Here is a 72089-nt window from a genome sequence, read left to right on the forward strand (position 1 = left end):
AGTCTATAAACTAAAAAAGGCTTTGTATGGATTAAAACAGGCACCAAGGGCCTGGTATGGGAGAATTGATCAATATTTCTCTGAGCAAGGCTTCAGGAGGAGCAAAAGTGAGCCTACACTATACATAAAGTCTCAAGACAGTGGTGATCTAGTCATTGTATCCCTTTATGTAGATGATCTGGTTTTTACAAGAAACAACATTGAAATGATTGAAAAACTTAAAAGGGACATGATGTTAAGTTTTGAGATGAGTGACTTAGGAAATATGCATTATTTCCTAGGCGTGGAAGTGAGTCAAGAGGAATTTTCTGTTCTCAGAGGAAGTACACTGAAGATCTTTTAAGAAGCATGGCAGGTTGCAAATCAATGGCTATTCCACTAATTCCTAATGAGAAATTGAAAAAGGATGATGGTGGAAAGAAAGTGGATGCATCGATCTATAGAAGTCTTGTGGGAAGCTTGTTGTATCTGTGTCATACCAGATCAGATATCCTATATGCCACTAGTTTACTTTCAAGATTTATGCAATGTCCTAGTCAAATTCATCTTGGAACAACCAAGAGAATTCTTAGGTACCTACAAGGAACTATCAGCTTTGGTATTTGGTATAAGAAAACATCAAATACAAAATTGGTGGGATTTACATACAGTGATTGGGTAGGTTCATGTGATGATTTAAGGAGCACTTCAAGCTATTGTTTCAACCTAGGATCTACTATGTTTTCCTGGAGTTTGAGAAAGCAAAGTAATGTGGCATAATCTACTGTTGAAGCTGAGTATGTGGCAGTTGCAGGTTGTGCAAACCAAGCCATTTGGTTGAGAAGGATACTTGAAGATATGGAGGAAAAACAATTAGGATCTACTGAAGTTTTCTGTGATAATAAATCAGCTATAGCAATTGCCAGAAATCTTGTCAAGCATAGTAGAACTACACATATTGCAATCAAATATCATTTCTTGTGTGAAGTGGAATCAAATGGAGAAATTGCGCATTGAGTTTCTGCACATCAGAGGAACAACTTGCTAATATATTTACAAAAGCACTCCCTCGAGACAAGTTTCAATTCTTCAGATTAATGCTTGGAGTTGCTAAAAAAATAAATTAAGGAGGAGTATTGAAGTTAATTTATGTTTTCCAGAAACTCTTCAATTTTCTAGTTTACTATTATTAATGTTTGCTATTGTTAGCTGTTTTTGGGAAGTTGTATTTCAATCAATGAATTTGTGAGTCTCAACGTAATAGTACAAGTATGTGATTAAAGGGAAATGAAAAGGCAGAACCATAAAATCAATCCATGAAACATTATTATTCATTGAAATTAATTGACAATTTGTAATATTTTTAGATTAATTTTTAATAGTTTTAGATTAATTTTTATTATTGTAATATCTTAGAATTATTAGTTACAACTTAGAAGTTATTAACTTAAAAGTTAGAATTTAGAATTTTATGTTTTATGCTTCTTTAACAAGTTTTGTTTCATTTTATGTAATATGCATAATATTTGTTTAATTTAGGCAATTTAGAATGGTATATGGATGCAAAATGGCCCAAAAACATGTTCTAGACCATTTTTGGGCCCAAAGACAGGTTCTAGGCCCATTTGGGCCTTGCAAGGGGCGGACGGACCAGGTGTTCAAATCTGCCCCTAGGCACCAGGATGAGGAGCCCTGCCCACTGGGTGGAGGGTCGTATTTCGTTGGCAAACCCCACCCCCCTCCCATGCTAGAGGCGGGGTGTGGGAAGAGGGCACCTCTCCCCCAGAGGGTGTGGGTAGCACCACTATTGTGTAATAGAGACAGAATGACCATTAGGAAGTTTGACAGTAGTATTTAGAATAGAAGTGATAGAAGAAAGAAATGTATTGCAAGGAACAATGTGATCTATTGCTCCCATGTCAAGGATCTAGGAAGAACAGTCAGAAACAGAGAATTCAGTTTGAGAAGAAGAAAAATAGCATAAGGAGTATAGTTGAAGGAACCATGGGAAGATGTACCAGAAAATGGAGAGGAACTAGAGGCTTCAACATTAGCAACGTGGGTGAGTTCAAAAGATGTGTGTGAATGAAGCATATCCAAAAGCTACAAATATTGAGTCTCAGTTAAGGAAAATGGAGACACGGTTGAGGAAAAGTTGTCAGTGAAAACAACTTGATTTGCCATGGACTATTGTCGTGGACTTTTACCTTGGCGGAAAAATCGTGAAGCTTATAGCACTTCCCGATTACATGGCCAATGAGTCCACAATGTTTACAAATTGATAGGTCCTTCTTGAAGAGGGGCTTTGTAGAACTTGGATTGTCTGACTTAGTAGGAAAAACAAGTGCTTCAATTGAAGATAAAGAGCCAACCAAAATTTCTTGTTGTTGCTCTTCTTGCAATACAAGTGAAAAGAAGTTAAGATCATGTAAGGGCTCTATTAACAGAATATTAGCCCTCGTAAAGACATAATTACTCAAAGTATGGACTGCTCCACAAGAATAAGCCGAAATTGACTTGTAATTGATCAACTCATCCCAAAGAACTTTCAGGCAAGTAAAATAGGCACTCATAAAGATCTGGCCTTGAGAAAGAGTAGAAATGAACTTCAATAATTGAAAAATGCATGAACCATTTTGCTGAGAATCGAAATAGAGTTGAGAATCCAAGAAATCACCATATTATTGAAATGCATCCAAGAAGAAAGAAAAGGATTGGTAGGATTTACAGGTTTGAGGATCGTACCGTCTACAAACCCTAGCAGCTTGTTCTTAGTAGACAGCACCATGGTCATAGATCAGACTGGATTGAGTGGGTGTAAAAGGCACCATGGAAGAGTTGGTGCGGGCTTGAAACTTCTTGTTATTGAAATGAAAGAATTGTACAACATAATATATATACTAGGTCCAACTCACTAACCCGACTAACAATTAGTTACAACTTAATTAACGAAACTATGTATAACATCTGAGATAAGCACATGGTAAAAATATACAAGATATACAAGTGATAAGTGTTGTGATAAAAACCCTATTTTCACATGTTGCACGTTAGTCATTTTACATATAAATCTAAAATAATGGATTATAATCAATTGTGAGTTTCCTTGGTCTTTCGTCTCCACATTTTTTTGTAGTAATACTTTTTTATTCTTGATTTTATCATTTTAGTCATATTAGTTTATCTCACATATTCAAAATGATTTTGTATATCAATAACTTAAATGAAAAACCACTTAAAAGTTTAGTACACATCAAGTGTACATCTGTTAGGAAAATGATAAAACTCGGGACAAATAACAACAATATTTCTTTTTCCTTTTTTATTAAGAACCTATAGAAATATGTACCATTAGATTTTCTTAGAGCCATACTACCAGAGATTGGACTTTTTTCAAGGAAAAAAATCATCGCAAAATAGTATTTTGCAACACAAATAGTCTTTTTTAAGAAGATTCAAACCCTCTACAGTATATAAAGTTGAAATAAACTGGTGTAGCAGACATCTTCTTAACCTTTCTCCTCCAGGATACAACAACCCAACTGATCCTATATCACAAAGTATATTTATTATCCAACATTTTATTTCTATAACTTCTTGTACTTGCTTTCAACTCTACGATTGATGAAATCAATAAGTTTCCATATTAAGTAGTGTGCGTTCCCATGGTATTAGCAAATTATATTGTTGAGGAAAATTTTAGTTGATTGGCATATTCGTGTGAAAACTTGTGTAAAATTGACTTGTAACAAGTGTTGAAGTGGTGTAACATGAAAAAGATTGAAGTGTGTTCAACACGGCTCAACTGGCGCTCGAGCGGAACCTTTCAGAGAGGTTCGCTCGATGTGCGCTTGACGTGGCGCTCGAGCGGAACCCATCCAGAGAGGTTTGCTCGACGTGACGCTCGAGCAGAACTCTTCCAGAGAGGTTCGCTCGATGTGCGCTAGACTTAGTGCTCGAGTAGAACTCTTCCAAAGAGGTTTGCTCGACTTGTGCTTGACACCTCGCTCTAGCCAATGTTCAAGACGACTTAAAATTCAGGATTTTGAGCGCCGTGATTTGTTGGGACTATATATTGAACAGCTTATTTTTGTTCTTTGGTGTGGAGAAACAGAGCAAAAACCCTAGTCGCTTCAAGAGCCATAGAGAGAAACCTTTCCTCACATTGTGAATCTCTCTTGGACAAACACATCTCCACCACACCACACTCAAGATCAAATCTTATTCAAAGTCCATTGAAGTGGACGTCTTGATTGGCTGGAAGGTTTCCATAGCTGCCGTTGCTGCTAAGATCGAGAGGTTCTCGAGGGATGCTATAGAAAGGTTGGAGTTCCGACACTACATGCGTGTAGAGATCGAGTGGGTCACTCGTGGTGTTGCAAGCCAAGTTTAGGAACTACAAAGGTTTTGCGAGTGTCTCTATATTGGTTGTAACAAACGTTTTCTATAGTGGATTTTAGGTGGTGCCTTACACCCGGAGTGGTTTTAGAATTTGAAGACGTTCTTCAAATGAGTTTCCACTTCGTGACCAAATCTCTGTATTAATTATTTGTATGATTTGTTTCATTTTTTAATTGCTTACTTGTCAATATATTTCATTAGATCAGAAAAATCGAACTGCACCTATTCACCCCCCTCTAGGTGTTGTATTGGATAGAACTACTGCTTTTTCAATTGGTATCAGAGCAGGTTCACTCCGCTAGGATTTAGTTCCTGAGTGTGATCCTGCTATAGTGGTTAAAATGGATAGGTCTCAATCACTCACATCACCACCATATTTTGATGGTAGCAATTATGCCTATTGAAAAGTTCGAATGAGAGCTTTTTTGAAATCCATAGATGAACGAGTGTGGGTTTCCATAGTAAGAGGATGGAAACAACCTGTTACAGTCGTTGAAGAAATTGAAATTTCCAAAAATGTGAAAAATTACTCTAGGGATGAAATAAATGAGTGTGGTTGGAATAACAAAGATCTGAATACGATTTTCATGGCTGTGTCCCAAGAGGAGTTCAAGTGAATCTCCATGTGTGAAAATTGCAAAGATGTTTAGGACATTCTTGAGGTTACCCATGAAGGTACCAAGGCTGTAAAAAATTTTAAGTTTCAAATGTTGACCACGAGTTTTGAAGAACTTAGAATGAGGGATGGTGAAACATTTGATGCCTTCTATGCCAAACTAAATGATGTTGTCAATTCTCATTTTAATTTAGGGACATAATTCCTGAGAATAGAATTGTGAGAAAAGTTCTCAGATCTCTTCCTGAGAGATTCCATCCAAAAGTCACTGCCATTGAAGAGAGCAAAGATCTGGACAATATGAGGATTGAAGAGCTGGTGGGCTCTTTACAAACCTATGAACATACTCTTCCTGTAGATAAGAAAAATAGGTTCATAGCCTTCAACACTATCGATGAGTCATCCGATGAGTTGGCAATGAGTGACAAAGAAATAGCCTTTTATGCTAAAAAATTCAGGAAGATGTTTGTGTCCAGAAATAAAAAGAACTGGGGACATAAGAAGAAAAAGTTTGAGAGAGTCAATAGAAATTCCAGTTCAGGAAATAAGGAAAAGGAGATCTAAGAAATACACTAGAGTTACCAAAGACAAGGTACAACTTGATATACGGTGTCATGAATGTCATGGTTTTGGACACATTCGCCTTGAGTGTGCAAATTACAAAAAGGCCGAATGGAAGGCAAAGGGTGCTTCCTTGAGTGATAATGGTTCTGAGAGAAGTGACTCTTCAGAGAGTCCCTCTCCAAAGAAAAATTTCAACTACATGGCATTCACTTCTTCTGTTGGTGGCCAAAGTCATAGAAGTGAATCAACGTCTAAAAATGAGAGTACATCCGGAAGTGAATCCGAGGATGAAGATGAGTTGGAGGAAATATATGAGAAGTTGTACAAGGAATGTGTAAAATTGAGGAAACTCAATAAAGCACATATTGAGAATACAAATATTTGCAAAAGAGAAAAGGAGGATATTCAAGGTAAATTGAATGAAGCCATTTGTTTAACTGATCAATTGCAAAAGAGGAATGTGTCACTCGAAGATAAAATAAAAATGCAGGAAAGTGAGTTAATTTTGTTAAACGATAAACTGAAAAACTTTTCTACTGGGAAACAAAAGCTTGACAAAATCCTAAACTCGGGAAAGTCCTTTAGTGACAAGAGAGGAATAGGATATGATGTGGCTTCAACTTCAAAAATCTCCTGCAAAAATGAAGGAAAAATAATGTTTGTTCCTGCATCGAATGAGAATGGCAAAGCACAACCTTTTAAAAAGAGTAAGAAAACCTTACATGTGCAAAAGTTTGTCCGACCTCCCAAGAGATAAGGAGCTCGCAACACTAGCCCTATATGTTATCACTGTGGGAAAGTTGGTCATGTTAGACCAAATTGCTTCAAGTTAAAAAATCAATCTGTTCATACTCCTGCATTCTCTAAAAGTAGGATTGCTTATCCTGCTAAAAAGAGTAAAAAGTTATTGAATGCTCCTAGGTACGTCTCATCCTCCATGAGACATGAAGTTCACAAGGCAAACCACGTTTGTCACAATTGTGGTAAGATTAGTCACATTCGACCAAACTGTTTTGAGCTTAGGGGACATCCTAAGAGAATGAAAAAGCCTTACTCAAGAAAATGGCATTAGAATTTGTGGAGCCAAGTCATGGTCTTTACCAAATAAAATGAGATTATCAATGTGAAGTTAGACAAATTGACTACTAGCCAGAATGCTAATAAGGTGAATCATCCCAAAGTGAGACAAGTGTGGATGAGAAATGGGGAGGAGCATACCAGACATAGTATAGACTGATGGTCATGCATTCATGGATTTTACATATGTTTAGGTCTTGTATAGTTTTTCTTCATTTTTTGTTAAAAGTATATTGTGTGTGTTCATTACATGCAAAATTTTGTCTTTGTATATTTTTGGGTGTTCCTAAAAAATATGCATAATGTTTTGCACATGAATGTGACAAAGAGTGTTAGTGATGTCAATTCTGAAAATTTTAGGTACATATGTCTTTTGAAAATTGTATCATATACCTTTATAAGTTAAAAAGGTTTAAAACATGTGTACTATTTGTAATTTGTGACATGCATCACACACTACACTTCGAGCTCAATCAATTGTTGTTTTGCCACCTGTGAGTTCTTAGGGAGGCAATCAAAGGTGTAAGGGAGCTGTACGTGTATACAAAATTGACCACGAGTTAGATGACCTCATGATTATATATCAAAATTCCTCCTGTGAAAATTCTCTTTCAAAATATATATATATATTCTTAGAAAAAGGGAAAGGGGTCATATTACTCAATAGGCCAATCCTAATACAGGAATTCAAACAGAAGTATTTAAGTTCTAGCAGCATCAGGTTTTACTTTCTGTATCGTGGAAAGGCTCCCCAAGAACTTGTGGTTTCTTGTTTTAGCCTAACCCCACTCACATATTTTTGTTGAAACTTCTTGATTGAGTAGCAATTCACTAAACACGCATGTTTATCTTACCTGTAATACTTTGTTTCTACTACCTGCGTGAATTGTGAAAATATGATGCTCTTTTACATTTGATGTGATTTTCGAGCTTCAAAATTGACTTCATTAATGCTTGAATCACTGAATAAGAAACTATGAAAATTTTGGGCTTCCGCTCAAGCGAAAGCGTTTTAAAAAGCCCCAGCCTCACTTTCTTTTCCCCAGCCAGTTTATCTTCTCTGCGCCATTTTCTCTCCCTCTTCATGCAACTTCTTCTCCTCTCTATTCCGTGCACTTTTCACTCGATTTCTCTCAAGAAATTTGTTTTAATCATGGTAAGTCTCCCATCCTTACTTCTTCTCAATCATTTTTAGTTTTTATTTTCCATTTCCATCATGCATTTCCATAAACATGTATTTCGGTAATTAGGGCTTTTGTTTTGGATTTCAAAATGGAGATTTTATTTGGGGTGTTTGTTGGTTTGTGAATTGGGTGTAGAGATTGTTCCTCTCACCAATGTATTTAGGAGGTTCATGGAACTCCCATGGAGTTTTCGTTTGGTTTTTGCTTGGATGCACTCCAAGTGCTCGGTGAAATGCCTCAATGATGTTTGGTTTCTCATTTTCATCATGCATTGGCATTGCATTGTTCCCATGTTCATTACATGTCTATCCTAGTGTTGGGATAATGTTTGGCAATGAGGCTTGGGACTTCTATTGGTTTTAAAACTCAACCTTGCCATTGTGTTTGTTGGGTATTGAAATGGGTTGTTAGAATGTGTTGTTGGGTATGTGCATTGTGCATTGTGCATTTTGAAATAGTTTGTTTTCAAAACCTAATTTTGGCAAAGTATACATTGGTTTTTACATTAGGCATGTGCATTGGATCATGCATTGGGCATTTTGCATTTTGGACATGCATACATCGAGTCGTAAATACATTTAGCCTTGTCTAATGGTCACTGATTCTGTCCACAGCAAAAGTCATGTCTCGACGTGTTCGTCCATGCCAAAATCCTCCTGCCCCCACTCAAGCACATTTCCACACCCCTCGGGCACGAAAGCTTTACACTCAAAACTTTTCTCACCGTTCGCCTATTGTTGAGCGTGAAGTCTCTCTTGGTGAGCTTTCTGAGACTTTTATTCTACGTATTTTTGAGTCTCGCCAATGACAGGCCTTGACCACTAGTCATCCCACTCCTTCTATGGAGTTGGTTCGAGAGTTTTACTCTAATATTTATGCCATCTCTGATGATGGCTCTTTTGATGTTAGTCTCGGGAATATCGTCTTCTGGGTGAGTCTGGGGATGTTAGCAAACTTGCTAAATGCCCCGCGTGTGTCAAATCATGTGTATCCCTATACACGAGCATCTCCTCCCAGTCCGCCAGTCATTGCTCAATGTCTGTATAGTACGCCTATTAGTTGGGATGATAAGTCACAACTTCTAATTGTGAGATTTCCACCTGAATATCTCATTCTAAGTAGGATTGTCCTTACAAATCTTTATCCTACTGGTCATCAGAGTAATATGGGTCTTGACCACGCCACTCTTCTGTATGCACTAATCAACAATGTCTCCATGGATTTGGGGAGTCATCTGTGCCGGGTTTTGCTTGAGACTTTTAATTCTCCTAAAATACGGTCTGGTTTGCCTTTTTCCTGCATCATCACTCGGTTAGCATCTCCCAGTCAGCTGCGTTTCTTTCTCATAAGCCTAGAATTCCTCTTAAGCCTCCTATTGCTCGTAGGATCATGCAACTGAGTCGTGCTCACATTGGCCCTCAACCTCTGAATGTTGAGCATCCTCCACCACCCTCATCTCAGCCATCGAGCTCACAGCCTCATAGCTTGGCACCATCCACATCGACACCTGGTTTGACCAAACCCAGCCTTCAGCAGGTCCTTGAGTACCTTGCTCGCCTTGTAGCCCGGTTTGATAGCCTTGATGCTAAAGTTAAGAGCCTGCAGCAGCTTGTGACTCAACGCTTCAACGATATAGAGGAGCGCCTTGATGGTGATACTTGATGTCGTGACAAAAATGGGGAGTAGTATATATTCAGGGGGAGTGGTATAGATGCAGGGGAGTGGAGTGGTATAGATGTAGGGGAGTGGTATAGTTGTAGGGGGAACTTTTGTTTTGCTAGTAACACATTGTTTTGTGGGGGAGCAGCTTTTGTTTTTGTATCACATGCTGATCGTGCTGCTATTGTTTGTCTTATTGAACTCAATGTCTGATTAATTTCTTAATGAAAAATCTTTTATGAAAACTGTGCTACAGATATTGTTTATGCTTATGAGTTATTTCTTGCATATTTTTGTTGGTACGACATTTAACCGTTTGCTAAGTGTTTGCAGAAATATCTTAATGTGTTCAAGATTATACATGAATCATGGGAATCCTGTTTGGGGTGTGTTAGTATTAGGTCTTATGTATAGGTTAGAGGTTTTGTCACAGAAATGCCAAAGGGGGAGATTGTTGAGGGAAAATTTAGTTAATTGACATATTCGTGTGAAAACCTGTGTCAAATTGAGTTGTAACAAATATTGAAGCGATGTAACATGAAAAAGATTGAAGTGTGCTCAACATGGCTCAACTTGCGCTTGAGCAGATCCTTCCAGAGAGGTTCACTCGATGTGCGCTCGACTTGGCGCTCAAGCGGAACCCATCTAGAGAGGTTTGCTCGATGTGTGCTCGACGTGGTGCTCGAGTAGAACTCTTCCAGAGAGGTTTGCTAATGTGCACTCGACGTGGCGCTCGAGAGGAACCCATCTGGAGAGGTTCGCTCGATGTGTGCTCGACTGAACGCTTGAGCTGAACCCATCCAGAGATGTTCGCTCGATGTGTGCTTGACGTAGCGCTCGAGCAGAACTCTTCTAGAGAGGTTCGCTCGACTTGCGCTCAATACCTCGCTCGAGCCAATGTTCAAGACAACGTGCGCTCGACACCTCACTTAAGCCAATGTTCAAGACAACTTAAAATTCAGGGTTTTGAGCATCGTGATTTGTTGGGACTATATATAGAATAGCTTATTTCGGTTCTTTGGTGTGGAGAAACAGAGCAAAAACCCTAGTTGCTTCAAGAGCCATAGAGAAAAACCTTTCCTCACATTATGAATCTCTCTTAGACAAACACATCTCCACCACACCACACTCAAGATCAAATCTTCTTCAAAGTCCAGTGAAGTAGACGTTTTGATTGGTCGGAAGGTTTCCGGAGCTGCCGTTGCTGCTAAGATCGAGAGGTTCTCGAGGGATGCTATAGAAAGGTCGGAGTTCTGACACTACATGCGTGTAGAGATCGTGTGGGTCATTCGTGGTGTTGCAAGCCAAGTTTAGGAACTGCAAAGATTTTGTGAGTGTCTCTATATTGGTTGTAACAAACTTTTTCTATAGTAGATTTTAGGTGGTGCCTTACACCCGGAGTGGTTTTAAAATTTGAATACGTTCTTCAAATGAGTTTCCATTTCGTGACCAAATCTCTGTGTTGATTATTTGTATGATTTGTTTCATATTTTGATTGTTTGCTTGTCAATATATTTTATTAGACCAGAAAAATAGAACTGCACCTATTCACCCCCCTCTAGGTGTTGTATTGGATAGAACCACTTCTTTTTCATATATAATTAGATGTGCATCAATATAATTTCTGCATGCCCATATTATTTGCATATTAGCTGCAATTGCAAATTATATAAAGAGGAAATAGAAAGTTGCAGGAAAAAATGAATCAATTGTATTATTTCGATTGTAGCCTTTACACAGACTATATGTACGATTATAGGGCTGATTTACAGAGCTAATTACAAGGAAATAAAATTGGAAACTTTCCTTCCTAAAATAGATTTCTATATCAGTGGGATTCCTTAATGGTTATCCCCTAATACTAAGGAAGTCAAAGATAGAAATATATAGGTTTCCTAATATACCAAAGATTGAGGGAATCAATTATCTATTTTCCAACACTCCCCCTCAAGCTGGTGAATATACATCCTTCATTCCCAGCTTGAAGATAAGTCCTTGGAATGCTGCATTGCTAAGCCCTTTTGTGAGTACATCTGCAAGTTGGCCATTAGTTGACACATATAGGGTACAAATTAATCCACTATCGAACTTTTCTTTTATGAAGTGTCTATCCACTTCAATGTGCTTTGTTCTATCATGTTCAACAGGATTGTGAGCAATGTTGATGGCTGACTTGTTGTCACAACATAATTTCATTGGTCCTTCCCATCTGATTCTAAGGTCTTCCAGAATTATCTTGAGCCATAGTAATTCACACACTCCTTGAGCCATCGCCCTAAATTCTGCCCCTGCACTTGATCTAGCTACCACATTCTGCTTCTTACTCCTCTAGGTCACAAGATTGCCTCCAAGGAAAGTGCAATAACCTGTATTAGACCTCCTATCAACCGGTGAGCCTGCATAATCAGCATCGTTGTATGCTTCAAGAATCAATCCGGCGTTTCTTCTAAATAAAATTCCCTTGCCAAGATTGGCCTTTAGGTACACAACCTGTAGGTGAACTTCTCTTGGGCTATGCATAAATTGGCTAACCACACACACGACATATGCAATGTCTGGCCGTGTGTGAGCAAGATATATAAATTTTCCTATCAATTTCTGGTACATTTCCTTGTCTACAGCTGGATCTTCATTTGCCTCTCCAAGTTTGTGGTCTAGCTCGATCGGTGTGGAGACGGGTCTACATGCCAATTTTCCTGTCTCCCTTAGAAGATCAGTTACATATTTCTGTTGTGAAATAAAGATGCCTTCTTTGGAATGAGCTACTTCAATTCCCAGAAAATACTTTAGTCTTCCAAGTTCTTTTATCTCAAATTCTCTGACAAGACACCTTATTCTTCTCATCATTTCCTGTCATAATTATGTCATCAACATATACCAAAAGAGTTGTGACTCCCCCTATATTTGAGTGCTTAACAAAGAGTGTATGATCTCCTTGACTTTGTCTGTATCCAGTGGCAAGCATTACTTCGGTAAACCTTCCAAACCAAGCCCTTGGTGATTGTTTAAGACCATAAAGTGTTTTCTTCAATCTGCACACTTTATTACTTTTCAGATTTCCCTTGAAGCCCAAAGGAACATCCATGTATATTTCTTCCTCCAACTCACCATGAAGAAAGGTGTTTTTAACATCGAATTGCTTCAAGTACTAGTCAAAGTTAGTAGCAAGTGGTAGCAACACTCTTACTTTACTCATCTTAGCCACTGGAGCAAATGTTTCCTGATAGTCAACCCCATAGGTCTGCGTGTATCCTTTTGCCACTAGTCTGGCCTTGTATCTTTCCAAGGAACCATCTGACTTATACTTCATTATAAACACCCACTTGCATCCCACAACTTTCTTCCCGGGTGGTAAATCCGCAATTTCTCATGTTTGATTTTTTTTTTTAGTGCCTGCATCTCTTCATTCATAGCATTTCTCCAATTCTCATTAGATAATGCCTCAGATAAAGTTTTAGGAATAGGAATGGTATTTATGCTGACTAGAAAACTCCTATGTGATTGTGAGAATTTTCTAAATGACACAAACTTTGATAAAGGGTACAATGGATGTTTAGTGCATTCTCTTGTGCCTTTCCTAATAGCAATAGGAAGATCGTGACCATGAGCTAATGGAGGAGAAATATTGGGACTTACCTCATTCTCAAGATCTGGAGTTGAAACTGGAATTTGCTCGGGATTAGGGTCCAGATCTCTTTGTCTTGAGTAAACCTGCACAAATCTTCTAGGGTCACAAAATTTGTCATTCTCTGTCACAGTTTGAGATGGTTCAGCAGGTATGGAAGTGGATTGGACAGATTCATGAACTGTGGAAGTGGATTGGATAGATTCATGGGTTGAGTTTGAGGTTTGAGGAATTGAAGGATTCGATGGCAAGTCAAGTAAAAACAAATCCCTATCCTTATCTTCAATGAATGACAAAGGCTCCCCCTGAAGATAAGGCTGAGTAAAGTATGATTGTTGCTCCTCAAAGGTGACATCAATAGAAACAAAGAACTTCATGTAAGTGGATGATAACACTTGTACCCCTTTTGGGTTGATGAATACCCCACAAAAATACACTTAACTGCTTTTGGATCTAGTTTTCTTCTTTGATGGCTATGAATATGAACAAAGGCCATGCAACCAAAAATTCATGGAATGAGATGATTTGTTATTCTTAGATCGGGATAAAATTGGGAAAGTGTCTCCATTGGTGTTTTAAACCCTAGCACCCTTGATGGCAGTCAGTTAATGATATATGTAGCTGTGAGTACAGCCTCCCCCCAATAAGTTTTTGGAACATTTTGATGGAAAAGGAAGGCTCGGGTTGTGGCTAGCAAATGACCATTCTTCCTCTAAGCAATGTCATTTTGCTGTGGGGTATTAATTCAGGAGGATTCATGGATAATACCTTCTTTTTGAAAGTAAGGAGATAAGATGCGATTGAAATAATCCCGTGCATTATCCGATCTAAATTTTTTGATTTTAACACCAAACTGGTTTTGAACCATGTTATGAAAATTTGGGAGCACACTGCTTACATCAGATTTGGTTTTGAGGAGAAAGATCCAAGAGACTCTAGTACAATCATTGATAAAATAGACAAACCATCGTGAACCTGAAACATTTGGAATTGTGGAGGGTCCCCATATATCACTATGAATCAAAGCAAATGGAACTGAACTTCTCTCATTACTTGTTGGAAAGGGTACACGTTTATGTTTTGCAAACTCACATACATCACAGAAAAAAAGTTCAGAATTCAGCCCTTTAAACAATGAAGGAAACATAGTTTTAAAAACTCCAAATGATGGGTGCCCTAGTCTAAAATGATGAAGCCAAATGGTGTCTCTATTGGATGATGATAACAGTGACAAAGATAATTTATTCCTAACAATATTTGATATGCCTGATTCCTCAAGATAGTAGAGCCAGTCCTTCTCCCTAGCAAGTCCAATCCTCTTCCCCGAATCCCAGTCCTGAAATACACAGTAAGAGGGATAGAAACCACATTGCAGTTAATATCTTGAGTTAGTTTTTGGATGGATACTAGGTTGGTGGATAATTTGGGGACATGAAGAACATTTTTTAGGATAAGAGATGGATTGACATGGATATCCCCTAGACCAGCTACTGTAGTGAGAGAACCATCGAACCATCGACAATGGCTATTTTTTGATTGCTTGGGCATGGGGTATAAGTGTTAAAATGTAGTGAAGAGTGAGTCATATGATCCGTGGCTCATGAGTCAATAGCCCATAGATTCCTAATAGGTTCATCTGAGACATTTAATCCTTGAGAAATAGAGAACTCACCTGAGAGTGAAAGAGAACATGCACCAGTAGGCTTCTCCAATGATCCCAAAAGTCCCCCGAATTTCTCGATCTCTTCCTTATTGAGCTCAACCAGATTTTGGGAATTTTCTTGATGTTGCTGATTTGTGGGTTGAGTCGTGGTGAAGTAGGCCTGGTTTGGATTCCTCTGCGATCCTCCTTCCTAAAACAGATTTCTATATTAGTGGGATTCCTTAACGGTTATCCCCTAATCCTAGGGAAGTCAAAGATACAAATATATAGATTTCCTAATATACTAAAGATTGAGGGAATCAATTATCTATTTTCCAACAAATCATCCATCGAGTTTGGACCATATTTATATAACAGGCTACACTGATCACCTGAGTGTTGCTGTTAATTGATGGTGATTAGGGAAATATTTCAAACTTGATGCCAAAATAACTACATCAATTGTAGGAAAATCAATCTTGAATGATTTAATCACCCAAAAATGCAAGAAGATTCAAGAAAGTTCCAGAAATCTTTTAAAGAGGAAACTATAATTTCTATTATATTACTCAAGGCAGAAAGTACAATGTACATGTATATACATATACAAGAAAGGAAACCATGTACATGTGCAGCACACGTGCATTAAAAAAAAGTTACAACTAAAGTAACTATTTACAAGTTTTACAAAGTAACTATTTACATATTTCAATACGCCCTCTCAAGATGGAGTGTGAATGTCAAAAACACCCATCTTGGAAAGAAGATAAAGAAATAGAGTAAGAGGCAAAGCTTTTGTGAATATATCCGCCAGCTGATGTTGAGAAGTGACATAGAGGGTTTGAAGTACACCAAATTGTATCTTCTCACGCACTAAATGACAATCAATTTCTATATGCTTGGATTTCTTATGAAAAATAGGATTTGTTGTTATGTGAAGGGTAGCTTTACTATCACAAAATAATAAAGCTGGATACAGATGAGAAATACCAAGATCTTGTAGTAAAGCAATTAACCAAATTAATTAACAAGCAGTGGAAGCCAAGGCTCTATATTCAGCTTCAGCTGAAAATCGAGAAACTGTACTTTGTTTCTTTGATTTCCAAGAAATAAGAGAATCACCAAAATACACACAAAAACTAGTGACTGATTTTTTGGTGTTTGGACAAGTTTCCCAGTCAGAGTCTGTGAATGCCTTCAAGTGCAAAGAGGTGGGAGATGAAAGAATGATGCCTTGACTAGGTTTACCTTTAAGATACCTTAATACATGATGTGGAGCATCTAAATGTATTTGGGTTGGTTTATCCATGAATTGACTCAAGATTTGCATAGAGTAAGCCAAATCAGGTCTTGTTATTGTAAGATAAAGTAGCCCCCCAACCAACCTTCTATATATTGTGGGATCTTCCAACAATGCAGAATGTATCTTGGCCAAATGCATATTAGAACTCATACGGACCTTAGCTAGTTTACAACCAAGAAAACCAGTATCAGCCAAGATTTCCAAGACATAATGCCTTTGACAAAGTACTATGAAGAATGGATTTTATGTTTTGAACAGCCTTAAGATCGTTACTGGTCATAATCACATCATCAACATATACCAAGAGGGCAAGAAATGTAGAACCAGAAACTCGAGTGAACAATTAATAGTCACATTTGAACTGTGTAAAACCATGTTGTAAAAGACAATTAATGAGTTTACAATACCACTACCTTGAAGCTTGTTTTAGGCCATAGAGTGATTTAGTTAACCTGCATATCCGAGTCTCTCCCTTGTTGACATACCCTTGAGGTAGTGTCATATACACTTCCTTATCCAAATCTCCATGCAAAAATACATTATTTACATCCAATTAATGCGAATACAAATTCTGTGAAGAAGCAACAGAAAGGAAACATCTAACACTTGTAAGCTTGGCCATAGGAGAAAAAGTTTTCATAAAATCCAACCCCTCTTGTTGAGTGTACCCCTTAGCTACAAGCCTAACTTTATATCGTTCAATAGTCCCATCTAATTTGTATTTAATTTTGTACACCCATTTATAACCAATGGGATGTTTATCAAGAGGCAAGTCAATGAGAATCTATGTATTATTTTTCTCAAGTGCAGATAATTCCGTTGTCATAGCCTCTTGCCAATGAAGAAATTTAATGGCTTGATGGTAATATTTGGGTTCAAACTGAGATGAGAGATTAATGGTGAAAGTGATTGTTGAGAGTGATTGTTTGCTTCTTATTCAATCTCTTCAAAATGATAATATGGGTGATTCTCTGTTAGGTGCACTGTTTGCAGAAGTTTGAAGGCTTAAACATTCATGTTTTGTTTCCCGTTCCTTTAATCATGTCTATAGGAAAGGAAATAAGGCTGCTCATCTACTTGTCCGTAATGCTTGGAGAGTTGAGAATACTCAAATGTGGTGGGATTGTATTCTAGACTTTATTTCTCAAGTCATTTGGTTTTATCAATGTTTGTAATCGTTTTCTCTAATGAAATGGATGGATGATTTCTTATTTAAAAAAAAAAAAACTTTGCATATCTACGTTCATAAATTTTAATACAAAATTCGATTTAAAAGATAATTACATTTTTTTAATTAAAAGATAATTACTTAAAATTCAGAAAACCCAATAAATAATATATTAAAATAATTCTCAAACTCTTACACGATTTTCATACCGAAAATTAAAGACAAAGCTGCAAAACAAATTAAGGTGCATGGAGACGACTTGAAGACTTGAGGTGGATAAATGGAGACCAAAGATTACTCTCATTCCACAAAGCCAAGCACTCTGCAGGTAAGTTTCTTTCTTTGGTTCCCAACCGACCGGCCCCTTCTAGCCACGGGTGAGAAACCAAACCAGAGATAGATCATTTAGATGCTCGGAAAAGCTGACAAAGAAATAGATTCAGACTTGAGTGTCAAAAATGATCCACACAGGTAAGTAGAATTTTAGTTTTTTGGCTGTTTTTCGTGGCTTCAGTTATGTGCTGGTATGGACATCACAAATTTAGTTGTTGAATCTGATTGTCTACTGCTTGTTGAGTCTCTACAGAAAAATGATATGGCTGAGTCTACATTGGGGGTGCTTTTTGCAGAAGTTCAAAGATTAAAAAGCTGGTTTGCTTCATGTTCTTTTATTCATATTTATAGGGAGGGTAATATGGCAGCTCATAAGTTTGTTCGAAATGCTTGGAATGTAAGACATTGAGATATGGGAGAATTGTATTCCAGACTTTCTTTCTGATCAAGTCATTTGGCTTGACAAATGTATGTAATTGTTATATTCAATGAAGTTGATTTCTTATAAAAATATATTTATATATATATATATATATATAGAGAGAGAGAGAGAGAGAGAGATTAGAAGCCAATTTTTTATTTTTTTGTTTGTTTGTTTAAGAAGAAGCCAAAATTGTTGATGTTACAACAGCTCAGTTATTCATTTTTCATATTTTTGTGGAGATCCAAGAATTTAAGTTGGAGTAAGATGTATTTATAATTTTTAGGAAGGTTAGAGGGTTTTTCAATTTTCGGGAGAGTCAAAAATACTTATTGTTTTAAAAAAAAGCAATGAAGCCAAATATAGCTTAAAATTTTATGGCCCCCGGCCCGTACTGGCTTCCAAGCACTGGCTGGATGGAGAGCAAAGAAATTAAGGATTGCAGTGAATAGTAGCTTATAACTTTGAGGTTATAATTTAAGCAATAAATTGATCTATTGTTAAAAAGTTATTTACTGTTTGGTAATTATGCATATGTTTAAAATATTTTTAAACATGTTATATTTGTTTAGAAACAATTTAAAATTGTGCTTTCTGAAATAGAAATGACAAAAAAGATTATTTATTTTTTAAAAGTTATGAACATATCGTTAAAAGTTTTGAAGTTATAATTATCTAAAAGTTATATGAGCATTTTTATCCATTGACAATTTTTTAAGAATTAAAATTATATTCTGCATTATTCGGAAAAGCACTTTTGAAAAAAAAAAAAAACTCGATGCTTTTCCTAAAACGTATTTGAGATTAAAAAACAACTTAATTTTTCTATTAACAAATTTTTAAAGCTACTTAGATATTTTTTTAAGAATCTTAACGCAACTGATCCAAACATGCCCTAAATCAGATATGGTGAAACATGAAGGAGATTGAAGGGTGAATTGAAAACAAGATCAAGTCATCACATTGACAAACTTTATTCAATACATATATAAGATGAAAAATGCTACTTTACCTACTCAATTTGTCTTCTCATTTTGACACCTCATGAATTTTAATTTTTTTTCTTAATTATTAAGGAAGTAATTATTAGTGTATTAATATTTTTTATATTTTTTAAAAATATTTTAAAATGATAAAAAAAATATAAAAAAAAATAAAAAAGACATTTTGGCCTAGCAGTCACTGAACGGCAGAGTAGCACTGCTCATGTAAGATTACAAGTGTACCAGAAAACACAGCTTCATATATACTTGAGTTTGTACATCTAATTTAATGAAAAAATATGGAAGGAAAAAATGGTGCGAAGCAGCTTCTTGACTATCGAATCGGTCGTAAACAGTTCACCAATCGTCGCCTTAAGGTGTTGACAGATGTACCAGATTGACACCAAGATGCACAACACAAGATTTATGGATGACAACGCTGCTAGAGTCAGATAGTAATAATCCAAATGACTCTCATTCAGTGTTTCCCGAAACCAACTTGAACTCCTTCCAATTTCGCTGAACTTACCCGCCGCTTGAACTGAAATGACACTGCCGATGGGTCCTAATCCAAATGCAGCATTGGTAAAAAGTCTCAAGTAGAAGCTTACGGAGGAAGAGTACTCTGGAGCGATACAGAAGCGAGCAATGCTGTAGCCAGAGACTATCTCAAGGTCATCACAAAGGTAATCAGATATTCCATCAATGGCAGCAAGAAAGAAATACTGTGGAAGAAGCCAAAACATGCCCATTGGGATTTTCACGTCAGGTCGATCCTCAAGTAAGCCAAGGCCCTCGGTCAAGTCCAGCCTCCTCGTCTCAACTTCTGCAGCAATCACACAACATACTACAGAAAATAACATTGCTGCTATGACTCCAATGGGGAATATAGATTTTCCAAGTCCCTTTTCAAATAACTTTTTAGCAACCACTGCAAACAGTTTGCTGAACACAAATTTTGCAATATCATGGAAGACTAGTAGTATAAAAGGGGGGAACGTGTTCTGCATGTTGTTTGCTTGTTCCAAGAAATAAGTGTCACCTATGGAACTCACGACCCCACACATAATGAAGGTAATCCACAAAGGTATCATGCGTGCAAAGATTTTGGCGTCCTCTAATTCTGTTCTTTTGCTAATGTGTTCTGCTTTTTCATCTGGAGCTTGAATTTGGACGATAACGACATCCTTGTCAAAGGACCTGCAATTAAAAAAAAAAAAAAGCGTTTCAGGAGATCGTTATGGGCAATAGGCTTTCTGCTACTTAATAAATCGTGAAAGATGTCCTGAAAAGTCCAAGATGTTAGCCCATTATAAAAAGGGTATTTGGTCAAGTGTCGATGTTACCGAACCTGTAACAGACCGATTCTTACAGATCAAAAATCAATAAACGAATTAACTCTAATTACCTCATAGATCAGTTAACAATATTTGCTAACATGCAGTAGCTGAAATTCTGCTTCCATGATTTTAGTACTTGGAATGGAAACAACATAAATCATGAAAAATGATAAGATCGATCATTGCTTTATAATAATTCCATCAGTCAAATTTCTACATTGAAAACTAATAATTTTGAATCATCAAGTTTCTAGATTAGTGTGCTACTAATATAAGTTTTACTGCAGTGTATTTATTTCTTTAACTTGAGTTGTGCTTTGTGAACTTTAGTTAGTAGCATTTGAAAGTACATGTCTGATCATGGCTTGTAACGTGTAAGGTGAAAATCTTGTAAAAAGTTCTACTTGTATTTGCTGGAATTACGTAGTGAATAACATAGAAGTAAAACGATTGCTCTTCCTCTTTTCCTCTCCCTTATTTCTGCACCAATTTTCTGCAGGAAATTCTGCATTAAGCTCCTCTTATTCCCCTGTTTTCTTCTTCCAATTTGCTACCTTCTTGTGTTAAATCAGTTTCTGGAAAATCCAGCCAACATTATGTGTATGAGAGAGAGAGAGAGAGAGAACCTGAGGGAGTGGGTGCGAGGCACAAAGTGACTACTAGGTTGATGATTATCGTAGACTCTATTAGAATGTTGTGGGAGGCGACAAAATATCTTTGAAGCCGAAGATACCAACACTCTACGGACAGTTGTGAGAAGACCCACCTTCGGTGCAGCATGTTTGTATGAAGATGTGCTACTCATGAACAGAAGGGTTGCCAGTACCATCCCTATTGCCGGTATTCCAAAATGGACATACCATGGTAATTTTGACAGTACAATAGTTGCAAGGATGACAAGTAACACAATTACGCATCTTCCGAGTATGAATTCAAACTTCCCTAACCTTTTCCTTTTCTGATCATCATCTTTATCAGTCGGTGTTTGGTTTTGGCTTTGTCGTCCCAAGAAAGAACTCAAGGATGCAGTTTGACCACATACCCCAAGGGCTTTGAGGGTTAATGCCATAAAGAATAGAAACTTCTGTAGATCACCGATACAGTTTGGGCGCTTCTCTTCAGGACATGAGTTTGTTACAGATTTGGAAAGGAACTGTAGTGTTGATATTGCCAAGATGCCTACCCCCTGCGGTAACACCAAATGATTATATAGAGATCAAGTACTCCGACTTGGTCAAAATCTATATAACTGGCTAGCATTGTCAAAGCAGACCAAAAGTTGATAAATATAATAGACATTTTTTGACACAATGAAGCGACTTATTTCGTTGCAGAGGCTAGGACAGAGAATAAAAATAAAAGAAAAGCCTTAATTCGGGCATGTTTGAAAGGATAGGAAGAGATGAGAATTCTGTATGTATATAGTAATAAAATTATTTAAATTAAGATATTTTATTTAGCTTTTGAAAAATGAGAGTTAAAAAATTGAATAAAAATATTATAAAATTAAAAAAGCTGTTTAAATATTATTTTTATTTTAAAATTTTAAAAAAAAATTATTATTTTTTGTGTTTTGTTTGGATCATGTTTGGGAACAATATTGTAATGGTTAATTAATTATTAGATAAAAAAGTTAAAAATGTGAAATTGAAAAGTTTTTTATGCTTGAATAATGTTAATAAAAAAGATTATGAAAAGTTTTCATATGAAATGAGATATTCTTAAGTCAACTCACTTCGTAAACATGGTCTTACTCGTAGCATGCATGACATTCCTGAGTCAAAAGGAAATATGAATCAACAATTATGGAGTTCTATGGTTCAAATTAAGGGTGACAAATCGTGTTAATGAGTCATGTTTGTATCGTGTTAATGAGTCATGTTTATATCGTGTTCGGTCATGTATATTATACGATATGAGTCAACCTAAACATGATCTGTTAAGCTTAACGGACCAGATTTTTAAATCCTAACACGATCTATTAAAATAACGAATTGATACGACACTACCCGTTTAAACCCATTATAAATTAATTAAAAATATATCGACATGACCCGTTTCAACTCATTTATGTAAATGAGTTGAACTAACTCAAATAATCTATTTGACCTATTAACATAGTTTCACATAAAAGTTAAAATCATAATATTTTCTAAAAATATAAAACTAAATATATAAGTCCAGATAACAATAAAAACACCAAAATTACAATCCTGATGAAGTGTGGGAGGCGGTCGTGATTTGTGAGAACTGACTCAACTTAGAACTGAGAAAGTGAGTGTCTGAGAGAGTTCGAAAATACGAAATAGGGTTAGGGTATTTTTGTTTTGAAGTTAAAAAGGATATAATTATAATTTTGAGTAAAAAAATTTAACTGGTCTAAACGATTCACTAACGGATTAAGTGGGTTGAGCCATTAGTGACCCGTTAATTAATCGTGTCTTAACGGGTCAACTTGTTTTGACCTGAACTCTTTAACATCAAATCCGAACCTGCTAATTTTTTACCGTGTTCATGTTAGATTAACAAATCTTGTCACATATTACCATCCCTATTTCAGATAAGAATGCCAAAATTTCTCTTTCGTTATTTGTATAATTAAGGACAAACTTTCTCGTCGTTGCTTCTATATTTTACAATGGCATTTGAAATGACAGACATACCCGAACATTTGCATGTAGTAGTACAATAATAGAAATAAATTAAGAGTACTGCTATAAACAAGTCTCGAATTTATAAATCTTGCGCAAATATTTTGTAAAAAGATGGACTCCACAAGACATAGTTGGATCCACTTTTTTTATAAAGTATTTATTGCCACGAGGCTTAGAGCTTGTATATATCATTAATATTCCCAAATTATTATCTAAAAAATGAGCGGAGATGTGAAACAGCTTACACAGCAATAGGCAAGACTGGAAAGCAAGAGCATCCAATATTCACCCATGAAAGTGTCTACAAAGAAGGCCATGCCTATAGGCATTATGGCTTCTACGCCTTTGAACCCGTTTATAATGGCCGCAGAGTGGGTAATGTCAAGTTTCCAGATTTCTGTTAAGTATGTCATAATGTCCCACATCGCGAACTCCACTAGTTTGTGAGCCCATGCCAAAACTGAAATAGAAGAAGAAGAAGAAGAGTGTGCATGGGGTGTGTATATATATTAGTATCAAATAGTTTCAAGATGGAGATTCTCCATAGTTTATGGTGGAGTGCATGGTGCTTATAATTGCACGAGTCAGAAAAAGGAAGCAAACACGGATGGGTACTGATAAACTATTTCAATGCTATATATTCAGATAAGCTCATGATGATTTGCTACGTACATATATACAACTAGTAGATTATTTAGAGATGTACGTACCTCGTATTCTGAATGTTGTCGTCTTCACCCATGAGCACCATTTTCTGCGCGCAGTGCAAAGACGTACAATAAAAGTTATGAGTTGGAACAAGTGTACGTACTATAATTCAAACCTAGCTGGCTAGCTCTACGATGTATAGAAAGAACTCATGATGATGATTAACTTGTAAATGAGAGATAAATTCCAAGTTGCAAGAACAGCGTTCATAAAAATGGCATGTAAGAAATTCTAAATTAAGTTTAAAAATTAAAAGTATATATATATGCTTACTCCAAGAATTGGATAACTTTGATTCTGACACTGGATACCATGTTCATGATGACCAGTAACCTCCGCTTTCTGCAATAACAACAATGCTACGTACAAACGACTTTGTGGACGAAATATGCGTACTTCGCTGCTAATGTGGCAGAAGGCTACGGTTGTTTAAAAAAAAAAAAAAAAAGGGAAAGAAGATCAAGACGGGAAGGAAAGAACCTCACCCAGAGAAGGAAAACTCTATAGACAGTCGATTTTGTTTACCCTTTGGCGCACGAATCCACTACGGGAAAAACTCAAACGGAAAGTTTCTGTCGAAAAGAAAATCACGTTTTGGGGTGCTGGGCGGGATTTGAAAAATTAATAAAATTTCAAAATACACCCGGTTTTTCCCCATGAACTAGGAATAATTACCATCAAAATACCAGACTAAAAAATGATGAGAAAAATGAGGGTATTTTGTATTACATTCATCACAAATTGAAACAAAAAATAAAAATAAATCTGCTAGTTGCGGAGAGCATCTGAGCAACTGGGTTTTTTCCTCCTCGAATCAGTTTTCATTTCTGCCATTGAAATACTTTCAAACCAGATCCTCCTGCTGCTCTTCTTAACCATTCCGCCGCCATTGCTGCTGACCATCATTACCTTTGTTATTCCATAATTTCCATTCCCAGAAGTCAGAAAAAAAAAAAACAAAAAAAAAAAAAACATTGCCCGGAGAGATCGAAGACCCAGGTGCATATATAAAAGCTATCAAAAAATGGCCTTTACTTAGGTCCTCTCTCTCTCTCTCTCTTTCTCTTTCTCTGGGGGAGGAAATTTCATACCGAAAAAAGACAAAGCAGGAGAAAGCTGGAAAATATGGTGGAGACGAATAGCTAGCTTGAAGACTTGAGTTGGATAAACTATAAAGTACATATAAACGGAGACCAAACACTAGCCTATATAGGGGGCTTCCCGGTAGCAGCTCTCTACAGTATAATAGTATATATAAACGGAGACCAAACGGCAAACACTAGACGCTTGTTTCTTTCTTTTCTCTTTCGCCCCCCGCCCTTCTAACCAGTAACCACGCGTAAGAAACCATACGATTAAGATCCTCACGAATTTTGTATGGATTCTTACGCGTATGGGTATTTTACGCGGCTTAATAGGATTGGTATTGGTTTTATTAAAATTATCTTTAAAATTTGATAAAAAGTATGTAATTTTTATAAATTTAAAATTTTATTGGCCATAACTCCACATTAAATTAATCATTGAATTCATCAAAATAATAATATAATATTATTTTTTTAATAAAAATATTTTAATTTTTATCATATTTTACAATTATACTAATCATATGTTGATTAATAATTTAATTTGATTCTTACATTTTTATTACAAGAAGGTTAGAGATTAAACGTGAATAAAAAAGACTTTTGGAGATTCAAAGTGAATAAAAAATAGATTTGATGAATGAATAGTAGATCTTTAAATTTGAAAAAATCTATACATTTATTGTAGCTCAAAGTTTCACATTTATCTATTTGACTGATCCAATGCAGCCCTATTTTGATAAAATTCATCAAATTTTACATTTGATTAGACTTTTGATGAAACCAATACTAATGTTCTTAGAATCCATACCTGTAAGATTCAGATGGGTATTTTACGCATGGTTTCAGTTTTTGTTTTATAGCAATTTTTTTCATAGCGCATAATTTTTTTACACAGTAGATTTTTTTACATATAAATAGATTTTTTTTTTTATGAAAAATTTACATTTTATTAAAATAAAAAAACTAGATCGAATTAAATTGAAAATCGATAAAAATTAAAGTATCGATTTAAGAATATAACGATTTTAACAAATAAAAAACCGGTATATACCGGTTTTCAATTACAGCCCAGGCAGCAGAGGCTTTCGGTTTTTTTTACTTTCTTTTCCTCCAAAAGCGACACACGAACCAGAGGAGGTCCTTTGACCTTTGTTCTTTTCGGTGTTTGGACGCACTGGTTGAAAGACAAGGTTTTTCCTTCTTAGCTTTTGGACGGGCGCAACACGAGGGTCCCTTTTTTGTTTGACAACTGTAATGGCTAGAAGTTAGTTAGGAAGTTAATTAATAAAGAGAGATCAGTCGAGAGAGATGAGGAGTTTAAACGGGGAGTTTCATGTTTAATGAAACGGTGCATTTTGTTAAGTATAAGATGAATAACAGTTTTAACTTAAATAGGTTTAAAGCGGTAAGTTTGTTACATTGCAATACGGGGCGTTTTGTCACCGAATATTATAAATACTGAGTGCATTGTAAATACTGTGGTGCAGAAGAATCAATAAGAATTTGTCTGGAGGTTGGAGGTTCCTTGAATACCTCTTCCAAGAATCAAGAAGTGATTCTTGGGTTTTTCTCAATTGTGTTCTTGTTTGTTCTCTGATTTGGTATTCTTACATTCTGGTTGTCTACGTTCTGGGTAAATTTATTAGTTTATCCATTACAATTGGTATCAGTAGTACTCAATCCTGTGATGGCAGAAGGCACGCGTGGAGCTCTGAAAAGTCAGCAAGATGGATCCCAGAAGCAGCAAGAAATGGTTCATAGACAGTTGGAGAACCATCAACAATGTATTACTGCAATGTAAGCAAGGTTAGAACAAGTTTCTGATATGTTACGATCTTTGGTTGAGTCTTCTAGTGTCAATACAAATGAACCTAGAGGTTATGAAGATAGGGCTATTCAGAGAAGCTTTCATTTGGATTTTCCACGTTTTAGTGGATGTGATCCTGTTGGATGGGTTTTTAAAGCTAATCAATACTTTGATTTTTATCAAACACCATTTCATCAAAAATTAATAGTGGCCTCATATCATATGGAGGGTGAGGCATTAGTTTGGTCCTAAACTGCTTTTAACTCAGGTCAGTTCAATTCTTGGGAGTCATTGGTTATGGCAATGCAAGTGAGATGTGGGCCATCAGCATATGATGACCTAATGGAGGCATTAACCAAGTTAAAACAGACCACATATGTTGCTGTGTATAAGTCACAGTTTGAAGCCTTGGCAAATAGGTTGATAGGCTTGTCTGAGAAGCATTTGCTTAGTTGTTTTGTGAGTGGCCTGAAAGATGAAATCAGGTTACCTGTGAAGATGTTTAATCCAGTGAATCTTGAGGCTGCTTTTGGATTGGCAAAAATTTAAGAAGAGTACTTGTCAGCTGTTAAAAAACCATGGAGAGGTGTTTCAGCATTGAGTGAATCTATGGTGGAAGGCAACAGATTCCAGAAACCTCTCTTAGCAGTTAAGAAGATTTTTTCTTCACAAATGGATGAAAAAAGGAAGAAAGGTTTATGTTACCATTGTGATGAAAAATGGAACCCCACGCATATATGTAAGGCTCCCAAAGTGTATCTGTTACATGTTGAGGATACTGTTGATAAAGCCTTAGAAACACAGGAGGAGGGGGATGAGACTCTAGTGACCAATGAACAGTTGGTGACAGAAGAAGGAGAAGGGCTGGAGGTGTCCATTAATGCAATATTTGGCTGCTCTAACAATAATGCCATGAAGTTGTTGGGAAGGATTGGAAGTTGTGGTTGAAATTTTAGTGGACTCGGGGAGTACACATAATTTTTTGGATCCATTGGTGGTACAAGCAGCAAAACTTAAAGTATATGATGATTTGAAGTTACAAGTGAGAGTAGCTAATGGTGACAAGTTGGTAAGTAGTGGTAGCTATAAAAAAGTCATCAAGGTTCAAGACTCAAAGTTTAGAATTCCATTTCATGTGCTAGCTTTGGGTGGTTGTGACATAGTATTGGGAGTTCAATGGCTAAAGACCTTGGGGCTAATTTGTTGGGATTTTAATTCCATGTCTATGAGTTTTACAGTGGGGCAATCCAAGATCACCTTACATGGATTGAAGTCTGATGGCATTAGGCTTCAAAATGGAGAGGGCAATTTAAAGTCTTCCTTGGTGAGACAGCAGGGCTGGTTTATGCAGCTGAGAACTGAGGATCCAGCAGAAAAACCTTGAAGTTAGGTGCAACAGGTAGAAGAACTGTTACAGGGTTTCGAGCATGTGTTTGCTGAACCTGTGGGTTTACTTCCCATCAGGTCTTTCGATCATCATATTCCTCTTAAGGAGGGAATTGGTCCTGTTTCAGTCAGGCCTTATAGATATCCTCATTATCAGAAAACTGAGATTGAGAAGATTGTTCAGGGTTTGTTGAAATCTAGAGTGGTGAGGCCAAGTCAGAGCCATTTTTCATCACCAGTGCTTCTTGTTAAAAAACCTGATAGTTCATGGAGGATGCGTGTGGACTATCGAGCATTAAATCAAGTAACCATCAAGGATAAGTTTCTCATTCCTATTATTGATGAGCTAATTGATGAATTATATGGAGCAACAATATTTTTCAAGCTAGACTTGAGATCTAGATGTCACCAGATTTGAGTTAAAGATGTGGATATTGAGAAAACAGCCTTTAGAACTCATGAGGGCCACTATGAGTTCTTAGTAATGCCTTTTGGGCTTACTAATGCTCCTGCTACATTTCAAAGCTTGATGAATGATGTGTTTAAACCTTTTATAAGAAGGTTTGTCTTGGTCTTTTTTGATGACATATTGGTTTACAGCAGGAGTTTGGTGGACCATATTGCACATTTGAGATCAGTGTTAGAAGTTTTAAAGCAACATACACTCTATGCAAAAAGCGTTTTAAAGCAACATACACTCTATGCAAAAAGCTCAAAATGCAAGTTTGCAATGCATGAAGTTGATTATCTGGGACATATCATTTCTGGTTGTGGTGTTAAAGCTGATCCTTCCAAGATTGTGTCCATGATTGACTGGCCTATTCCAAGATCCTTGAAAGCTTTGATAGGGTTTCTCGGGCTCACTGGTTATTACAGGAAATTCATCAAGGATTTCGCTGCTAATGTGGCAGAGGTCTACGGTTGTTTAAAAAAAAAAAAAGGAAAGAAGATGATCAAGACTGGAAGGAAAGAACCTCACCCAGAGAAGGAAAACTCTATAGACAGTCGATTTTGTTTACCCTTTGGCGCACGAATCCACTACGGGAAAAACTCAAACGGAAAGTTTCTGTCGAAGAGAAAGTCACGTTTTGGGGTGCTGGGCGGGATTTGAAAAATTAAGAGATTAAAATTTCAAAATACACCCGGTTTTTCCCATGAACTAGGAATAATTACCATCAAAATACCAGACTAAAAAATGATGAGAAAAATGAGGGTATTTTGTATTACATTCATCACAAATTGAAACAAAAAAATAAAAATAAATCTGCTAGTTGTGGAGAGGATCTGAGCAATTGGGTTTTTTCCTCCTCGAATCAGTTTTCATTTCTGCCATTGAAATACTTTCAAACCAGATGCTCCTTGCTGCTCTTCTTAACCATTCCACCGACATTGCTGACCATCATGACCTTTGCTATTCCATTTCCAGAAGTCAGTAAAAAAAAAAAACAATAAAGAAAACATTGCCCAGACCCACATTCATATATAAAAGCTATAAAAAATTGGTCTTTACTTAGGTCCTCTCTCTCTCTATTTCTCTAAGAGCACTCCTAAAGAATATTGTATAATATATTTTTTTCTAAAAATATAAAAAAAAGCTCTCAAAACACCCTCCAATTTTCTATTTTAAAAATATTTTTACATTTTACTACAGGGCATTGCTAGATATAGAGAATTCTATTCATCAATATAAACATATTTAATTAATTCCTCACTCCTTCTCTTAGTACATTAACATTTTTACATTAGCATGTCCAGCCTTGCATTTGGAAGAGATCCAAAGTTCTCATTTGTGGTGTACATAGCTATAATTATTCAATTGGGTTTGATTACAAAACAAAATAAAACAAGAATATTTTTATTATATAATCTCTTCGTTTTATTTTTTAATCAATTTATATTTCAATTTAATTTATAAATTTAGATTAATTTAAAATAGAATATAATTATATGATATTGTATATGAGGAGATACTACAAATATCAAAAGATATGAAGATATTATTGATAGTTAGAGTAAAATATTTGAAATGAATAAAAAATATTAAAAAATATAATATTTAAATTATATGAATAAAAAATAAATAAGTTGATGTATGGTATATTGTAAAAGTGAGTATATAAAAAAAAAAAAAAAAAAGTAAGTTTGATGATATATTTTAAAAGACTGGATCAAGAAGCATTGGGAGTGCTATACGGTGGACAAAGTACATATAAACGGAGACCAAACACTAGACGCCCCCCCGCCCCCGGCGCGGCTTCTAACCAGTTACCACGCGTATCATTAATCAGACGCGTAAGATTCAGAAGGATTCTTACTCGTATGGGTATTTTACGCATGGTTTCAGTTTATGTTTTATAGCAATTTTTTTCATAGAGCAGAATTTTTTTACAAAGTTGATTTTTTTATATATAAATAGATTTTTTTTATAAAAAATTTACATTTTATTAAAATCAAAAAATTAGATCGAGTCAAATTGAAAATCGATAAAAATTAAACTATCGATTTAAGAATATAACGATTTTAAAAATAAAAAACCGGTATTTACCGGTTTTCGATTACAGCCCAGGCAGCCTGCCAGCGGGGGCTTTCGGTTTTTTTTTACCTTCTTTTCCTCTGAAAGCGACACACGCACCAGAGGAGGTCCTTTGCCCTTTCGGTGTTTGGACGCACATGGGAACGCAACACGAGGGGCCCTGGGGTTTCTTTTTCTTCGGTTTTTCTGGGTTGATCAATTGCGGTGACATTTGAATTTTTTCGGATAGAATATATTTTGCCTCGAAGAAACACTTTTTTTTGGCAGGTTGGGTCTCCGGAAATGGTTATTAGTGGGCAATAGTTATAATACACTTTAGTAGATGGGTGGTGCTACAGCTCCCGCTGGGGCTACCCTGGGGCTGTAGTATTATTTAATATATATTTTATTTAAATAATTTTTATATAGATTTTTTAATATTTTAAAATATTTTTAAAAAATAAAATAAATTTAAAATATTTTTAAGAAAATATATTTTTAATCAAAAAGTAAAAAATATATATTTAAAAATACTTTTTTAATCACGAAATAAAATAAAAAATTATAAAAAATATTTTTTTATAATTTTTTAATTTACTTTATGATTAAGAAATTATTTTTTAATAATATTATGATTTTTTTAACAAATATTTAAAATGGTCATACTACAACCCCCGTTGGGGGCTTTCGTTGAGCTTAACATGTATTTTTTTATGTGTAATTTTTTAATTTATTTTTTATATAGATTTTATTTACACTTTTAAATATTTTTAAAAAATAAAATAAATTTAAAATATCATTAAAAAACATTTCCTTAATTAGAAAGTAAAAAAAAAAAAATCATTAAATATTAATTTTTATTCTACTTCGTAATTAAGAAAATATTTTTAAATAATATTATAATTTTTATTTTATTTTTTAAAATATTTAAAATTATTAAAAATATCTATATAAAAAAATTAAAAAAAACACATAAAAAAATGCTACAGGCCCCAGCGGGACATGTAGCATTTTCCTTAGTAGATTACTGTAACTTGGAGTGTAACCAGTCTAGTCCGATATTACAGCTAGGAAGGAAACCTTAATCTTTAGGGTCTTGTCTTAAGCACGTGGGCTGAGACAATTGTATAGGGCCCATTGTCTTATCTATTTTACCTGTTTGAATTAGTCCGTTTGAGTTTATCATGTTTACTAGACCACGTTGGCTTAGTGGGTTCGTTTAGGTCCATTTCTATTTTTATGGTCAATTATTTAGTAATGGGTCAGTTATTAAGTTGAGTCCGTTGGTCATCATTTGACCAAGTCTATCTATAATTTCTTTAAGTACTCTTCAGTGCTTTAGTAATACAATTATTCAGTTCCTACAACCATTGAGTTACATGTTGGACGTCCAGGCCCCTCAAAGAGCCTACATAATTTACATACTAATTTTCAGCCTTCATAACAATGGTATCACAGCCGCGTTCCTGCAACATGGTTGAGGGTACACGCCAAGCTCAGTTGGCGGAAGGAGTGTCCATGTTGAAGGGAGAAACCATGCACCTGCGAGAAGAACAAGACTAACAAAAACATATGCTGGAAGTAGTGTTACAACAATTGAATAATTTGGCAGCTTCTTATGAACAATTAGCAGCAACAACAGGTAATCCACTAAAAGGAAATCATGTCAGTAATAATCATTTATTTGAAGGGAATTGAGGCATTCATGCTAGAACCTTAAGGTTGGATTTTCCAAAATTCAATGGATCTAAACCCATGGAATGGATCTTAAAAGCACAACAATTCTTTGCTTATTTTAATACTCCTGAGGACCAAAAACTGCAGATAGCCTTTTTCCATATGGCAGGAAAGGCTCTTTCTTGGAAGTGTTGGTTAATGGATTCAGGACCTATTGGTGGATGAGAAGAATTTGTTTCTACAATTAAAGTGCGTTTTAGACCCTCAACCTATGAGGATCCAGTAGGGCTGTTCACTAAGTTGAGACAAACTGCTACAATTGAAGAATATCAAACAGAATTTGAGTACCTACCTAATAAAATCAGTGGATTAATGGAGGAATTCCGTATTAGCACTTTTATTAGTGGGTTAAGAGATGATTTGAAGATAATGGTGACCATGCTTAAGCCTAACTCCATTTCAGTTGCTTTTGGGTTAGCTAAATTGCAGGAGGAAGAAAATATTAGAAGAAAAGGAGGAACCAGCAAAAACTTAAATCCAACCCAAACCACATTTCCCAACACACCAAAATTACTTGCACCTGCACCATTAATGAGATTACCACCACCACCACCCAGACCTAAAAACAGAAATTATCCCACTACCTACAACCCAAACCGAAAATCCACATTTCCCATAAAAAGAATCTCTCCTGCCCAAATGCAAGAAAGAAGAGAGAATGGGCTTTGTTACTATTGTGATGAGAAATTCAATTTTAATCACAAGTGTAGCCGGCCTAGAATTTTTCTGTTTGAAGGATTACATGAGGAAGCTGAAACCAGTGAAGGGAAGTTGGCCCTTATTCAATTAGATGACCCTGTTAAGGAAGAAAATGAGTTAGGAGAATTGCTCGGCATATCACTGCATGCCATGGCAGGTTCACTATCACCTAAGACCATGAGGATTGAGGGCTTTATTAATCATCAAAAGGTTTTAATTCTTGTTGACACATGAAGCACTCATAGTTTTGTGGATCCATACCTAGCAAGGAGATCAAAGCCGCCAGTGGGAGAAAGCCAGTTGACAGTTAAAGTGGCTAATGGAGATAGCCTTCTTTTCCAAGGTTACTGTAGGACAGTTCCTATCCAACTACAGAATTTAAGGGTTAAAGCTAATATTTATTTATTGACTTTGGGAGGTTGTGATGTTGTGTTAGGGGTTGATTGGCTAAGAGGTCTCGAGTCCATCTTATGGAATTTTACTGACTTAACTATGCAGTTTAATTTCAGGGGAAGTGAATGTAAGTTTGCAGGGGCTGCAACCACCCTGAAAATCGTTAGAAGAAGAGGAACATATTCCTAAATTGAAAAAGGGGGTTGTTGAAGGAGTTTGGCTGCATTTAATTGGAGGGAAAGTGAGGACAGCAGAAAAAGCCAATATACTAGCAGTGTCAAAAAAAGTGAAGGATTTTGAAGCTGTGTTTCCAGAACCCCATGGTCTACCTACACCTCGAAGTCATGACCATAAAATTATTTTGCAGGAAAACTCAAAACCATCATGTGTTCGACTTTACAGGTATCCATACTACCAAAAAGCAGAAATTGAAAGACTGGTGACAGATATGTTAAGAAGTGGAATTATACGAGGGAGTCAAAGTCCCTATTCATCCTCGGTGTTGCTGGTTATGAAGGCGGATGAGAGTTGGCGAATGTGTGTGGACTATCGTACCCTCAATAAAGATACGGTAAAAGATAAGTACCATATCCCTAACATTGATGAGCTATTGGATAAACTTTATAGGGCTAAGATTTTTTTCTAAATTGGACTTGCATTCTGGTTACCATCAAATTAGAATGCATGAAGGGGGACATACACAAGACAGCTCTTAGGACCCATGAGGGTCACTATGAGTTTTTGATAATGCCCTTTGGGCTTACCATTGCCCCCTCTACATTCCAAGGGTTGATGAATGAGATATTTCAACCCTATTTAAGAAAGTTTGTTTTGGTTTTTTTTTTATGACATTAATTTACAGCAAGTCATTGGAAGACCATATACACCATACAGATTGTACTAGATACATTAAGATCTCATCAGTTGTTTGCAAAATAGTCAAAGTGTGTATTTGGTTGTAGTGAGGTGGAATATCTTGGTCATTTGATCTCTAAAGATCGTTTTAAAGCGGACCCCCCCAAGATTACAGCAATGCAGAGTTGGCCACTGCCCAGAAATTTGAAGGCCTTATGGGGATTTTTGGGTCTCACTGTGTATTACAGAAAGTTTGTGCAAGGTTATGGTGCCATAGCAACACCCCTAACAGCTCTACTCAAGAAGAACTCTTTTGTGTGGTCTGACAAGGCTCAAGCAGCCTTTGACAAATTGAAAGAAGCTATGGTTAGTCCTCCAATTTTAAAATTACCTAAGTTTACTAAGAATTTCGTGGTGAAATGTGATGCCTCATGTGAAGGGTTGGGAGATGTGTGAATGCAAGAAGGCAGGTCGATTGCTTATCTAAGTCAAGGACTAAAGGGGATAAGTCTTATGCTATCTACTTACGAGAAAGAGCTGTTGGCCTGGTGATGGCCATAAGAAAGTGGAAACATTACTTGGTGGGGCAGCATTTCAAGGTCCGTACTGATCAACAGGCCTTGAAATACCTTTTGGAGCAAGGAGTGGGCACCCCTGCCCAACAGAAATGGGTATCCAAGTTACTGGGTTATGATTTCTCGATGGAGTAAAAAAGTAGAAAAACCAATAAAGTAGCAGATGCCCTATCTAGGCTACCTTGTACAGAAAAACCAGAACCAACAACCAACCAAAACACCATACCAGAATCCAGCCTTTCCTCCCAAACAGAACACAAACAGTCATTCCTCCACAATACCCAAACCAATCACCCATACTCACAAGCCATAAGCCTCATGCAAACCCAGTGGATAGGAGAGCTAAGGAAAACTTACCCCCAATTTTCCCAATTATAGGAGCTGTTGAGCAACTACCATTAGGGAATCTTGAACCAAACTCAATACCAAGGCCGCAATGACTTACTCTTTTACAAAGGCAAGTTACATCTGGAGAACTTGGTGCCATTCCAACAAGAGATCCTGCAGCAGTTCTATTGCAATCCATTAGGGGGCCACACAGAAGTATATAAAACATATGCTCGATTAAAAAAAGAATTTTACTGGCCTGGTATGAGGAGGGATGTTCGAGCCTTCATCCGAGCTTGTGATACATGCCAAAGAAACAAGGTGGAAACAATTCAACCCACAGGCCTGCTCCAGCCTTTGCTAATTCCCACCAGAATCTGGCAGGATATAAGAATGGATTTCATTGAAGGACTGCCACCTTCAGGAGGACGTACAGTGATCATGGTGGTGATAGACAGATTGAGCAAATACGTTCATTTCATGTCTCTTTCACACCCATATACAGCAACGACATTAATACGTATTTTTCTGGACAATGTATTTAAATTGCATGGTTTTCCACTAACCATTGTCAGTGACAGGGACCCAATCTTTACAAGCCAGTTTTAGAAAGAACTTTTCAAATTGAGTGGCACTAAACTTCTATTGAGTTCAGCTTACCACTCCGAAACTGACGGCCAAACAGAGGTGATGAATAAAGTACTAGAAGGCTATCTGAGGTGTTTTTCAGGAGACAGACCACGAGACTGGTCACGATGGTTTACTCTGGTTATGTATGCTTACAATACATTAGAGCATACCTTAACTAGGGTTTCACCATATGAAGTGGTGTATGGATAGCCACCCCCAAGGATGTTACCATATGAAATAGGGTCCACAAGGGTTCAAGCCGTGGATGAGGAACTCAGAAACAGAGAGCTTATCAACAAGCTAGTCCAAGAAAACTTATAGGAAGCACAAGCCAACATGAAGTTATATGCCGATCGAAAAAGAACAGATAGGGAGTTTCAAGTAGGAGACAGAGTGTATCTAAGGTTATGACCTTACCGACAAATGTCCGTCGTGCTGCGAAGAAACCTCAAGTTATCATCGAGATATTATGGGCCGTACACGGTAGTTCAAAAAATAGGAGAATTTGCATACAAGTTAGATCTACCACGAAACTCACAGATCTACCCTATTTTTCATGTTTCTTGCCTAAAAGAAAAGGGTTGGAGAACACATAGAGCCACTTACCAAGCTGCCAAGGGTAACTATGGAGGGAACCTTAGAGACCGAGCCTAAACTGATTTTGGATTGCAGATTGATCAAGAAAGGATGGAAGATAGGCGTGGAGATGTTGGTATAATGGAAAGGGATGGCGACATAAGATGCAACATGGGTGGAACACGAAGAGCTCAAACAGCGTTTCCCAAACCTTGAGGACAAGGTTTTCTTAAGAGAAAGGATATGTTACAGCTGTGAAGGAAACCCTAATCTTTAGAATCTTTAGGGTCTTGTCTTAAGCATGTGGGCTAGGTCAATTGTATAAGGCCCGTTGTCTTATCTATTCTACTTGTTTGAATTAGTTCGTTTGAGTCTGTTATGTTTACTGGGCCACGTTGGCTTAGTGGGTCCATTTAGGTCCATTTCTATTTTTATGGTCAGTTATTTAGTAATGGGTCAATTATTAAGTTGAGTCTGTTGGTCATCATTTGACCAAGTCCATCTGTAATTTCTTTAAGTACTCTTCAGTGCTTCAGTAATACAATTATTCAGTTTCTACAAACAATGAGTTACATATTGGAGGTCCAAGCCCCTTGAAAAGCCTACATAATTTACATACTAATTTTGAGCCTTCATAACATCCGGTCTTGGACAAAATTCCCCCTTTTGATAAATACACCCGTTTCCAGCCAGCCAACATTTTCTCTATTTTCTCCATCACCCCATCTCATATAGCTTTATTCTTGAAAGTTGCTCCCAATGGAAGGCCCAGATATTTCATTGGGAAATAAGACACCTTACAATCTAGGAGGCTTGCCAAACTGAGGATATTAGAGACCGCACCCATATGAACTATCTCAGACTTGTCCAGATTCACCTTTAGTTCTGACACTGCTTCAAAACAAAATAATAGTGCTTGTAGAGTTTGGATCTGGCTACTATTCACTTTACAAAAAACTATCGTATCATTTGCAAAAAGAAGATATGAGATGATAATAAAGTCACCAGAACCATTGCCCACCTGAAAGCCAGATAAGAAACCTCCCCCAACAGCAGCCTGCACCATAACTATAACAAATAGAAGAGAAGATAGAGGATCTCCTTACCGCAAACCTCGCAAATTATAAAAAAAAACCAATAGGCGTTAACCAAAATTGAGAATCGAGTGGTTGAAATACAATGACGCATCCATGAAACCCACCTATCCCCAAAACCACATCTCTCAAGCAAGTATAAGAGAAATTCCCAGTTCACTTGATCATATGCCTTCTCCATGTCAAGCTTGCACAGAACACCTGAAACTTTCTCCCGTAATCTGTGGTCCAAGCACTCATTTGCAATGAGTACTGAATCAAGAATTTTTTTCCCACAAATAAATGTGTTCTGAGACTTGGAAATAATGTGTTCCAACACTGGACTAAGTTGGTTATCAAGAACCTTTAAGATAATCTTATATACGCTACTAACCAGACTTATAGGCCGAAAGTCTTCAATAGTCAAAACCCCGTGTTTCTTAGGAATAAGAGCAATAAAGTTTGCATTAAGGGATTTTTCAAACTTTTGAAGAGAGTGAAATTCACTGAAAACCTGCATAACATCACATTTCACAATGTCCTAACAAGTTTGAAAGAAATCCATTGAAAAACCATCAGGCCCCGGCGCTTTATCCTTAGCCATGCTAGATATGACCTTATAAATCTCTTCTTCAACGAAAGGTCTCTCCAAAACACTTACACTCTACGAGTCAATTGCCCAAAAATGCAAGGCATCAAGCTTCGGCCTTCAAGGAACCGATTCTGTGAGAAGGGTCTCATAGTAATGTACTATATGGTTTTCTAGCTCGGGAGGAGAAGAAAGCACCTGAGAACCTGATTGAAGTGACTCGATAGCATTGTTACGCCGATGTGAATTAGTCACTTTGTGAAAGAACTTCGTACACCTATCACCTTCTTTCAACCAAAGGGCCCTGAATTTTTGACGCCATGAAGTCTTCTCTAACAACAAAACCCTCTCCAAGTTTGCCATAACCAAGCCCTTCCTCAATAACAGCTCATCCGAATTATCTCCCAATAACTCTTTATCCTCTAGTTCTTGCAGTTCCTCCAACAGTGTAGACTTCTGATTGTCAATGTGACCAAAAACCTCCAAATTACACTTTTTCAAGTCTTGTTTCAGTGCCTTCAACTTGCCGGCAAGAATGTGTAACTTGGAGTACCAATAAACTAATATGAAGACCACTAAGCACGCACCATCTCTACAAACCCATCCGCTGTTAGCCACATGTTTTCAAACTTGAAATACAGGTGCCCCTTGTGAATACCCCCACAATCCAAAAGGATGGAAAATGATCTGAACTAACTCGAGCTAGTCGTTTCTGACTTACTTCTGGATATTGAGCTTCCCACAAAGGAGATACAAGGAATTTATCCAATCTCGACCAAACCCGCCCATTTGACCAAGTGTACTCACCCCCTACCAGGGGGAGATCCATGAGGTCCAGATCAAATATGAACTCGCAGAATTCTTCCATGGCCATAGAATTTCGACAGTGCCCTCACTAGGAAAGCGAATAGTGTTAAAATCACCCCCATACACTATGGCACATCCCATAACGAATATAAGCCAGCCAACTCCTCCCACAACCTTCTCATGTCCTTATCCACATCAGGACCATATGAGCCTGTAAATGCCCATTCCCATCCATCAACCACATTTTTTAATCTAGTCGCAACTGAGAAATCTCTAATACACTCCTCAATCGACTCAACCACTCTTTCATCCCACATAAGTAACATTCCAACTGAGGCTCCCAAAGAGGCCAAATGAGTCCAACCCATATACGAGCACCCCCATAAACTTTGCACAATTTTCTTATCAATGAATCACAACTTTATTTCTTGAAAACACATCACATCACCCTTCCACATCCGCAATAATGATTTGATACAGAGGCGTTTATTACGATCATTGAGTCTTTGTACATTCTATGATAAAATCTTAGGCATCATAATAAACTATATTACCCCTCCCTTTCGATCTATCCCTTCCGCCACTCCCTCTTTTCACATCATAACTAATGGAACAAGTTAGCCTTTTAAGTTCCCTACCCTGCTTTATGGCTAACTTCGAATGGCTAGTCTCAAGTGCTACAAGGAGAGCCTTAAATTGTTCTTCGTAACCTCCAAACGAAATCCTAATGACAGCTTGAATCTCCTCTACCTTCTTGAAAACACAATTTGACGAACAACTCACATAATTAGAGCTAGGAGGGAGTCCACACAAAAGAGTTAGAATGACCCCCTCCTCACCAGTACTAGCAGGAGCAAATAAAGCCAATTCCGATCCACACACTGAATCTGATTCCCCACTGGCAGGAGCAAAAAATTTCAGTTCTTCGACCCCATCCCTAAACTTATTCCCCTCAGCAAAACCCATCTCTAGTGAAATAGAGCCTATCGAAGACCCAAGTAATGAAGGGCCATGCTCCAACAAAACTGACTGCACAAGAATCACCTCTGGGCCTCCATCCACCACGCACGATTGAGTCTGTGCATTTTCCAAAGACAGCCCACGAGGGGGCGACGAGAAATCAACCAAATACCCATCCTCTGCCGGGGCTAACTGCACAGGAGCAACATCCGGACCTTCGACCATCATGCCCGGCTAAGTCTAAGCACTCTCCAACAAAAACCCACCAGACAACAATGGGAAATCAACCCTCAAGGTCTCAGCCATTACCAGATCCTCTACCATCTCGCCGTTCTCCAAATCCTCCCATTGAAATGACTACCGGCTCACCGTGGTGGTCGACAGCAACCGACGGTTCTTTCTGTGCCGGTGTGGAAACTGGCGAGACGTTTATTGGCACCACCGAAGAATGACTCGGCCCCTGGGCCAAAATATTGGGCATTTCCCGTTGCTTAGCCATCCACCCTTTCTTTGGGCCTATGGCCTGGCCCAACCCAGTACCCAACTTATTGGGCATCACCCTCCCTACACCCATCTCCCTCTAGCCCGAATCACAGCCCAAGCCCCTCCCTTCACTAAAGCCCGAATCATGGCCCAAGCCCATCTTCAGCACCTCCTTTCCTTTGACACAACTTTTCAGCTAATATATTTCATCTAATAGAGTCCCGACTTTTTCCTCCATATCACCCTGCAGCCTTAGAATATTTTCCTCATTTGCCCGTAACAATACGCTGCCATCTCCCCCAGGACTCTACACGATCTTTGAAATGGCCACGCCTGGCACCACAGCACTCACGACTCGCGGCCGTACCTTCTGTGCTTGGAGCACCTCAGTGTACGACCGTGAACCACCTGCCGTCAATGATGGAGCACCATCGTCACCCCTAAACATCTTCGAGTTTCCTGCCTGGAAAACACTAGCTACTCTGTTTCTCACACTCGAAACAGAGGAAGGGGTACTGAGCTCCTTCAATGTATCTCCAAAGTTCCTCCTCCCCTCCCCGTTCCTTCCTTCCAACACCACTATTAGACCTCTCCTCATGTCATGCCTAAACTCCGAAAGAAAGATAAATCTACCATTATAATTACAACCCCTCCACACCATTAACACAATATTTCCTTTTCTACAAGTTCTTAGGAACTTTGAAGAGCCCAACGATGCTACATATTCCTTCACCATAGAACCCAACCACCCCAGGGCTTCATGATCCAAGGAAATGTATTTCACCACACGATGACTACTCTCTGTGATTCTCCACCACCTTTCATTCTCCTTTCTAAACTCAAATAACTTCTGATCAATAACAACCGCTCTGCACAGCCCCATCAAAGCCAACCAAGACGGTAATGTAAACTGGACTAATACACTAATCTCCACAAGGAGATGTTGCCATTAACGCACCACTACCAACGGCAAGAAAAAGCAACAAAACAAGAATTGTACAAAGATAAAATATTTTAGGAGAGAAAAAATGATAATGCAAAATGTAGATAAATGCATTGCAAGTTAACTAGTATGGCACTTGAAAAGGCTTAATTGGTATGAACTACAAGTTCATTGGCCTCCACAAATACAGAATCAATTCAATTTACACTAAGTGAATCATTCTCATTTCAAAATATAAAATGAATGAAATAATCAATTAAGATTTGACTAATTTTTTTTCCTGGCAAGTCATGAAGAAGTAAAAACAAAAAACCAAATACATTACATGTCATGAAAGGCCACTTTGTATCCTGCCTTTATAATATTATTCACCATACTGGAGCCCATATTTCCCAATCCCATGAACCTAACACTCTGTAATACATCAATGGTTTGAGAAATTTGAAGTAACTCTGCAAAAATGCATAACAATTTAGAAGACTCGAAAGGAAAAACACCAGATTTTCAAATGGGTAGAGCTAAAAACATCTATAGTAACAATGCCAAAAACATCTCCTAAGATCACACTTGTTAAACGATGCAATCATAGAGATGATCCCTAAAAAATGAATTTACCCAAACACACAAGAACTCCAAATCTATGAAATCAAAACAAACAGAGATGAAGGCAATAACACTATGCTCAGATGGCATGCTTGCAATGCATTTACCTAAAATAGAAGGGAAAAAAATTGAAGAACATAGAGTTATTCAATGAACATTAGCCCCTTGTCCACGCTCCAGTTGAGATCCCCCACATACAAAGATGGAAGCAAGAGAGAGAGAGAGAGAGAGATTTAGGGCTACAACCTGAGAGAGAGAGAGAGAGAGAATTAGGGTGGAATAGAGAATGGGAGAAATGAACAGATAGAGAGAAAAGAGAGAGAGAGAGAGAGAGAGAGATGCACATACACACGAATGGAGAAAGAGATAGATGGAGGATTGAGAGATTCACCTCCTTGACGAGGTGCGATGGCACGATAGTAGGCACGACTTAAGAAGGATGACAACAAACTCACCGAGAATAGAAAGGGAGTATCGAGCAGGGGGGAAAAGAAAAAATGGGGGAGAAGGAAACGAAACAAGGGAGAAATTTGCTTAGGTTATTATAATGACCTTTTGCATCGGTGAAAACTCGCCGCAAATATAACAACACATTTAGCGGTGCGAAAATGTCGCCGTCAAAGAGCCAAAACGTGCTATGCGAGGGCTTCTTCTGCCAATTCTATTTTCGGCAAAAATAGTCTTTTTAGAGGTGATTTTCTCGCTCGCTATAACAAAAACGCAGCTACAATTAAAAATGGCTTCTTCTGTCCAATTCTTGCTCACCGCAATTTTTTTTGCCCGCGATCATCTAAACCATTCTGAGATTTCATCTTATATTTTCTTATGGAGGAAGCTCCCCTTGAAGAGAGCAGTTATCTTTTCAATTCAATACAATATTCCATTTTCTTCCGCAACATTTCCATTACTATTCTACTACTAGTGTATTATAGCGCCGCAACTTGAAGAACCTCGAAGAAGTCCAACTACCGCTACCCAGCCTTCCTCCACTGCTTATTGCCTCCATCTCCAGCCATCTAGCTTGCTCTTTCCATTCCCTAACTTTCTATTTAATTTTAGTTTGAACTTTATGGTGTATTTTTGAGATCTTTGGCTTAGAACTATTCTGTTTGGGGATTCTATTTCCTGCTTGTTTAACTTGATGTTAGTTGTTTTTCTTGCTCCTTTAAGCTTCCATTAGATAGGTATTACAACTGTTATGGATTGATTTTAAGAATTTTGTGATTTGAATACAAGGATGAACCCTAAGTTTAATTGGTTATGCTCCTTTAAGCTTCCATTAGATAGGATTTACAACTGTTATGGATTGGTTTTAAGAATTTTGTAATTTGAATATAATGATGAACCCTATGTTTGATTAGTTAGCTTGCTTTACAATTTCCTATTTAATTAGTTTCAGATTTAATGTTTAATGTGCTGTTACTTAAATTAGTTTAGTAAGTTGCCTCTTGGTTAATTAATTTCAGCAAGTTTAGTTTAGTTATTAGTTTACTATTTTGCATCTTGGTCTTTTACTTTTCCTTAGTATACTTAAAAATCCAAAAATATGAATCTAGTCTACGACCAGTGCCCTTTTCATTTCCGTTGTCCTCTTTCATTCATTGCACATATTGCCACTTTTATTTTCTTTTTATAAATATTTTCACCATTTACACAAGTTTGATTTTAAGCAATTTTTTTCCGATGAGACAATCTAGAAATTTTATTCCTAATTATTACGTGACACCTTCATGTACTTGGAACAGCCTTTATGCTGTTCATTTTTTAATGAGTCAAACATCGGGAGTGGACGTGGGTGTGGAGGTCACCGTTGACTTGTGCTGGTGATCAATGGTTTTCGTAGGCCACAATTTGTGGATTTAACATAGGGGAGATAAGGTAGTCCATGCGTAACTCAACTAAAAAAAACAATCGCTGTAGCCTATTGAGCAATAAATTCTATAACCATCAGCAGACACTATGAAATTAGAGTGGTTCATTATGGTTGAATTATATAAATGCATAATTGTATTATAGAATTATATATAGAAAAAGAAGAAAACGATATAGCTAACACACTAAATACTTCCAACGTTTAGGAAATAACCCAAACACCTTCTTAAGCAAGTTAAGGTTTCATATCGTAAATAATTCAAGCAGTTCCATTATAGCCAAAATAAATGAATCAAAACTAAAGATAAAAAGCCTATTACATACTCACCCATGAAATAAAAGATAGAACAACATTTCGTACCCACAAAATCATACTTAAATATGAAAAGAAAAAAAGAAGAGAACTTTAAGAGCAGAACAAAAGGTAAAGCTTAAGTTATATATAATAATTATATGTTAAGAGGAAAGGGACTAAAACAGAGCAATATATGAGAGAAAAAAAAATGTAAATTACAAATAAAATAGAAATAGCAAATAAAATATGAATTATTCCCATTCCATATTATATAATGTTGTTGTTGACATGTTACAAAACTAAAACACAATTAGAAGAATGAGAGGTTTCCCAGACCTCAATACCTTCCGAATCTTCTCTACTAACGAACAATCTGTTCCCACCACCTTCAATTCTCTGTATTATCCCTCTCTCCGAGTCCTCCACCTTGTCCACGTAATTCCTCCTGTATAAACCCTCCCATTCTTCCTTTTCTTTTTCTTTTTCTTTTTCTTCTCCTTCCACTCTCGACCATACCTCTAAACTTCCCTCTCTTCCCACAAACACTTGCTTCCCGTAACAGTGAATTACGCTACTGCCCTCCCCGCTCGTCTTCCTCATTCCCGGGTTCTTGTCTTTCAAATACACCCACGGATCCTCCCCTAATTTACGCAAGTCTGCCATTCCCAGATCCCCCGATTTCGAACATATCTTGTACAGAGTCGACTCCTCCGCGTCTGCGTCCACGTCAGCAAACGTGTCTCCGTACCTATCGCTCCGTCCCGAACCTGGCTCCTGCGTTTCCCAAACCATCTCTCCGGACCTCGAGTCCCACAACCTGATGTATCCCGAATACCCGAACGCCCCGCTCGAGACCGCGCTTGCAACCACCACGCTCTTCTCCGGTAGCCACGTCAGCTTCCCGGGGACGGTGTTCTTCGTCGAGTTACCTGGCTGCCGGCCGAGGTGCGACGTGATCTGGAGCGTGGACTTGTCGATCACGAGGATGGAATTCTCTTTGTGTGGACAATCAAACGAGGAGAAAACCGAGCTCGGGGAGTCTGCGATCGCCGTGACGCGTGCTTTATAAATACGTGGATCGGAGGGATCGGTCCAGTGAGTCGAGCCGACGAGACGGTCGCTGGAGATGTCGTAGAAGTGGAGTCCAGCGGCGGATTTTGATCCTATAGCGGCGATTTCGGGCCAGATTCGGCTAATCGATGTGATGTCATCCAAGTGAGTCCGTATCGTCGCGGTATGGAGGAGATTCCAATCATAGCTGGAGACCTGACCTCCATGGGCCATCCAAAAGGAGCCGTCCTCGGAGGCGGCAGTGAACGCAGATGGATGGCCGTCAGAGGCGGGGCGGACGGTTGCGACGACTGAGGCATCGATACCGGTGAACGGAGGCGGCGACATCGCGGACCTGAGGTGCGACTCGATCCCGTAGTAGAGTGCCTCATCGGCAAGCTCTTGCTTGGAGAATCTGCGAGCTGTGGAGGGGAGACGATTTGATCTGAGAAGTGAGAGGAGGACTGAGAAGATCTCGGGATCCCGGTCTATGAAAACCGGGTCGGTGTCGTGGGCAAGCCGATTCGATAGGACAGCCAAGAGCGATTCGGAACCCCCGGAGAGGATGGTTGATTGGGTGGTCTCGAAGAGCTTGCCACCGACGTTGAGCTTGACACGGTCGTTGGGTTGATGCCCATGGGAAGGCTGGGAATTCCCGTTTTCCATTAACGGAACACCGTGGAAGACTGGAAACTGAATCCTGATGATATCGAATGGTTCAGGAAGAAGATTAGAGAGGGACACCGAAGCGATTGAGTGACTTTCTAATTTTCTACGTCTAAATGACTTTCCTACCCTTCTCTTTCCAACAAAATACCAAATCATGATACTGCATAGCTTGGAACTTTGTTCTTTCTTTCCCCTCGCTCACAGAATAGTTTCTTGTTTTTTCCTTTTAAAGTTGCATGTAAATGAAAAAAATATTCAAAATGTACAAGGTTAACTAATGTGGAAATAAAGGACAATATTGTCTTGTAAAAATAGAGCCTAATACAACAATACAGTGCGTGGAAATAAAACTTAAAAGAGTTATATACAGGTATAATTATTTTTATAATCTTTTATATAATTATGTTTAAATTGAAGATATTTATGTATAATAATAGTATTTTATAAGTTATTTTATAAAATATCTCTTATTTAAAATAGAGGTATATAAAAGAATTATGTAAAAGGTTGAATGTATATATTTTTTAACTTTGAAAAAATTCAAAGAAATTTGTTTTAGACCGAGATTTCATGCATAGTGAAGCCGATAAAAGTACGTCATAGAAAAGATCTTTTGATGTAATCCATTATTTAGGGGTAGGGGTGTGCAAAATTTCTGATACTCTAATTATGTTCGAACTCCGACAAGGCTTCGACTATGATAGAATTGGAGTTTTCAGAATTCGGAATAAATCCAACACCACTAGTCGGAGTTCGGAGTCGGAGCTGGAGCCCATATGGGCTCCAAACTCTGACTATTTATACCTTATATATTATATATTGTAATATAAACATCATATTGCCAAGTGGCCTAATGGTTGAGACATAGTTTTGGTTCTCAAGAACCTACGTTCAAGTCCCTTTGGCCCCATTTCATGTTTTTGCAATTTTTTTTAAGAAAACTTAAAATGACGCCGTTTTTAATAAGGTATATATTCATCTCTTTCACAGAACAAAATCCTAACCTACACATTTCCTCTCTTCTCTCTTCCCCATCCAGGCTCCAGCACCTCCATGAGTAATGCCACTCCATCATCAAACAAGATGTTCATTGACTTTACGTCATGGTGTATGCTCGTGTTCTTCGCACCACAGTGAAGATACTCCAGCCCACGAGCAGCACCGATGCAAATCTGGAGGCGTCGCTTCCATGGAAGAGCTGGGGCTTTTGTTTTGTGGATATGCTCATGAAGAGCCCCACAAGCCATGAAATCGTAGACCGAGAATTATCTCATCTTCACATCTTGGTCTTTGCAATATCTGATCAACGACACGAGATGGACGTGGCAGAACTGGGAGAGCAACTCGATTTCTTGATTCTTTTTCTTGTGTATATTGCTTGTTTTCTTTTCATTAATATTGTGAGAGAGTAGTAGACCCATTACAAGTTCTATGTAGCTTGATTTGTGCATATAATTTCTTGGTGTGGATTTTTTGCATTTTGATTTGGTTTGGTTTTTGCTTCTGTGGGTATTTTGTTAGGTTCCAGTTCGAGACATCATCTTCACTTCACTTTGTACTTCATACGATCTGATCTCCACTTTTTCACTTCACATCTGTCTTATTTCTCATGTCTCTAAGGCTTTTGTCGCCACTAGGCCTCTAATGAATTTTGGCAATAAGAGATTTGCATATGCCATTTGGATCATTTTTTCTTTTCTTTTTTTTTTTCTTTTTTTTTTTATGTGGGTATTTTGGCAATCACCTTTGATTTCCTAACTCTGACTCCGAGAACTCCGACAACCATCAGAGTCGGAGTCAGAAGGGGTTTTGACCTTCGACTTCAATCAGAGTCAGAGGTTTGAGGTGAGCATTCTGTTGGAGATGGCACCCACCCATTGAAGTCGGAGGTCTGAGGTGAGCATTCCATTGGAAATGACACCCACCCCTAGTTAGGGATTATTAAGAGAAATAGGAGTCAGCGAAACCGGCCATAACCAATTGGAACTGGTTGTCGAATTTTGAAACTAGCTGAAATTCGTTGAGAACTAGTCGGTCAACAACTCAAATTAAGGAAAATCGATGTTGATCGTTTTGGTCTCGATTTTAATTAGGTTCAAACAGTGAACCAACCTAGTATTCTTATATAAAACGACGTTGTTTAACTTGAGTAAGTTAAAAAGTGTCATTTGCGTCGTTTTGGTTAGGGCTTTGATTCTTCCTCATTTCTCCATCCTCCTCTCGGCCCTCGCTCTCAGTCTGTCGCCATCCTTTCTCTCTCTCATCTCTTAGACCTCTTGCAGTTGATCTTGCTCTCCCTCTACTGACTTCTATTTGATCTACCTGACATATGTCTCTCTCTCTCTCTCTCTCTCTCTCTCTCATTTCTTCATCCCAAACTGTAGAACCGATCAGAATTGGTCTAGCCAGTTCTCTCTCCCAATCAGCTAGTACGGTTTCGATTTGGACCAAAACTAAATCGATCGTTGGTTTTTCAGGCCTAGGGATTATAATAGTGACTGAAATTCGTATTTATAGGCGGTTCTTCCACTCATTTTCGTGTGGGTCGGGCGGAGTCAACAAGTAGGCCGGGTGCAGGCAACCACTGCCTAGCCCTAGGTTTGGGGGCCGGGGTTTCCCACGGGAGAGAAAAACTGGGCACAAGTACAAAAACTATTCTATGGCTTAGGCTCATCAGGGTCTGAACCAACTGGAGTCCAAAGTCAGAACCTAAGCAGCCCAAGTCACCCATCTGGATTAGGATTCTGCTGCTGAATCTGAAAAAGAGGCCCAAAAAGAAAGAACTCAACCTCAATCTTAAAATCCAGCCGCAGAGTGGAAGGAAGGTACGAGCAAGCTTTTATTGCAGTTGGGTACAAACTTTATTGCAGTTGGGAAAGTCTGAAAATTGGAATCCGAAACCATGTTGCCTCATTAAAACGTTTAGGGTCCCCCATCCTATTTATGCTATAGCTATGGGTCACACCCTTAGAGGACTTGTACTCCTCTATCCCAAGTAATGGAACTCTATTTTGTACATCCATTACCCAATGGCCAATGTCAGAATAATGCTTCCCTTGCACAAGAAAATTATTATTATTCAGTAAAAAACAGTACTTCTTTCATGGTAGCAATCAAGCAAAGATATTTATTTACTAATTATATATAGATCTAGAGCTTAATTATGCTGCCTCATCTTCTATAAAGTCTTGTCCTTTGGTCTGCTATAAATCCTTTCAGAAAAAAAAGATACCAACCCAATTTGCCCTTTTAGCTGAAAGTCTCACCTCCAAATAATATACCATTTATTGTTATCAAATGGATGATGAATGAAATCCTCAGTATGTAGAAGGTGGGAGAAATTTTATCATTTATAAGTTTATAATGATTTCAATCCAAAAAAAGACTTCCAATATAACATTAATTAATGCCAATTAATCAGATCATATTTGTGTCAAAAGCCAAACATCAAAAATATATTTTAACAATATTTTATTTAAATTTTAATTTTAATCTCAACTCATCTGCTAAAAAAAAAAGTTAAAAATTCCTGATCTACCAATACAGCTAATGTAATAGGACCTGATGGATCATGAATTAATGTGGCCATGTGTAATAGTCTTTTTTTTTTTAAAGTTTATTTGGATGTGTGGGAGTATTAATATCGCACTGTTATGTCCACGTGCATACAGGGCTGAGTTGATAAAAAAGGCACACCCAAAATCGAGCTGGTCACATTAATGAATATTAGAGGGAAGTTATATTATATGGTCCCCATTTATCCAAATCATGCATGGAGAAAAGGGACCACAAACCTAACCCTCCACACAATAATGGCCAACCCAAAGTTCACTTATTATTAATATCCAGCCCATAAAAACGGTTCACAAGTTCAATTATCAACTCACAAACTCCAAGGACCCAAAACCCAAAAAAAGTTGGCCAGTTGTCAATATCTCCTTTTCATTCAATGTTTTTTCTTTGAGAATTATATATATTTGGTCTCTTCATAACATCTTATGAAAATAATTTACACCCAACATATATATATATATATATATCAATAATATTAAGTACAATCAATATTTGAAGATTGTAAAACAAGTTTAAATAATTTTATTTTTAAAATTTTTTAAAATTATAAAAATATCATTCCTAAAATGATATTTTTTTTATTTAATAAAGAATCTATATATACAATCTTCAAGTGAGGATTACAAATAAAATTTATCATACATACATACACATATATGTATGTATGTTTGTGCGTGTCACTTTGTTTTATCTTGAGTGGGGTATTTTAATCAACTTTTTACTAAAACAAGACTGATATTGTTATATATTGTCAATTAGTCAGCCTAGCTGTAACTTACCTTTCATAAAAATTCTGTGCAGTACTCGTAACAGTTTTAGCGGTGGAACTTCGTGAACTGATTCACAACTCTGCGAAATCATATGATCATAATTAGAAGGATGCTGTCAACAATTATTTTGAAACTAATATATAATAAATGTTATTGTAGCAAAATCATAGTCATTCTAATTTCAAATCAATGGTTTCAAATCTAAGGAATTTTCCATGGTATATATACGCTACAAGAAAACTACTTATTTAAGACCAGTTATTTCTAATAAAAATAATTATTTTTTTTCAAAATGAGTTTATTTTTATCACAAATAATCTTTATCGTCACTAATAATCCGTCACAAATACTTATTTTTCTTGTAATATAATTATATATAGATAGTAGAATATCCTAAGAATTTGAAGGAATCTTTGTTCTCAAAACAAATATGCCAAAGATATGTGCGATGGATCATCATGTTGATCATTATGCCGGCCCTTATATACTTAATATATAGGCAACATATGATCTAAATAAAACAACCGGCTTGGCAACAACTAATTAATAAGAAAGATATGAATGCTTTTGAGACAATCCCACGACAGAACATGAGGATAGGATATATAGATAGTATTTGCGTGATCTGTCTAATTTTGAGGTTGGTCTTACATGAGGTATATATGCAGTCAAATAGACAAAAAAAAAAACATTTCTTGTATAAAGCCGAATATAATTATACATAGAACATAAATAATATTGCTAATGTTGCAACGACGACCATCACAATCGGTTTTTATTGCTATGATGAACCGGCCGCCCCCCGGCCCCTTGGATCCTTTTTTTGTAATTTTCTTTAATATACCAGAAGAAAAACAATACAGCCAATCATCATGAAATAATAATTGATTAATTTGCTTTATCTTCTTCCTGTCTTAGGCCTTTTCCTTCTTAGATGCAGGAACCCGGCCATCTGTTCCTGCGAGTATCGCATACTTATCCTTCCTAGTCAAGTTCGTGCACTCAAACCCCAATGTCCCAGCCAACACCCTTTGAATGTAATTCGCAACTTCGATTGCTGATTTCCCACCTTTGCAAGTCAGCTCCAAGGGAAGCTGATTCAAGAACGTGATCTCGTACGTGGGTCTTGGATTCATGAACACAAAGTAAGGATCCAGCAGTTTGTGCCCACGAACTGTTGTTCCATAAAACACCTTTTGCTTTGTGTTGATTGCAACAGGGACAATCCTATCCGTAAGCTCAGCAAAAAGAGCACTAAATCTCAAGAGAAATGGCTCTCTGCAAGTGGTTCCCTCGGGGCAAATCACTAAGTCTCCATCTTCAAGCAAACGTTTGATGTTTGCTGCATCTCTCTCCCTTTCCCTTGAAAGTGCAACTGCTTTTATTGGCGAAATAAGTTCTGAGAATTTGCTAATACTATACGTGACACAGCTGATCTTTCTTCCTAGGGCAACGGATATCACAACTGGGTCTAAGACTGTACGATGGTTGCAGACAAAGAGCACTCCTCCATGACCTTTCTTGGGTGGTGGGGGAGGAGTGCCCTTAACAGTGAGTTTAATGCCTAGGATCTTGTAATTGTAGAACACAATTCTCTCCGGTAAAGGCAGATTGAGGTAGACTCTGAGGATGGAGAGAACAATACCGATTGGCATCCATAAAAAGGCCAAAAGGGCAACAAGAGGAGTGGGTCTCTGAGATAATCGGCCATCATGGAATATAATTGGGCTTAATAACTTGTTTCTTGGTAGTGGCTCACATTTAGTTCTTGGCACCATGTAACCTTCCTGCACTTTGACAAAATAACAAGAATTAATTAAAAAATCATGGGCTTAAATGTCCAAATTAATTATCATGTGTATAATAAATTATCAGGTAAATATTTCTCAATTATATTAATCTTGACACTAAGTTAATCGATCTGTACTTTTTAACCATTCAGATCATGTAGTGCTATTTTCTCTTATAAGAGTTGATCACTGCATGGACTCGATCGAGAATTATAGAATTTCTCTTATAGAATAAGACGTACCGTATTGAAAATGGTTTCCCCATCGTAAAAGAAACTACCAAAAATGGATGACATCGACCCACAGATCAGCACTACTCTAGTTTATGGTGGGTAGCAAGCAAGCATAAATATTATTAATTAACGGAAACAATTATTAATTAATAAATTCTGATTTGAGTGTGATAGCCTCCAATTGAAAAAAAAGCAACAAATTAATTAGTTTTGTGTAGCAAATTAAAGAGAGCTAACTATTGGTAGAAGTGACATGCTTAATTAGTGAATTAATGATCATGATCTGATGGATATATAGCTCGTGATCATCATCTAGCAAGATGCAGCAAACTAGCTATATATTAATGATTTCATAATATTTCCATGAGCTGGTGCGTATGTACGTACGTACACAAATTAATAAGGCTTGGGATATTGAATAAGAAGAGTACTGGGACGACGTTGGAGACATGAAGAACTTATTGCGGGTGTCAGTTCTGCATATAATGCGAAATAAATGATCCTCTTGTACGTAGTACTTCATGCATCACAATTTAAGTGGGCACGACCGTTATATCAGATAGAGAGAGAGAGAGAGAGAGAGAGAGAGAGCTGGAAATTGATAGTTTTAGATCGAAGGAAAGATAAGGCCATCAATATCATGATCATGAGGAACTGAAAAGCATAGGGCAAGAAGAGGCTCAAAATAGAAGCCATATATTCATATAATTACTAGAGAGTCGAAATGTGAAAAAACTACCCAAGCTGATGGACCGCCTGAATTTATTTACCACGAAAGTGGCTCGAAAAAGATAGAAAACGGGGAACAGACACGTTCACAAATAAAGCATTAATATATTACCATGAATATTAACGCTCTCGCCAAACGTACTCATGTGAAAGAAACTAGACATAATCATGAGATCAGTGTTGTAATTAACCGTACGATCGAGCTGTTTTGAGCATATTAGGTAGAAACAGCTCATGGAGTAGAGCAAATATTGACATATAACCACAGCCAAATTAACTTGAGAAAGAACTACTGCAAATAAAAAGATAGAACTGCTTGGGGAGGGGGAAAAAAGTAGCTAGAGACAAATATATAATATTGAGTGATTAATAAGGAGAACAAACCCTGCAAAGCGACATGAAATCATGGTCGGTTTCTCGATCTCCAAGACCCAAATCTGGCATGTCGGTGCCAAATTCCTTTAAAATGGCTGTTTTTTTGTGATCGCCAACGAGAACTCCTGGTTTCTTTGCAAACCCAGTTGCCCTCCCCGACTTTGTCACCTCCAACTCCGTCCCAATAACCTTATCAGCGCCTAAAAACGCCGTGACAAATGGTTCCACCATAATTCTGGGATTAGCAGTAATAATGTATCGCTTCCCGAAGGAATTGAACACTCTCCAAGCCTCGGGGTGTACATCCTCAGCGTAAAACTTGGGCAGGACAGACCTCGAAACAAGCTCAATATCCCTGATTTTTAACCCCGCGAAAGCAATAAAGATAAAGGTCTGGATTGCCACAGGCTCCGAAACAAACAAGTAGATGAAATACACGAACGGAACCGATGTTAAAAGCAGTAGCGCCCTTAGAAGGCTACCGGCTTCAAGAGCAACAAGCAAGAAGTAGGGGAAAGCACTTCGCGAAACGAGAAGTGTTCCGTCTAGGTCCGCTGCCACCGTCTGGTTCGAACGCCCCTCGGAGTTACATTTTGTGATGGGTTCGAAACGACGCTGAGCCCCCATGACCATGGTATAGAGAAAGCAAACAAGCAGATCAGAGAGATCTAGAGAGAGGGGGAGGGGGGAGAGAGGTTATGTTATTCTCAACGTTGGGGTTGAGTGAAAGATATTATGTTATGAATAAGAGATGAGAGCGGAGGGGTTATTATATAAAGGGAGAGACAAGACAAAGGTCATGTTGGAAATGCAATTAGCAAGGAAAATACAATGTGGTTGGGAATTAAGGGAGATGATCATGATCATGATCAGAGGCTAGCTTGCTCGCTAGAGATCATTGCACGAAAAAGTTTTATTTTACTTTATTTTTATTCTTTATTTTATATTATATATATATATATTTTTATTTTTATTTTGACGTAGACGTAGAAACTTAGGGCAGTTGTGAGGAAGGCTCCGGGTGGTTGGAGGTCGATGCCAACACCAATACTACATTCAATTAGCCTACTTTTTAGTTTTGTAGGCGCCGGCCCTGCCGCTCATTAAAGATCGGCTTGCAGCTAGCTAGCCAATTTAGTGATGATCCTTTGCATAATTTAATGGCTATACATACGTACGTACGTATACTGCATGCATTGTATATTAACTCATCTATGTATAATTGTTTTTTCTCCGCTCATCAGCAGTAGTACTTGTAATAATTATATTAATAAAAAGAGAGGTTATAAAAGCTGGTCATAAGTGAATCCAAGGAATTTACAAATTACTACCAAATTAAAGTACTACAACAATTAATATGCCTAAATTTGTGGTATATATATTTATTAGGCTGCTCTTGCATATATATTCTATTATAATAAGTGACTATTTAATTATAAATAATAATTTTTATTATTATTTTATTAATTTTTCTTATTTTTCTGTTAAGTCATATTTTACTAAAAGGCTTTTAAAATTTTTGATCATTTGACGTATAGTTCTTTTATATAATTTAATAAAAGATCTTATTTTATTAAAAGGTCCTTAAAACTCTTGACTATTTGACGTGTAGCTCAATTATAGAATTTAATGAATGATCATGTTTTACCAAAAAATCCTTAATAGTCCCGCGACACACATAAATTGATGTCTCTTTTCATGTCCTTTTTATTTTGATAGTGTACTCATTTTCCTTTTTTTTTTCAATTTTTTTAAATAAAAGAATTAAAATGACTTTACTCTTTAGAACATAAACACTTTAGATCATTCTCATTGTAAAATTCAACTTTAAGTAAATTTAATTAATAAAATACTTAAAACATTCAATATATAATATTAATTATTAATTTAATTAGAATATAATTAATATTAATATTAATATTAAATATTATTAATTTGATTAAAATAAGCTATTGACTTTTTCACTATTTTTTTTAATTTAAATTATTATGTCAGGTGCACCCTGGGACTAATGCATCCGGAGCCGATCCCTTGTATGTATGTATATATATATATATATATATATATGTGTGTGTGTGTGTGTGTGTTGATCAACCAAATAATTAAGGCTCTAGTACTGTGAACGAGATCAAGAATGTGCATAGGTGACAATATTGTTGCCGAAGCATGGACGTCCAACCATGACGACACACTATAAGGCATGAATGTCAAATATTATTGTGTATTTTGGATTGTAGGTTTAAGTTGTCACTTGAAGCAACAGTGGAGAAGAGAGTGAAAAAGCATGTCTGTGAAGTGGGACTCCACCAGATAGCGGGGTAGTGCATGGAGGCCGCATGCATGTGATCTGCGTGGTCGACCTCGATCGATGGCCGCGCTCCGGCAGATTGTGTCCCAAAAATGGTCTAATGAAAAATAGACTCATGACCACGTACCATGATTGAGTAAGGAGACCACTCTAGCTAAGATCATGGATCAGGAGCAACCAATTAATGATGGAAACAGTATATATATTAGAAATAAATAAACATTTCCTGAAAAAAGAAAGACAAAATATCATGTTTTTTTAGCCTTTTTTTTAAGGCTTGTTTAGTTTGTTTATGGTAACGTTTTTTATTTTTTATTTTTGAGATTTGGGATGTTTTCTTTGATTATTTGTAAATCTCAAATGTCTTGTTTGTTATTACGGTTTTCCTCCGTCATAAGTGAGGGCTTTTAATAAAATTGAGAGGGGGTCACTCATGGACATGTTATCTTCATCTATTCTAAAATATATGTGTGTATATATATATATATAATATATATATATATATATATGATCAGATGAAATTAAAAGCTCAATCACAAAAAATAAATCAAACTCAGCTTCACAAAAGAGCCTAATTGAAAGTGGTCCCAACTCAGTGTTGTGCAAGGGTCCTCCGCATCATCACTTGGCAAAATCTTCTCAAACCTTTGTGTAAAACTGTTGTAAGAATATTCTTTGTATTAAGGAATTGCATTTTGTTGTAACCAACTCACAACTATGCTAGAATTGCCGGCACACACCAATTGCTCGATACAATGTATGCGAGGCATAGAGCATTGCTTGTCTATATAGAGCACCCTGTATATCCAACAAATAATAAGAAAACTCAATATATGAAATTCTTCATTTTAATATGGTATTAGAGATGTGTTTAACCTTCCGAAAATAGTCGGAGATGGAGCTAGATCCTTTGGAGATGGTGGCTAATTAATTGATACTGGAGTTGGACAACACGGGCATGAGATTGAGATGTGAAAGTTTGTCCAAAGCTTTCCAGACATCACGGGCAGTAGAATGACCTATGACCTAAGGCATTAGATTATCTGAGAGGGATGAGATGAGGGCACTTAAAATTTTTTGGTCAATTTGAGTCCAAGTAATGAACTTGAGATTAGGTTTGGTTTTATCGACAAGAAAAGGAGATAGAGGGAGAGCAGATCCATCAACAAAATGGAAGAGCCGTTGACCCCAAAGGTATGGGACCATCTGAGTACGCCAAAGTAAGAAGTTTTCATTTGTGAGTTTTACGATAAAGAGATGAGAAAGGTGAGGAAGATGAGAGGTGGAGGGAGGTGGGTTGGGGGTTTTTTTGCAAAGGAGACTCTCCCGCCATTGATAATTAGACGTTAGTCTCTAGTGCTCTTGCCAACACCATGAGTGTTGTTGGCACGCCTCTGTGCTCTAAAGAATTTCTTTCATATCTACTTGCTGGACTTAGTAATGAGTATGATGCCTTTGTTACCTTAGTGACTGCACAGGTTGAGCCCTTATCCCCAGAAGAACTTTACAGTCTTCTATTAACCCATGAATGTCTTCTAGCCCACTCCAATCATCTCCCTGCCTCTACTGACCTTTCAGCCAATATCACCACAACCTCCCCTGCTCCTGGTCGTGGTTCTTATCGTGGCTCTCATCACAGTAATTATCGTGGTTGTGGCAGGGGTCGATTCTACCAATCTGCCTTCCCCTCCTCCTCACTCTAAGCCAACCTCATGTTGCACTCAACCCGTTTTGATCATTCGTATCAAAGTGATCCTCCAAAATCACTCAGTGCACATTACACCACATCTGCCTCTTCCCCCTCCATGGCCTAGTATCTTGACACAACAACTACAAATCATCTCACTTCTAACATATCCAACCTCAACCCCAACTCAACTCCCTATGGTGGTAATGATCAGATACGTATTGGTGATGGCTCGGCACTACCCATTTCTAACATTGGTGACTCTAAGCTTCAACATGAGAAGTTCTGTGGTAGGGTGGGACAGGGGTCGATCCATTTTTCCCTCTCCACCCACATACTTTCCCAACTATTCTACCAATCTGCCTTCCCCTCCTCCTCACTCTAAGCCAACATGAGAAGTTTGTGGCAGGGTGGGACATGTTGCACTCCGTTTTGATCATTCGTATCAAAGTGATCCTCCAAAATCACTCAGTGCACATTACACCACATCTGCCTCTTCCCCCTCCATGGCCTAGTATCTTGACACAACAACTACAAATCATCTCACTTCTAACATATCCAACCTCAACCCCAACTCAACTCCCTATGGTGGTAATGATCAGATACGTATTGGTGATGGCTCGGCACTACCCATTTCTAACATTGGTGACTCTACCCTCTCCACTTCTTCTCATACTTTTCTTCTAAAAAATTTGTTACATGTTCTTGATATTACAAAAAATCTCATTTATATTAGACAATTTTGTTTTGACAATTCTGTCTTTTTTGAGTTTCATAGTTCTTTTTTTGTTGTGAAGTACTCAACGACGATGATTACTCTTCTCTATGGGCCAATGAGTGATGGTCTCTACTCCTTCCCCTCAGCAGTCTCTTCCTCTCCTCCTCAAGCTTTTGTTGGCGAGCGTACATCCTCTTCTCAGTGGCATGCGCATCTTGGGCATCCATCTCTTCAACTAGTTCATCACATCATAACAACACACTCTCTTCCTGTTTCTCACCATGACACTTCTCAAGTTTGTTCATCTTGCTGCCAAGCCAAAAGCACTCAACTCCCATTTCAGTCAACTCATCAACGCTCAACTAAGCCTCTTCAATTAGTTTATTTTGATGTATGGGGTCCTGCCCCAGTCCTTTCCAGAGAATGATTCAAATACTATGTTTCTTTTTTAGATGACTTTACTCGATATACATGGTGGTATCCAATTGTTCAAAAATCTGAAGTTCTTCCAGTTTTTCTTAAATTTCATAAACATGTTGAATTGTTATTTAACTCCAAAATAATTTCTCTTCAAAGTGATTGGAGTGGTGAATACCGCCGCCTTCATAATTTTTCCCAAAATCAAGGTATTTCTCATAGAATATCTTGTCCACATACCCATCAACAAAATGGGGCTGTGGAAAGAAAACATCGTCACATCGTTGAAACGAGCCTTGCTCTTATGGCCCAAGCATCCTTACCTTAAGTCTTTTGGGCAGATGCTTTTCACACAGCGGTTTATCTCATAAATAGGCTTCCCACTCCAGTCCTTCTAAACAAATCTCCATATGAGAAACTTTTCCCCAAAACTCCAGATTACACATTTCTTAAAATTTTTGGGACTACTTGTTGGCCTCACCTTCGGCCTTATAACCACCATAAAATTGACTTCCACTCCATGCAATGTGTATTCTTGGGGTACAGTGGCTTTCACAAAAGCTACAGGTGTTTACACGTCCCCATTAGGCGAATTTATTTCTCAAGAAATGTCATTTTTTATGAACACCTTTTTCCTTTCTCCATTCAAAATAAACCTCCTCAACTCAACACCTCCTCTCTTCCGTCAATTCTGGGTCCGATACCTCTACCTTCCTCATTTGATTTTTCCCCACCTTCTCAAACTCCAATTTTTTCTCTAACACCTTCTCAGCCCACTTGGCCCATCCCATCTACAAGTCCACCTCAACCCAATACCTCACGTTCATAAACTCAGCCCGATACCTCAAGTTCATCCACTCAGCCTGATAACTCAAATTCATCCACACCACAAGAAACAGGGCCTTTTCCGGCGCTAAAATTCGTTGCAAATAACCCCTAAAATCGCTGTAAATATTTTTTTACAGTGATTTTTACTGCACCAGACGTTAGTCACAATTATCTACTCAATTATAAGTTACTACAGCGATCTACAAAAATTGCTGCATAAAACTTTATTTGCAGCGATTTTTTTCGCTGCTAATACTAACAACAATCGCTGCAAACAAGAGAAGGAATTCTGCTTAAATTCGCTGGGAAAAAATTTTTGCCGCGATATTCTGCCTTCGCAAATAAACAAAACACAGTCGCAAATTGTACTCTTTTTCGCAGCGTGTTCGAAAGTCGTCTAGTTAATACTTTTTCCGTCGATTAATATCGCTAGAACATATTGTTTTTCGGTGATTTTAGTTCGCCACTAATAATATGGTATCCATTTAAGCTCTTTTGCAGCGAATATAGTTCGCTTGAAAAGAATATTACTAGCGATTTTATAATATGTATACAAACCATTCTTGACAAACTATACTCGTAGCAAAAACGTTTAATTTTTTTGACTATTATTATCGGCGATAAATAAAGTGCCGAAAATACCCTTTAATCCTTGCTACCAGGACAGCATGCAAAATAAACATTTTTTTTGTGTACCTAATTTCCTGCTCCAACGCACTTACAATATTACCAAATACTGCTACACATCGTATGATAAACCAAATAATAGACAAAATCCAAATACTTGTAACCGTAATAGCATATATATATATATATATAAATTCAATCATCAATCCAATACAGCAGCATATTCGCCCCTTTAAGATTACTATACACTGGCATCTGGTGCATTATTAGAAGACAATTAAGTACTACAAATTGAAGCAACTATATAATGTCTCTTACAAGCATAAACATCCACAACTAATGCTAGGTGACCCAATTAATTTAAACATTGGTGGGTGGAACATCCGCAACTTCGCTGCAACCATGTGCCATCGTAGAAGTGGATAACCTGGTGATCGAGTGGCAAACATCTAGATGTCCGGAGTTGGAAATCCAAGTATATGTTCGCTGGGCAAAAGAAAATTCCAACTTGGGAATCTCCAAAGTGACAATTTGGAGATAACATAATCTGCACATGAACAATAGCAGAAATTTTCATCGCAATTATTATTTAAGACATTTTTCTACATTAATCTTCCAGAATCTCAGCCCAAACCAAACTTGTGATATAATATAACAAGAAAGCCAGATACTACTTCAATGGTTTTTGCACTAAGTTCCTGTTGCTACTTATAAGTATTTTGCACTAACAGCTAAATACCTATTATTAGTAATTTATGATCTGTGGTGCTAGACAGCTTAATGTTCACAACAATCTTGCATCCTAACATGATCATCATGAACTAAGTACTCTATGCATCAAACTCAGCTTGACATGCATATGATTTGATAGATACATATATATATATATATATATATATATATATTTAACCTACAAGATTATTGTGCAGAACCAGTGGAGATAACCAAATCAAACTCCAACATTTTATACTTTTCCCGTCCTTCTGATGTAAATTTGCAAAAATTGGGAGATGAATAATAGCTATAAATTCTTGAAGTGACTGATTTCTTTAAGCTAATTTCTGTTTTCTTTTTCATTAGTGACTTGCTGATAAATAAGCATATTTTGAGCAAAATTTTATTGTTTGTGTCATTTAAACAATGAAGAAGATCATAGTATTTGAAACCATGCATGCAACTTCATAAGAAATCTCTATGTACAACCTTTTCAAAAAAACAACAAAAATGGACAGCTAGGAAATCAACTAAGAACTTAATTAGTACTGGTTGTGACAGGAACATGCAAAGCTGCTGAGCCCAGGAAAGTTGGTAAAAACAAAGACAGACCTCTTGCACGAAATATTAAAACTTAAACATGACAGATCATCAATTGATTTAAAGTCAAATCAAGAGTTCACTGAGGTGAATCAAATGGTTCTGCTATAAAACTTGTCCCATTAATATTTGTCTTTGTATTTATGATGGTTGTTTGTGTGGAGTTATTCAGGAGAAGGCAATGGTACTTCGATTAATCAATTTTTTCATGCCATGATCATCAACCTCAACCATCTCCTCGCTGGGAAAATTCCTCCATATCAAATTAGGTCAATGGGAAAGCTCTTTAATAATTGTTAAATATTTCATTTTTCCTTGCGCTGGCAGTTTTTATTTTTATTTTTTTTGTTAGTTTTAGTAATTGCTTTACTTGGATGGAACTCATCAAAGGAGAGACAGTAACGATCATTGACCCCGATCAGAAATCTGGGTTTGAAAGAAAGGAATCTGAATTTGGATTCCAAATAAACTAGCTAGCTAGGTGTAGTTTATTTTTTTTCTAGCTAGCTCTTACTTGATAATTAAGAGACTTTTACTCCTAATCATCTCGATAATGTGTTGTCCCCATTACCAACAACTACACCAGTACACATCATCATCATTGATTTTATACTGATAATCCAGTAGTTGGGGGAGCTTAAGGCAAACTACTAATTAAATCAGCTACCTAAACAAGAGCCAGATCAGAGATTGTACTGTTATTTGACAATCCATGAAGAGAAAAAAATAAAATTATTAAAGCAATAGAGAGTGAATATATCATGTTTAACCACCTATCATGTGGAAAGTGTTTCAATCTCTCCCTCCAGAACAGATCAGTTTTTACAACACCTGAATTGATGCATTCAACAAAGCACAAAATCCAAGCTGCCTCCACAAGAACCTTTTTCATAAAATCTGGTCACTTCTTAATATATATGTCAACACATGACCTATATATCTTTTGCTATATATATACATACATGCATGATGTATTGTTCTTAATATATATGTCAACACATGACCTATATAGGTCATGTCAATACTATTTTTTTTTTTTTTTGTATTTGTACTCTTTTTGTATTGATTTTTTTTTAATTTTTAGTTTTACTTAATGATTAAAAGATAGTATTGACATGTACATGTCAATACTATATGTATGTATATATATATACATACATGTCAATACTACCTTTTGCTATCCATGAAGAGAAACAAAACACATAAAATAAACAAAGCTAGAAGCATGGAAAAGAGCCTGCATATATATTTATATATATATATATATATCATTTTGATGAGTCCCCGCACCTGGCATAGGCCAATCCTAGGCTGACAAGTGGCCCCCTTAGGCAGGTCCCACACCCCCATGAGGCAATCACGGAATTAGAGACTTATTTGGTGGGGAACACAGGTGAGGCCTAGCTAGTCATGTAAACCATTTGCTCATTACCTTTAACACACACACACACACACACACACACATATATATATATATATATATAGATCAATAATTAACAATGGATTATTAAGAAGATGATCCGTGCCATAAGTAATAAACAACCAAGTAAGATGATCCATGATAAGTACTACAAGTAATTGGGATTTGTCATCTATTTTAATTATAAGGGTCCATGCTTGTTTGTTTGGTACCTTCTATGGGAAGATTTGATGAAAATGTTGTTTGTCTTCATATTTATCATGTGCTCAACATAAATAACCAAAAAGAAGATCACTGGTTTTAAGTTTTAACATTAATTTTATAATCCAAGTACTCCTTGGAACATATATAAAATATATATATATATATATATATATATATATATTTAGAGTGATTATTTTCTGCTTTTGAATGCCAACTAGCTAGATCATGCATGTAGAACGAGGTTTGACTAAAAACATTATAAATAGGTCCCTCCTAACAGATGTCAACATTAAAAGACATATAAATAGAATGTTTCAAACATGTGATTACATGAAAAAATGAATTAATTGCTCTTTGAAAAATAGGATAGTGGAAAAGGAGACATTTGAAATCACAACAATTTAAATTCAAAGACAAAGCCAACGTGTTTCCCATATTATTACTCATCATGGCTTTGAGGGTAGTTGAACATTAATTTAGTTTTTTTTGTGAGAAGTGATGTTTAACAATATGTATATTTCGGTTGGATATTAGACTTTTAAGTGTAAGAAAGAAAGAGATAGCTTAAACTATGATTTTTAACTTTGGGGAAGTTCTACTAAATATCTTTTTTCCCTTTGATCATTTCATCTTCCTTAGCGATTCTATTAGTTTTATATGAACGAAATATCTGAATTGACTTCAACACATCAAGTGAGATTAGTTTATAATTGTTTTATAGCAGTGTTTCTCAAAGGTTTCAACATAATAGAACCTGACCATCACAAAGTTGGCTTTTAATAGCATAAAATCAATTCCATCTTGAGAAAAACATTGATTCCAGCATAGTTTGATGATTTTTCCAGCTTCCTTTTTTTCTTTTGGTATTTTGCAGGTCTGAACAGGAGTGGCAAGAGCTGCAGGCTAAGTTGGGTGAATTATCTCAGGCCTAGTCTCAAGAGGGGCCAATTAACACCTCAAGAGGAAGGCATCATTATTGAGCTGCATGCTCTCTGGGGTAACAACTAATAATGTCTCTCTCCCTCCCTCTCTCTCTCTCTCTCTCACATATGTCAAGTTGCCTATTTTATGTAAATGCAGGTGGTCAACTATTGCTAGATACTTGCCCGGGAGAACAGACAATGAGATCAAGAACTTCTGGAGAACCCATTTCAAGAAAGAAAAATCCTCTCAAAAATATGGAAAGCGCAAACATCAACTGATGAAACAACGAGAACAATAGGAACAACAACAACTAGAGCAGGACAAGCAGCAGCCACAAGAACAAGACATGATGGAAAATATCCTAGCTCTTGAAGAGACTATTGAGGTATCTCAGCAAAAAGAGCCTGCACCTCATAGCACTACACGCAGACCTACAACAGAAGCAGCTAATGATACAAAAGTTCTAGAAGATATTCCCACAATAGAATAAATATTCTCTAGCCACCTGTCATTGTATTACTTGTACAGCTGTATTGTTTGTTATATGACACTCTCTATAAATAGCACAGTAGCATGTACACAAAGTGATATGAAATGAAGAGGATGAATTCTGAGCAACATTGTTGTCTGTGTTGAGTAGTGTCGTTTCTCAAACACCTAACATGGAAGTCATTCCTCTTAATTCTCAACATGGTATCTAGAGCCTAGGACTCGCGTCTTCTTCTTTCCATGGCTTCTCCCAAAAAGGATTCTCCCTCTCACCCTCCCCCCTCTCTTCTTACTTCCGCCTCTCATTTCGTGACCATTAAACTCACTATCCAGAATTTCCTTCTATGGAAGGCACAAATTGTGCCCTTCCTCAAAGGCCACCAACTCTTCGGCTATGTTGATGGCACTATTTCCTCCCCCACTGCCTTCATTGATGGTAACCCGAATCCTGCCTATACACAATGGGTACTTCAAGACCAACTCATAATCTCAGCTCTTAACTCATCCCTCTCTGATTCGGTTCTTGCCCAAGTTCTCGATTGTCAAACTTCCCATGAAATTTGGACAACTCTTCAAAACATATTCCAAGCTCAATCATCTGCCCATGCTATGCACACTCAATACCAACTTGCCACCCTAAAAAAAGGGTCTGAATCCATCACTGAGTATTACAATAAAGCTAAAACTCTTGTCTCCTCTCTCAGTGCAGCAGGACACACTCTTTCCGATCAAGAATTTACTGTCTATCTCCTTGCGGGACTTGGGACTGACTATGAGTCCCTTGTTACCTCCCTCACCACCCGTCCCGACCCCCTTTCCCCTCATCAGATCTATAGCTACCTACTCAACCATGAATCTCGCCTCGCTCACCAAACACAAACGTTGCTCTCGGGTTCTCCCCTTTCTGCAAATACAACAGTTACTAGCTCATCCTCTTTACTTGGCACTCCAAACCGTGGTCATAATAATGGCACTCGCGGGCGTGGTAACTTCTCTCACGGTTGTGGCCGTCACTTTCCTAGCTCTGGCCGTGGCAACTCACATCCCAACTTTTTCCAAGCCAGAAATGAGTCTCGCCCTACTTGTCAACTCTGCTATAAGATAGGGCACACTGCCATGATGTGCTATCACCGTTTTAATCACTCTTACCAGTCTCCCCCTCCACCCTCCCTAACTGCAAATATTTCTCAAATCTCCCCCTCGCCCTCACATGTTTCTCACTGGTTTCCCGACACAGCGGCGACCAACCATTTTACCCCTGATCTTTCTTCTCTCAACCTTGACTCTGTCTCCTACAATGGGTCCGACCAAGTCAGCATCAGTGATGGGTCTTCACTTCCGATTCAGCATGTTGGCTCGGCTTAGCTTCCATCTCCTTCTGGCATATTTCTTTTACACAATCTTCTTCATGTCCCTTTGATTTCTCAGAATCTTCTCTCTGTAAGGCAATTTTGTATTGATAATAAGGTTTTCTTTGAATTTCACTCTGATTTTTTTTTGTGTGTGAAGGATTTGCATACCAAAGTGGAGCTTCTTCGGGGTCCCGTTGAGAATGGTCTTTACGTTCTACCATCGCAATCCAGCACCTCTCTGCCCGCACCAGCCTCTTCCTCTCCGTCGCTTCCGCAAGCTTATATTGGCACTCGCACATTAGCAAATCTCTGGCACCATCGTCTAGAAGACCCCTCTCCTCGCACAACTCGACTCACTCTCCAGAAGTTTCAACTTCCCACCACGGCAAGCCATCACCTACCCTTCTGCTCAGCTTGTTCCCAGGCCAAGGCCCACGCCCTTCCCCATCCTCCCTCGCCCTCTAAGTTCAGTGGGCCCTTTCAACTTGTTTTCCTAGATGTATGGGGTCCAGCCCCTGTTTTGTCTACAAAGAGTTGTCGTTATTATCTTTCTATAATAGACGATTTCTCCAAGTATCTTTGGTGTTTTCCCATACATTTAAAATCTGATGTCTCATCTATTGTAATTGCATTTCTTCAATATGTGCGTAATTTCTTTTCTCTAAATATTCTCTCCATACAAACTGATGGTGGAGGAGAGTTTCAACCTCTTCGGCCTCCTTTTCAAAAAACATGGCATAATTCACCGTATCACTAGTCCACATTCTCATCAACAAAATGGGACCATTGAACGTCGCCATAGACACATTGTTGAAACTGGCTTGTCCTTACTTGCTCATGCTTCCATGCCTCAAAAATATTGGGCCGAATCTTTTCAAACTACCACTTACCTTATTAATCGACTTCCCACCCCAGTCCTCAATAATAAATCACCATTTGAAATCTTAATGGGTCATTCTCCTGACTATCTTTTTTTGCGTGTTTTTGGGTCGGCTTGTTGGCCAAATTTACGACCCTATAATCACCACAAGCTTGATTTTAGGTCTCAACAATGTGTTTTTATCGGCTACAGCTCAAACCATAAAGCCTATCAGTGTTTGCATCTTCCTACGGGCCGCCTGTATATTTCTCGTGATGTGGTCTTCAATGAGCATGCCTTTCCATTTGCATCCAAGCCCGATACTTCACTTTCCCCTCAAACTCAAGCCTCTGTACCGATACCTCCCAGACTTCCTTTACTCACTCAACCCTCAGGCCCATTTCGGTCCAGCCCACCTACCTCACCTCAGTCCATACGTTCCTCTCTCTTCAACTGCCGCCCCTCCCTCTCCAGAAATTTCTCCACAAATCCTCTCTGTCCCTTCATTACCGTCCCTACCCATTCATCCTCCTCATTCTCACTCTCAGCCGCACCACTCTATGACAACCCGATCCCACACCAATACACTTCGCCCGCTCATCCGCACAGACGGCACAATTCCATGGCCTTCAAAAAACACCTCTGCCTCCCTCACTACTTCTCCATGTTTCCCTCAAATCTCTTCCTCTTCTATTCCAGAGGAATCTACGTCCTTCTCTGAAGCCACCAAATATCCCGAATGGCGCCTAGCCATGGCTAAGGAATTTCGAGCCTTCAAAATCAAACATGGGAACTTGTCCCTTCCAGTCCTAGCCTCAATATACTGGGCTCAAAATGGGTGTTGAAGACCAAGAGGCGTGCTGATGGAACCCTTGAACGGCGTAAAGCACGTCTTGTGGCCAAGGGCTTCCATCAACAGCCCGGTCTCGACTACCATGAGACCTATAGTCCTGTGGTCAAACCCGTGACTGTGAGACTCCTCTTGTCCATTGCCGTAACTTCCAATTGGCCCCTTCACCAGCTCGATGTGCAGAACGCATTCTTGCACGGTGACCTCGAGGAAGCAGTGTTCATGAAGCAACCATCTGGTTTTGCTCATCCGGATTACCCGTCTAATATCCAGGCTTCTCAATCTGATTCATCCTTATTTATTTTAAATACCTCATCTGATTGCATTTATATTCTTGTATATGTTGATGACTTGATTGTTACTGGATCTAACCATAGGATTATCTCAGATTTTATTTCCTCATTAAGCCTGGATTTTCCTGTCAAAGACCTAGGAATGCTTCATTACTTTCTTGGCATTGAAGTCACTAGGAGTTCATCCGGACTCTTTCTTTCTGAATCTAAATACATTCATGATCTGCTTCATAGAACTCGGATGCATAACTCCAAACCAGTCAATACACCTATATGTTCTTCTGCCAAGCTAACTTTACTTGATGGATGCACTTTTGATGATCTGCAACTTTATCAGAGTGTGGTTGGCAGTTTACAATACTTGGCTTTTACACGTCCTGATATTTCATTTGCTGTAAATAGAGTCTGTCAATTTATGCACTGCCCTAGACTTCCTCACTGGCAGGCAGTGAAGAGAATTCTTCAGTATCTTAATCACACTCCATCTCTTGGTCTGCATTTTTCTCCTTCCTCCTCCTTCAAACTCTCCGCCTATTCTGATGCTAACTAGGCCGGGTGCCCAGATGACAAGAAGTCAACAGGTGGGTTCTGTATTTATTTTGGTCATCACCTTGTGTCTTGGGGTTCAAAGAAGCAGGCCACCATTGCTCGGTCTTCCACTGAAGCTGAGTACAAATCAATGGCCAACACAGCCTGTGAAGTTCTATGGATTCAGTCCTTACTCAAAGAACTTGGTGTTTTTTTGATGCATCCTCCTACTTTGTTTTGTGATAACCTAGGAGCTACATACTTATCAGTAAATCCTGTACTGCACTCTCGCACAAAACATGTGGAGCTCGATTATTACTTTGTACGTGAGCGGGTTGCAGCTAAAATGCTTCAAGTGTCCTTCATCTCCACCAAAGAGCAGATTGCTGATATCGTCACAAAGCCATTATCCGCTGCAAAGTTCATTCAGTTACGATCAAGCCTCACTATGGCCATAGTACCGCTTGGATCGTGGGGGGGTATTGAGGTATCTCAGCAAAAAGAGCCTGCACCTCATAGCACTGCACGCAGACCTACAACAGAAGCAGCTAATGATACAAAAGTTCCAGAAGATATTCCCACAACAGAATAAATATTCTCTAGCCACCTGTCATTGTATTACTTGTACAGCTGTATTGTTTGTTATACGACACTCTCTATAAATAGCACAGTAGCATGTACACAAAGTGATATGAAATGAAGAGGATGAATTCTAAGCAACATTGTTGTCTGTGTTGAGTAGTGTCTTTTCTCAAACACCTAACATGCAAGTCATTCCTCTTAATTCTCAATAGAGACCAGCACCTGGAAAATTACTGAAGCTCAAGCAAGGCAAGAGATGCAGGCTCTCACGTACCTGACATCGGAGCACCATTATTTGCATGTAATGTATCAAGATCATGGATGCATCCTTGTCGGACACAGTGGGATTAGACGACGATGGGCTATGGGGTGGGCTGTGGAACCTGTAAGATCATAATACTAGTGCATGGAATAGACAAGGTTGTCCATCAAACTAACAATGGAAGCTGAAGATACGGGTGATTAATTCGAATAACATAGCCATGCAAGATGGAGCTACGGTTTTCTAGAGATTGTTAATTCGGTCTCTCAGGCAGTCTAATATTTTGCAACTATATGAATAAAAGTTTTTTTTTTTTTTTACATAAATGAAGCGAAACTCATTTTTTACATGTAATAATATGATATAGAATCGAAATTGTGAAAATGCTATTGGATCATTTGCCTTTGATGAGAGAGAAAAAAAAACAAATTTACTTAATTAATTCCTATAATCTTTCATATTTCATTAGAAACAGGGCCTTTCGGGCTAATTTTCTTTTCTGCTCTTATTTTGGAAGTTTTGATATGTTTACGTATAGATCATGTGTTTCCTCCACCGAATTTCGCGCGCCTTACATGCATGACTTTAATGGAGGAGGAATTATTAATTTCTAACCAAGTTTAATGTTAAGAAAGAGGGAAAACGTGTTTGAATAATTCAGTGTCTTGTATTTTGTATTTTGCTTTACAAAATATATAAGTGTACAATGAAACTAATTATGGAAATTTACATATAAGGAAAATATACTACTGTAACAGTTGCCTAAAATTAAGAAATCTCTGATTTTGTGCAATCTAAAATATGGGAAGAGATGATTCTGTCAATATTTATTGTAGAAGTAAATGGCAGAGACAGGCATAACAATGTACATTCCATTCATTATCATGTTCTGTTTTGTATATATGTCTAGGAAATACTTCGTAAAGATACATGACAACCCTCTATACCCGAATGCCATGTGTGTGTGCATATATTTGCAGATAATCATTTCAATAATTGAAAGATTTGATTAGGAATTTACTGTTTCGTATGAACAATACGGAAAACCATTCACTTATATATAGCACTAGCACTCAAACTTCACTACAAGAACATGAAGTAAAAAAACAAAGTATTTTATCTTGGGAAATTGACTCCAACCGAGTGGACGAGCCGACGGGATGGAAATGAGATGGATAACCCACTACTACAAGAAAAGGGCCGACGATGATGACGAACGACAGCTTAAGGTGTCCCAAAAATCGCACTTAATCGCTGGGTATAGCCTCAGCTGATATGAGTCAAGATGACGATTTTGTGCGTTTTGCTTACGTGAAAATCTACAAGCCGAGGTGGAGTAGCTCCGATGTTAGTGGTGGATTTCAGTGGAAGGGGCAGTCATGTGGCTTTAAATTTTGATTGGGTTTTGCTCAAGTAGATAGAAATGGGGAAGAACAAGTTGGGGAAGAAGGACGTGACATCGGGATTTGGGAGTGCACGGGAGAAATGCTAATAGGTGATGGAGGGAAAATCTGTAAGTTTCTTGCGTTTTGGCGCCCTTAACATTAAAAGGGCAATTGCAGTGAAATTTTCCGTTGCAACTTACCTTTCACTTACTTTTCATCTTTTGCAGCGCTTTTTAATGCCACAATTGTGATTAAAAGCACTGCAAAAGTTAAAATAATATTATCGACGATTTTGTGCGCCGCAAATATTGTTAAAATCACTGCAAAAAGTAAAACCAACAATATGCGATTTATAAGTTGCGTCGACCTTCAAATCGTCAAAAATAATGACTTAATGCAGTGAAATTATTTCCAGCGAACAGTAATTCACCACAATAGCCTATATTTCTTGTAGTGCCACTCCGTCTGATACCTCAGGTTCATCCACTCAACCCGATACCTCAGGTTCGTCTTCTTCATCCTTTCCTTCTCTACCTACTTCTTCTTCCCCCTCACATGAAAATTCTTCATATTCCTCCTCTCAGCTTCAAATCATCACTTGCTCTAAAACAAATTCTCATTGTCCTAGGCAGTTCACTAATGGCACTATGCTTTAGCCACCACCACTTCACCCATACCCGAAGAACCTACCTCATACATTGAAGCAACCAAACATCACGAATGGCGCCAAGCCATGTCAACAGAATTTCAAGAACTCTTACAGACCAACACTTGGTACCTTGTTCCCTCAGCTGGGCTTACTAATTTGATTGGGTGTAAGTCGGTTTTCAGGATCACGAGACTCTCTGATGGCTCGATTGAGTGACGCAAACCCCGCTTGGTGGCCAAGGGCTTTCACCAGCTGGCCGGCGTAGACTATTTAGAGACATTCAGTCTAGTTATTAAGCCAACAACAATTCGAACCATCATCACCATAGCTGTCACAGAAAACTAGTCCCTTCAGCAGCTCGATATTCACAATGCATTTTTGCATGGGGATATTCAGGAGTAGGTCTATATGGTTCAACCAATTGGGTTCATCAATCAAGATTTTCCAACCCATGTTTGTCGGCTCAACAAGGTCATATACAACCTCAAACAAGCTCCACGAGCTTGGTTCTCTGAGCTAAGTACACGCCTTCTTGATCTTGGTTTTAACTCCACTACTGATTCGTCTCTTTTTGTTTACAAGCATGAAAAAGTTACTTTGTTTGTACCTGTTTACGTTGACCACATTATCCTTATTGGGTCTTGCTCTGCTGCCATAAACTATGTTCTTAACTCACTAAATCTCTCATTCCCAGTCAAAGATCTAGGTCTATTACGTTTTTTTCTTGGTCTTGAAATTAATATGCTTCCTACTGGTATGCATTTATCTCAATATAAATACATTTGTGACCTTCTCAAACGCACAAACATGGATCTTGTTAAACATGTCTCCTCCCCTATGTCCACTTCCACTCATTTGTCTCTTGCTGATGGCCCTTCCTTCTCTGACCCTACCCTCTGTAGAAGCACTGTTGGCAGCCTTTAGTACCTGTCCTTAACACGCCCAGATGTTGCTTTTGTGGTTAACAAAGTGTGTCAATTCATGCATGCACCCAAAGTTCCTCATTGGCAAGCAGTGAAATGAATCTTGAGGTATATTAAACACAGCTCATTTTGGCCTTCACATTCGACGCTCTCCACAGTATACTCTACATGCCTTTTCTGATGCGGATTGGGCTGGATGCCCTAATGACTGCTGCTCAACTGGTGGTTTTTGTGTTTTTCTTGGGTCTAATATCATCTCATGGGGGTCCAAGAAGCAGCAAACAGTGGCACGTTCCAGTATTGAGGCTAAATACAAGGCCCTTGCCAACTCAACAGATGAGCTTCTCTAGTTTCAATCACTTCTAAAGGACCTTGGAATTTTTTTGGCTACTCCTCCCACCTTGTGGTGCGACA

The 72089-nt window shown here is 37.7% G+C and overlaps 3 protein-coding genes across 4 annotated transcripts; all 3 read right to left on the bottom strand.

Moving 5' to 3' along the window:
* Nucleotides 1-19165: 19165 nt before the first annotated feature.
* Nucleotides 19166-24947, bottom strand: LOC108994881 (protein NRT1/ PTR FAMILY 5.5-like). 2 transcript variants are annotated; one of them, XM_018970274.2, is made up of 6 exons: nt 24143-24947; nt 23931-24060; nt 23660-23703; nt 23195-23409; nt 20922-21481; nt 19166-20155 (listed from the first exon to the last, which is right to left on the bottom strand). In XM_018970274.2, the coding sequence occupies exons 2-6, from the start codon at nt 23975-23977 to the stop codon at nt 19237-19239; spliced, it is 1785 nt and encodes a 594-aa protein (XP_018825819.1). In that variant the 5' UTR covers nt 23978-24060; nt 24143-24947; the 3' UTR covers nt 19166-19236. The 2 variants fall into 2 exon arrangements, with proteins under 2 accessions (XP_018825819.1, XP_035544424.1); XM_035688531.1 differs by having other exon boundaries at nt 23931-24947.
* Nucleotides 24948-44041: 19094 nt separating this feature from the next.
* LOC108994903 (BTB/POZ domain-containing protein At3g09030) lies at nt 44042-45949 on the bottom strand. The gene has a single exon (XM_018970302.2). It carries the CDS (start codon nt 45740-45742, stop codon nt 44159-44161), a length of 1584 nt encoding a protein of 527 aa, XP_018825847.1. The 5' UTR covers nt 45743-45949; the 3' UTR covers nt 44042-44158.
* Nucleotides 45950-50608: 4659 nt separating this feature from the next.
* LOC108994904 (glycerol-3-phosphate 2-O-acyltransferase 6-like) lies at nt 50609-53803 on the bottom strand. The gene is made up of 2 exons (XM_018970303.2): nt 53066-53803; nt 50609-51716 (listed from the first exon to the last, which is right to left on the bottom strand). The coding sequence occupies exons 1-2, from the start codon at nt 53687-53689 to the stop codon at nt 50844-50846; spliced, it is 1497 nt and encodes a 498-aa protein (XP_018825848.2). The 5' UTR covers nt 53690-53803; the 3' UTR covers nt 50609-50843.
* Between the last annotated feature and the right edge of the window lie 18286 nt (nt 53804-72089).

The sequence above is a fragment of the Juglans regia genome, chromosome 3 (genome assembly GCF_001411555.2).
Source record: "Juglans regia cultivar Chandler chromosome 3, Walnut 2.0, whole genome shotgun sequence".
Taxonomy (NCBI): Eukaryota; Viridiplantae; Streptophyta; class Magnoliopsida; order Fagales; family Juglandaceae; genus Juglans; species Juglans regia.

What these genes read in the sequence shown, in the direction of transcription:
- LOC108994881 (XM_018970274.2), bottom strand. Translation starts at nt 23,977, where the DNA reads ATGAACATGGTATCCAGTGTCAGAATCAAAGTTATCCAATTCTTGGA. An exon ending in AAAGTTATCCAATTCTTGGA is followed by an intron (nt 23,704 to 23,930) that starts GTAAGCATATAT and finishes CACTGCGCGCAG; the next exon opens with AAAATGGTGCTCATGGGTGA. An exon ending in CCAGTCTTGCCTATTGCTGT is followed by an intron (nt 21,482 to 23,194) that starts GTAAGCTGTTTC and finishes GTGTTACCGCAG; the next exon opens with GGGGTAGGCATCTTGGCAAT.
- LOC108994903 (XM_018970302.2), bottom strand. Translation starts at nt 45,742, where the DNA reads ATGATTTGGTATTTTGTTGGAAAGAGAAGGGTAGGAAAGTCATTTAGA.
- LOC108994904 (XM_018970303.2), bottom strand. Translation starts at nt 53,689, where the DNA reads ATGGTCATGGGGGCTCAGCGTCGTTTCGAACCCATCACAAAATGTAAC. An exon ending in ATTTCATGTCGCTTTGCAGG is followed by an intron (nt 51,717 to 53,065) that starts GTTTGTTCTCCT and finishes GTCAAAGTGCAG; the next exon opens with GAAGGTTACATGGTGCCAAG.